The sequence below is a fragment of the Helianthus annuus genome, chromosome 17 (assembly GCF_002127325.2).
Source record: "Helianthus annuus cultivar XRQ/B chromosome 17, HanXRQr2.0-SUNRISE, whole genome shotgun sequence".
In the NCBI taxonomy this organism is placed as follows: domain Eukaryota; kingdom Viridiplantae; phylum Streptophyta; class Magnoliopsida; order Asterales; family Asteraceae; genus Helianthus; species Helianthus annuus.
The window spans coordinates 122,828,842-122,900,930 of record NC_035449.2 but is presented as its reverse complement, the minus strand read 5'-3'; the positions used below and the strand labels follow the sequence as shown (position 1 = coordinate 122,900,930).

At 40.2% G+C, this 72,089-nt stretch overlaps 2 long non-coding RNA genes and 2 other non-coding genes across 8 annotated transcripts; all 4 read left to right on the top strand.

Annotated features, from left to right (window-relative positions):
- The first annotated feature begins 36,489 nt into the window (after positions 1-36,489).
- LOC118489363 lies at positions 36,490-36,596 on the top strand. The gene has a single exon (XR_004887382.1). It is a non-coding gene; the product is annotated as a small nucleolar RNA R71 (small nucleolar RNA).
- Positions 36,597-52,744: 16,148 nt separating this feature from the next.
- Positions 52,745-55,212, top strand: LOC110925920. Of its 3 annotated transcripts, none has more exons than XR_004885601.1 (3): positions 52,745-52,871; positions 53,638-53,722; positions 54,540-55,212. It is a non-coding gene; the product is annotated as an uncharacterized LOC110925920 (long non-coding RNA). The 3 variants fall into 3 exon arrangements; XR_002584861.2 differs by having other exon boundaries at positions 54,816-55,194; XR_002584860.2 differs by having other exon boundaries at positions 54,826-55,192.
- A 3,109-nt stretch (positions 55,213-58,321) lies between these two features.
- Positions 58,322-60,829, top strand: LOC110922137. 3 transcript variants are annotated; one of them, XR_004885599.1, is made up of 4 exons: positions 58,322-58,460; positions 59,227-59,311; positions 60,174-60,526; positions 60,603-60,829. It is a non-coding gene; the product is annotated as an uncharacterized LOC110922137 (long non-coding RNA). The 3 variants fall into 3 exon arrangements; XR_004885600.1 differs by having other exon boundaries at positions 60,174-60,538; XR_004885598.1 differs by having other exon boundaries at positions 60,174-60,829.
- Positions 60,830-66,658: 5,829 nt separating this feature from the next.
- LOC118489389 lies at positions 66,659-66,765 on the top strand. The gene has a single exon (XR_004887408.1). It is a non-coding gene; the product is annotated as a small nucleolar RNA R71 (small nucleolar RNA).
- The last annotated feature ends 5,324 nt before the right edge of the window (positions 66,766-72,089 follow it).

Here is a 72,089-nt window from a genome sequence, read left to right as displayed (position 1 = left end):
GTATTATTCCATGTTAAACAAACCAAATGTCATACCAAAATGAAGGCATGTGATGTAAACAATTGTACTAGTATGCACACAATGGGCATAAATAGCATGAAATGCAATGTGAAACAATGTACTAAGTACGCACACAATGGGCATACATAGCATGAAAATGTAATGTAAAGCAATGTACTAAGTACGCACACAATGGGCATACATAGCATGAAATGTATTGTAAAGCAATGTACTAAGTACGCACACAATGGGCATACATAGCATGAAATGTAATGAAATCATGTACTATAATGTACTAACGAACATAGCAGGTATATGATGTGAAAACATGGAAAGCATGAAAGTAACAAGTAGGCACATGTGTTTCACCCCAAAACAGTTTGGAAAACAGTAAAAGAGGGGTTCAATGTACTCACCTGAGATTGCTTTGAATTCCTTGTATAATAACCAGATAATGCTAGAGATCATGGGATATCAAACGGCACCTAATAGATAGCTATATTAATATACCGGACCAAAATCGAAAGGATCAGATAGTATGCGGGTTTGCAAACCAAACGAGTGTGGAGACTCGTGAAATATGGTTTAACAAAGCCTACATACTAAAATGAAACCTAACCTAAGTGCTTACGGCCCATCACGACCCGTTTAGGTAGCTTATGCTACCTTAACGCGTCGTTCGCGTAGAACGCGTTTGGAACGCCTTACATTGTGACCACAAGGCATAACTTCGGAAGGTTATAGCTATGGTCACCTAATGTGTTTGGTCGGATCCTAATGATCGACCAAATGGGTCGGGTTCGAAAGTATAAGCGATGGTTTAGATCGCTTACCTTACGACCCTATATATGCACTAAACTAAAAGTGACGAGCTAAGCATGTTAGAACATGCTTACCTAAGTTTAGAAAATGGGTTTGGCATCAACACAAACGGCTTTGATGCTCACGAGTAGTTTGGTTACAAAATATGCAAGAATGCACATTTTGGCCGAAACTACGACTCGTCACTGAGCCTAGATAACGTGGTAATCAGTAGGTATAGTTACTACGGACTATAACCATCGTGATCACGCTCACGTTATGAAGTTCCATGAACTTCGTGTTGACCATAGGCTGGTCAATGCAGAAAGTCAACAAAACGTTGACTTTCGGACTCGAGAAGCGAATAAAAGAGCGAAAGAATACTTACGGAGGGTCCCCAAATGCTAATCTAGATCAAAATGGCTCAGGTATGAAACAAAGGTTCCAACTTAGAGCTCTTGATCAGATTGTGTGGTTTTTGCAAGAATGGGGGGGGGGGTATTTATAGGAAAAGTAGAGCCGTTAGGATCGTTTCTTGAATAACGTGCCACAATCTCGCCCGTACACTTGTCGAATTATTGTGGTACATCAGATCTTGCCCCTTATTGGCTGGAAGAGACAAGGGCCAGCTTGCCCTTTCACTACATGAAGAGGCAACAACATTTAAAACTGAATCTGCTATGCTGGGGGTGCCTTACGGACCGTATGGGGTGTGGCTTACGGTCCGTAAGCCCTTAGTTTGGCAGATTCACAGTTTTGGTCCCTGCAGCTCCAAAACTTGGTATTTGATGCATTTTTGACACGTTTAAGCCCCGTTAACCCCATTTCAAAGCTCTAAAATGAAGTTAAAGTATAGGGAACTTAAAATGTGCTCAAAAATATCCCGGATGTCGGTTCGTTTGGCCGTACGGTCGCGATGTTCGGTTAATTACGACGGAATGCGCATAAGCGCGAAAGACGATCCAAATTGCGCGACGAATGGATTTTTCTCATGCCATACACTAAGGCATAATATAAGGATGCTTACATAAATTTTTGGATGTCCGGATGTATTCAGAACGTAAGTTATGCGCAAAAGTGCAAACTTGTGCACTTTTTGACACTTTTAGCCCCTGAATGATCCAAAAGTTTGTTTTAGCATACCAAACCCCTCAAAGCCTATTTCTAAGCTATGTAAAGGATATTTATGGTATGTTTAACTTATGGACATGTTCCGGAATGTTTTTTACAGTTCAAATTGGCATACTTTCGCAGTTTGTCAAGTTTAGTCCCTGTAAGCGAATTAACTTGTTTTTGCCATACCAAAGCCTTCAAAACTTATTTCTAAGTTATGTAAGGGTTATTTAAGGTATGTTGAGTATATGTTGATGTTCCGGAGTATTTGTCGCATTAAAATGAGTACGTTTACGCACCAGTTTGCGTATAATTCTCTAGAAAGCAATGTAGAGTTTGAAACTGAGCAAAAGTCAAAACATGAAAAATGTAAAACACAACCAAACAAACATTGGGAACAAATAACATTGTTTTATTGATAATAGAACTGTTCATAATGATTACAAGCACAAATGTTACAGTCTCCCCTACTTGTGGAAATTTCGTCCCGAAATTTATTTAGAGGAAACTCGTGGAAACAGATGCGGATATTTCGCCTTCATTTGATCTTCACGTTCCCAAGTAAACTCGGGCCCACGCTTAGATTCCTAGCAAACCTTGACCAAAGGAATACGCTTGCGTTTGAGCCACTTGACTTCACGTTCCATGATTTCTACCGGTTTCTCAACAAATTTCAGTGTTTTATCAACACGAATTTCGTTAAGCGGTTTGTGGAGGTTTTCATCAGCTAAACACCTCTTGAGATTGGACACGTGAAAGGTTGGATGAACATTTCCAAGTTCAGGAGGTAACTCAAGTCTGTAGGCTACCTTACCGATTCTTTCGACGATCTTGAATGGTCCAACGTATCTTGGTGCAAGTTTTCCTTTCTTTCTGAATCTGATCACACCTTTCCAAGGTGAGACCTTAAGTAATACACGATCACCGACTTGAAAATCCAAGGGCTTGCGTTTTAGGTCCATGTAACTCTTTTGACGGCTTCTAGCTATCTGAATGTTGTCACGAACTTTCATAACCTTATATGTTGTCTCTAAAATGAGGGCATGTCCAGTAAGCTGAGCCTCACCGATCTCATTCCAGCAGACTGGTGAACGACATTTTCGACCATAGAGAGCCTCGAAAGGAGCCATGTTGATGCTGGAGTGATAACTGTTGTTGTAGGAGAATTCAATCAATGGAAGATGTGAATCCCAACTACCACCAAAATCGATCACACAAGCTCTAAGCATATCCTCCAGTGTCTGGATTGTTCTTTCAGATTGACCATCCGTTTGCGGATGATAAGTTGTGCTCAGATTGAGTTGGGACCCCATAGCAGATTGCATGGTTCTCCAAAAATGAGAAGTGAAACGAGCATCTCTGTCAGAAATGATGTTCAAAGGAACACCATGTCGAGCTACAATTTCATCCAAGTAGATTTGAGCAAGTTTGTCAGCCGAAAAATCCTCACGGATTGGCAAGAAATGCGCTGATTTAGTAAGACGATCAACGACTACCCAGATGGCATCGTGACCTTTCTTTGTGCGCGGGAGTTTAGTAATGAGGTCCATAGTAATGTTTTCCCATTTCCAAACTGGGATCTCTGGTTGCTCCAATAAACCAGAAGGACGTTGATGTTCAGCCTTAACCTTAAGACAAGTAAGGCATTTGGATACGTATAAGGCAATGTCTTTCTTCATACCAGGCCACCAATACTGAATACGAAGATCCTTATACATCTTATCTGAGCCAGGATGAATAGAATAACGAGACTTATGGGCTTCATCCATAAGCAGGGTACGAAGATTATCTTGGCTTGGGACCCACAAACGGTCCATGAAGTAATACGATCCATTGTCCTTCAGTTCTAGAGCAGGAGTTATGTGATAAGGAAATTCCTTATCCATCAAACCTTGCGAAACACAAGCTTGTTGAGCCTGAGAAATACGGGCTTGGATATCGGATTGAGCTTGTATAGGAGACTGGACACGTACACAATGAAGCTTAGTACGTTCCTTGCGACTCAAAGCATCGGCTACGACATTCGCCTTGCCAAGATGGTAGCGAATCTCGCAGTCGTAGTCGTTTAGAAGTTCCACCCAACGTCGTTGTCTCATGTTGAGTTCTTTCTGATTGAAGATATGTTGAAGAATTTTGTGGTCTGTGAAAAGCACACATTTCGTACCGTACAAATGGTGTCTCCAAATCTTAAGAGCGAAGACAATTGCACCCAACTCAAGATCATGAGTGGTGTAGTTCTTCTCATGTATCTTCAACTGTCTCGATGCGTATGCTATGACTTTGTTTCTTTGCATCAGGACACAACCAAGACCTAATTTAGATGCGTCGCAATAAACGACGAAATCATCATTGCCCTCCGGCAATGTTAGGACAGGCGCGTCGCAAAGCTTTTGTTTCAAGTGTTGAAAAGCTTCCTCTTGCTTGAATCCCCAATGGAAGGGCTTGTTCTTCTGAGTTAGAGCAGTTAGAGGAACTGCAATCTTTGAGAAATTCTCAATGAAGCGACGGTAATAACCCGCCAGACCAAGAAAAGAACGAACTTCAGTAGGAGTAGTAGGTGTATCCCAATCCTTAATCGCACTGATCTTGGAGGGATCTACATGAATACCTTGTTCGTTGACAATATGTCCTAAGAATTGAACTTCTTTAAGCCATAATTCGCACTTGGAGAATTTGGCGAAAAGTTGCTCTTTCTTTAGGAGTTCCAACGTAAGTCGAAGGTGTTGCTCATGATCAGCTCGTGTCTTAGAATATATCAAAATGTCATTAATGAAAACGATGATGAACTTATCCAAATAAGGTTTGCAGACCCTATTCGTTAAGTCCATGAAAACAGCAGGAGCATTAGTCAAACCGAATGGCATGACTGTAAACTCATAATGTCCATAGCGAGTACGAAACGCTGTCTTGGGAATATCTTCTTCATGCACACGGAGTTGATGATATCCAGTTCGCAGATCAATCTTTGAAAAATAAGAAGCGCCTTGCAATTGATCAAAGAGATCATCAATGCGAGGTAGGGGATATCGATTCTTGATGGTGAGCTTGTTAAGCTCACGATAATCGATACACATCCTGAAAGATCCATCCTTCTTCTTTACAAAGAGAACGGGAGCACCCCAAGGTGAAAAGCTAGGACGGATAAAACCTTTGCCAGAGAGCTCCTGCAGCTTCTTAGACAATTCTTGCATCTCGGATGGTGCAAGACGATATGGAGCTCTGGCAATGGGATTTGCACCAGGTACGAGATCAATACGGAACTCGACTTGGTGTGCTGGAGGTAGACCGGGTAACTCTTCAGGGAAAACTTCAGAATAATCCCGAACGACAGGAATATCTGAAATAGTCTTACCCTTGCCTTTATCTGCTGTAACATGTGCTCAGAAAGCCACATAGTTCTTCCGTAGATACTTCCGTGCTTTAAAACAAGACATGAGTTTGAGACCACCGGCAGGCTTCTCACCACGAACCTGTAGGATCTCGCCTGTCAACAGCGGCACACGAACAATCTTCTCAGAACAAACTATCTCTGCGCGATGCTTAGATAACCAATCCATACCCACTATAACGTCGAAGCTTCCAAGTTGCATTGGCGTGAGGTCAATAGGAAAAATATGGTCGTTAAGGTTCAACTGGCAGTTGCGGAGAACAGAATCAAGAACAATGGGTTCACCACTGGCAACCTCTACTTTCAAAGGTTTACTTAGTTTCGTTCTAGACATGCGAAGCATTGGCTCGAAAGACAATGACACAAAACTCTTGTCGGCACCCGAATCAAAAAGAACAGATGCTGGCTGATTATTAATAAAGGACGTACCGTTCACCACTTCGTTGTCTGCTTGTGCCTCTTGTGCATTTATGTTGAAGACTCGACCTCGAGCCTGAGCCTGATTCTGGTTTGCAATCTGGTTCTGGTTGGCTAGCCTCGGGCATCGGTTTCTGTAGTGGGTCAGATCCCCACAGTTATAACAAGCACCTGGTGGGTATTGTGGTCGTGCAGCCTGACCCTGTTGCTGAGCAACTTGTTGAGCAGGGTTCTGAACTGCGCGGTTTTGAGCGAACCGACAGACATCAGCAAGATGACCTGACTTCCCACAGTTAGTACAGAAACGGCTTTGATGTTGCGGCTGATGGTGACTGTTGCATTGATTGCACAAAGGTGCGCTTCCTGAATAAGGCTTCTTGGCTGGAGGCTGGTTGGGAGCTGCCTGGTTAGCTTGGGCAGTGACAGCATAGTTTTGGGAAGCCTTACGCTTCTTTGCCCTTTTTGATGAACCAGAATCCTTTCCATTCTTGTTTTGACCTTTCTTGCTATCTTCCTTGTCAGCCGACTGTTTCTTGCCCTTGTCACCCTTCCTGTGTAGCTTATTCTTTCGAATCTGCGACTCAGTCAGTGTCGCTGATAACTCGATTGCCTGACGGAGCGTGGTAGGGTTGCTACCAGTAATAATGTCTTGTACCAAGTCAGGCAGGCCATCGATGTGCCTTTCGATAGCCTTGTCGAGTGGGGCGACCATAGTCGGGCAAAGTAGACTCAACTCCTCAAACCTATCAGTATATGCCCTGTGCTCGCCACTATCTTGCTTCAAATCATCAAACTCTTTCTCCAACGCTCGTTGCTCATGACGAGGACAAAACTCCCTCATCATAAGAGCTCTTAGTTCAGCCCACGTCTGTGCTAGAGCAACTTCTGCACCACGGTCTCTCATTACCCCATTCCACCATGTAAGAGCCCTCTTCTGAAACACGCTCAAAGAAAACTCGACCTTGCGATTATCCGGCCACTGCACGTGGCGAAAAGTATTATCGATGCTCTCGAACCATTGAAGAAGCCCAGATGCTCCCTCAGAACCACTAAACTTGAGTGGTTTAGCCGAGTTAAAATTCTTGAAATTGCATGTACCATTGTTGTTGTTGTTGGCTTGGTTCCGTTGAGCAAAGAGATTTGGGAATTGAGCAGCCATCTGCTGCGCAATAATTTCTGCCAGCTCGGCAGTTGCTATCTGGTGTTCGCATCGAGGAGGCATTCTAAAAGAGGAAAACATGAAAGGAAACGAGTGAGATGATTGGATGAAGAGAATGAGATGAAACAGAATCAACAAAAGCAAAGATGGTGGTTACGCATCGCAAAGCAAACAAGCGACACGAAATGTCTAGTCAAAGTAAGTGGGTCAAAAATAATGTATCGCGAAGACACGTTTGCCTATAAGTGAACACTCACCCCAAGAGTTCCCAGGTAAGAGTGACTGGTCCGATTATGTGGATTTGTACGAACACTCTAGCCTTAGACAGAAAACTCAGGGTACAGGCATTCACTCTTCCAGTTCGCACGTGTTCACACTATTAAAACCCGAAAACCTTGACCAGACTTTTGAGAATCCAAAGGGGTTCAAAACCTTATAACAGAGGGTTCAAAACCTAGTAATCAATCATCCTAGAACAGATGATTAATTTTCGAAGCGGATTCGGAATCGAAATTCTCGTTGTGGTTATCACCTAAGGATAGGTGAAGTGCATGTTTTAAAATCTAAACACAAGATAACTTGTGTTAGGGTCCTAGAAAGTTATAGTCTAGGTCAAAGCATTACTAATAACCTAATTCCCTATAACCATGGGCTCTGATACCAACTCTTCTGTCACACCCCGGCCGCGTGTAACGTGCAACCGCGGCGAAAACGCCGGGGAGTGTTGTGGACGGAATTAATTGTTTCATAACCATCGAAATTAAAGTTACATTTTATTTATTAAACACGAGTGTTACATCGTTTCAAAACAGGAAATACAAAGTTCATAACATAATTAAACTAGTCTATCTTTGTTTTTAGGCTCTAAGGCACAGGTCCGCCCTAGTGTCATGATCATCATCCTATGGAACAGCTCCTGAAAACACATGTGAAAGTAGGTACGTCAGCATAAAAATGCCTGTGAGATACACAGGTTTTGTGAAAATGGGATTCATGACTTGAGTTTAAAGAACTGTTTAATAACAGTCAGTCATGAACCTTGTAATTTGTCTTGCTTTGTAAACCATTTGAAAAACGATAATATCAGATGATATGTAGAGATAAGTGTAAGCTTAAACGAGTAACAAAGTAAAATGAGTTGAATAAGATAAGTTGTTTGTAAAAATAATGTCTTGTGAAGAGTATGTTATTTGTGTAAAATGTAATGTGTCTAAACTGAAATGACTTGGATAACGCTACGATACATAATATTATACAAACATTTATATATAGGAAGTACCAGCGGCGTATCCACCATGTTTGCATCATATTACATACACCACGTTACTCCAATCATTTACCCAAACCAACCACCATGTAAATTGTTCATGTATGAATCAATTGTCAAGTGTTATTGTGTAAACCATGTCGAAATGTCTATGTTCATGTATATCAATGTCAAAAGGTTTATGTTCAATGTAGATAATGTAATGTGTACCCAAAATATATCTTGTATGGTAAGCGACATGTATCAACTCAACCATATGTAAAATGCACAAAACAAGGTGTTGAAGTAAAACATGGTTTAAATCAACGTTATGTTTTGTGGAACAACGCATGCTCTACTGATATAAACATTTATGCGGTACTGTGAAATATGCATACATCCAAGCCTTGAGACTGTGGCGATAAACCCTTAAACAAATTAAAGGTTTATCTAAGTTATGTATATCGAATTCGGTCATTCCTTCCAATCTTATCAAACCCAGGATTTCAGGAACGGGAGTTGTCAATTCCTATGGTACCACTACCTACTAACGAACGGCGTAGCTAATGTTAATGAATGTATTGTTCCATGTTAAACAAACCAAATGTCATACCAAAATGAAGGCATGTGATGTAAACAATTGTACTAGTATGCACACAATGGGCATAAATAGCATGAAATGCAATGTGAAACAATGTACTAAGTACGCACACAATGGGCATACATAGCATGAAAATGTAATGTAAAGCAATGTACTAAGTACGCACACAATGGGCATACATAGCATGAAATGTATTGTAAAGCAATGTACTAAGTACGCACACAATGGGCATACATAGCATGAAATGTAATGAAATCATGTACTATAATGTACTAACGAACATAGCAGGTATATGATGTGAAAACATGGAAAGCATGAAAGTACCAAGTAGGCACATGTGTTTCACCCCAAAACAGTTTGGAAAACAGTAAAAGAGGGGTTCAATGTACTCACCTGAGATTGCTTTGAATTCCTTGTATAATAACCAGATAATGCTAGAGATCATGGGATATCAAACGACACCTAATAGATAGCTATATTAATATACCGGACCAAAATCGAAAGGATCGGATAGTATGCGGGTTTGCAAACCAAACGAGTATGGAGACTCGTGAAATATGGTTTAACAAAGCCTACATACTAAAATGAAACCTCACCTAAGTGCTTACGGCCCATCACGACCCGTTTAGGTAGCTTATGCTACCTTAACGCGTCGTTCGCGTAGAACGCGTTTGGAACGCCTAACATTGTGGCCACAAGGCATAACCTCGGAAGGTTATAGCTATGGTCACCTAATGTGTTTGGTCGGATCCTAATGATCGACCAAATGGGTCGGGTTCGAAAGTATAAGCGATGGTTTAGATCGCTTACCTTACGACCCTATATATGCACTAAACTAAAAGTGACGAGCTAAGCATGTTAGAACATGCTTAACTAAGTTTAGAAAATGGGTTTGGCATCAAAACAAACGGCTTTGATGCTCACGAGTAGTTTGGTTACAAAATATGCAAGAATGCACATTTTGGCCGAAACTACGACTCGTCACTGAGCCTAGATAACGTGGTAATCAGTAGGTATAGTTACTACGGACTATAACCATCGTGATCACGCTCACGTTATGAAGTTCCATGAACTTCGTGTTGACCATAGGCTGGTCAATGCAGAAAGTCAACAAAACGTTGACTTTCGGACTCGAGAAGCGAATAAAAGAGCGAGAGAATACTTACGGAGGGTCCCCAAATGCTAATCTAGATCAATATGGCTCAGGTATGAAACAAAGGTTCCAACTTAGAGCTCTTGATCAGATTGTGTGGTTTTTGCAAGAATGGGGGGGGGTATTTATAGGAAAAGTAGAGCCGTTAGGATCGTTTCTTGAATAACGTGCCACGATCTCGCCCGTACACTTGTCGAATTATTGTGGTACATCAGATCTTGCCCCTTATTGGCTGGAAGAGACAAGGGCCAGCTTGCTCTTTCACTACATGAAGAGGCAACAACATTTAAAACTGAATCTGCTGTGCTGGGGGTGCCTTACGGACCGTATGGGTTGTGGCTTACGGTCCGTAAGCCCTTAGTTTGGCAGATTTACAGTTTTGGTCCCTGCAGCTCCAAAACTTGGTATTTGATGCATTTTTTACACGTTTAAGCCCCGTTAACCCCATTTCAAAGCTCTAAAATGAAGTTAAAGTATAGGGAACTTAAAATGTGCTCAAAAATATCCCGGATGTCGGTTCGTTTGGCCGTACGGTCGCGATGTTCGGTTAATTACGACGGAATGCGCATAAGCGCGAAAGACGATCCAAATTGCGCGACGAACGGATTTTTCTCATGGCATACACTAAGGCATAATATAAGGATGCTTACATAAATTTTTGGATGTCCGGATGTATTCAGAACGTAAGTTATGCGCAAAAGTGCAAACTTGTGCACTTTTTGACACTTTTAGCCCCTGAATGATCCAAAAGTTTGTTTTAGCATACCAAACCCCTCAAAGCCTATTTCTAAGCTATGTAAAGGATATTTATGGTATGTTTAACTTATGGACATGTTCCGGAATGTTTGTTACAGTTCAAATTGGCATACTTTCGCAGTTTGTCAAGTTTAGTCCCTGTAAGCGAATTAACTTGTTTTTGCCATACCAAAGCCTTCAAAACTTATTTCTAAGTTATGTAAGGGTTATTTAAGGTATGTTGAGTATATGTTGATGTTTCGGAGTATTTTTCGCATTAAACTGAGTACGCTTACGCAACAGTTTGCGTATAATTCTCCAGAAAGCGATGTAGAGTTTGACATTGAGCAAAAGTCAAAACATGAAAAATGTAAAACACAACCAAACAAACATTGGGAACAAATAACATTGTTTTATTGATAATAGAACTATTCATAATGATTACAAGCACAAATGTTACAGTAATCATGTATTGCGAACCGTCTCGGACGGTCAATCCGCAGTCATTGGTATCGATAGGTCCATGTCGATAATTAACATGCTTCGTTTTCCTCTGTGTACGTGCTGGTTATGCGTAAACTATTCAAACTCTATATGCTATTATCAAACTTGTGTGCTCACCTTTACATTATATGTATTGACTTTATTTTAACGTATGTGACAGGTATTTAGGATGCTTATTTGCTAGGAAAGCGAGGCTAGAATAAGTTTCTAGAAGCCCCCAACAAATAGTTGTCTGCCGAGAACAAGCGTCTGGGGCATAGTTGTCTGTAGATCTTGTCCTCTGGCATTACAACCAGAAAGTCAACAGAATAGGGGTCTAGAAGCAGATAAACAATTGCTGTAATAATATTTGAATCTGAGTTGTCGGAACGGAGTTTCTTGTTTGGATGATTATCTGTAATGGCATGTTTGTTTATTCGGGATACGGTATGGGACGTATCTTTAACTGGATTATATAAATAGTTGTTATGGAAACTTCTGAACAATCTGTTTCGCTCAGTGCCATGCCCCGATGATTCTGCCATCGGTTGGGGTGTGACAGATTGGTATCAGAGCCATGACTATAGGGAATTAGGTTAGACACGACCTAGTCCGGGTCGCTGTCTTAGAGACCTAGACTATAGTTAGGAACCAACAGACCCAGTTTATGTGCCTTATTCTGCAATTCTTCGCTATCACTGCACTCGGATTTTCAATTTAAGTCAGGCGATTCAGTCAGGAATAGGTGTGAAAACCGCAAACTCCCGACTAAATTGGTTGACTTGTGATGATTTTATCCATCTACTTATGCTTATCCTGACGTTTTCAATAACATATGAGGAGAATTATACCAAATCAGGAGTAAGTCCCCCATTTTGATGAAAATTCTCCTTAAATTTTTCTTAAAACAAGGAAGAAATTGCTAAGCCAAGGGGTGAAACCCTAACCTTGGCAGTTTGTTTCGAATATTATTCCATCTCACCAAGGCATTCGACGGACTCCAACGACCTGAACTCACAAGTATGACTAGGGAACGCGTGTGGAATGCCCAAGAATCGAGGCAGAAACACGACCTCTAGAGTCGAAAATGATGACAAGTCTACTGTGAATAGTCGAGTTGCCTAGGGTAGTCGATGTCTAGTAGCCGCAGATAATCCATCTCTCGATTTTATGTGTTTCGATTCTGAGAACCGCAACCGTGTACTCTGATGACTCGTTGATTTTACGTGTTTTTGTGTGCTTTATCTGTTTACGTGTTTATATTTTGGATATTATTCGATTTTGCTGCCATTTCGATCAACACACACGACTCGCATTTGTTGTTCTATCTCAATTCGACATCCAGTTGTCGCAACTCTAGACGATATCATACTATATGACGCTATACGACTAAGTTAGGCTATACTGTACGATGCTATTCGATATACTATACGAACGACACGCGAGCTTTGAAGGATAGGTTTCTGTTTTCTGACTACCTCTGTGATTGAATGCGTATGTGCCTTTCGTGACTATGTGCTTCTGTGCTCTACTTGCTTATGTGCTTCTGTGGTTATGTGGATTCTGTGCTTTTGTCTCTATGAGATTACGTGGTGTGTTTCGACGTGTTCCTAAGCTTTAGTAATCTAGACGTGTGAGGTGAGATTCGATTACGTTGTGTTGAGTCCTGTGACGATGTCTATTGCAGACCATGTCGTCGTCCGGATCCCGACACCATCTGACTCCCCAAGAAAAGAGTGACAGGCGTATCGCTGCTATCATCTCCAAATCCGTGACGAAAGCTGTGAGTGAGGTGTATGAAAATGCTAGCAAGTCGTCTGAAGGATCTCATGCTGATACCCCTAAAGATTCCAGCAAGACTGCATTTAGCTTCAAGCATTTTAAAGCATGCAGACCGAAGGAGTTCACCGGTGAGGATGGCCCTACTGCCATGTTTCATTGGTTTGACTCGGTCGAAGTCACCCTGCAACAAAGCGGATGCCCCGAAAATCTCCGCACCCTCAATGCTACCGGCGTCTTCCAGTCCCGTGCTCTAGACTGGTGGACTGCTGAACGAAACAAGCGTGGGAATGATGCAGCTTACAAGCTGACATGGGAGGAACTGAAGGCAATTATGATCGATGAATTCTGCCCTCCTTATGAACGCCAAAAGCTGGAGGATGAATTTTGGGTCATCAAGCAGAAAGACGGAGACAACGCTGCTCTCACTGCTCGCTTCAAGCAGCTCAGTATCATCTCTCCCGATCAAGTCAAGACTCCAGAAATGACCATCAAGAAGTATATCCGAGCTCTGCCAGACTGTGTAGCAGATTTTGTTCACGCCTCCAAGCCAGCAACCATCGAGGAAACCTACCTGCTAGCCGTTGAGATTAACGACAAGCGGGTAAAGGCCGGTTTCTGGGATAAGCAAACCAAGTCCCTGCACCAAGCTACAACAGCATCCACTGACAACACCACTGCTCAACCCTCCAAGTCATCAAGAAGGAAGAAGAAGCACAGCAACAACAGCTCCAGCAACAAGAGCTGTGCTGCCGCAACCACTGCTGCTCCTCTACAAGCTGTACCAGCTCAACAGCAGCAACAGCACCGCTCAGCTCCAGTGATCAATGCACCGCCAGCAAAGCGTGCATACACAGGCCCTCACCCACTCTGCCCGACATGCTCTTATCATCATCCAATGGGTCTGGCTTGTCGCTTTTGCGCTCACTGCAACCTTTACGGTCATTTCACTGCGAACTGTCGCTATGGTCCCCGCCAAGCCCCAGTTCAAGCCACTGTCAACCAAGCTCTACTCCCTGCCCCTCAAGGCCAACAAGTAGCTCAAGCACCAGCAGTCAATGCTCGAGTCTGCTTTGCATGTGGTGACCCTAACCACTTTGCAAACAGGTGCCCGAACAGGGTAGTTAAGCGAGAGCCCTAGCAACAGCAACAGCAACAGCAACAGCAACAGCCACAACAGCAGCCTCAGCAACAGTAGCAAGCATCCCATGCCCGAACCTTCAACATCAATGCCCGTCAGGCTCAGGCGGATAACAACGTGGTTAATGGTACGTTCCTTGTGAATGGTATTTATGCATCATGTTTGTTTGATACTGGAGCCGATAACTGCTTTGTGTCGTTTGAATTCGAGAAGCTTCTTAGTCGTAAGCGCTCTTATCTGTTCTCGTCATTCGAAGTCGAAGTCGCTACGGGAAGAACTATTGCCGTTAATTCAGTACTCCGTGATTGTACTCTCGAACTCAATAATCACATCTTTCCAATCGACCTTATTCCAATGTAACTCGGAAGCTTTGATGTCATAATAGGCGTGGACTTTCTTCGCGAAAACCATGCTGAAGTTGTGTGCTTTGAAAAGATGATATGATTCTCGCTCGCGAATGGAGATCTATTGTGTGTGTACGGTGAAACAGCGTCGAAAGGTCTCAAGCTTATGTCATGTGTACAAGCCAGCAAGTATCTCCGCAAGGAATACCGAGCCTTCCTAGCCAACATTGTAGTAGCGGAGAAGGAAAAGAAAAAGAAAGTTGAAGTCAAAGACGTTCCAGTGGTTCGTGAATTTCCTCAGGTGTTCCCTGACGATCTTCCCGGACTACCACCAAGTCGTGATATCGACTTCCGAATCGACCTCATTCCTGGAGCTAACCCCGTTGCCAAAGCCCCTTACCGACTCGCACCATCCGAAATGAGGGAACTCTCGAATCAACTCCAGGAATTACTTGAAAAAGTCTTTATTCGCCCAAGCACCCCTCCTTGAGGCGCGCCAGTCCTTTTTGTCAAAAAGAAGGATGGATCGTTCCGGATGTGCATCGACTATCGGGAATTGAATAAGCTAACCATCAAGAACCGATACCCCTTGCCCCGAATTGACGACTTGTTTGATCAGCTACAAGGTGCATCATGTTTTTCTAAGATCGATCTGCGTTCAGGATATCATCAGCAACGGATTCAAGAGGAAGACATTCCTAAAACCGCTTTTCGAACCCGTTATGGCCATTACGAATTTGTTGTTATGCCCTTTGGGCTAACCAACGCACCCGTGGTTTTTATGGACCTGATGAATCGCGTGTGTAAGCCTTATCTTGACCGTTTCGTCATCGTGTTCATCGACGATGTCTTGATTTATTCCAAAACGAAAGCCGAACACGCGCAACATCTACGTTTGGTTCTCGAGTTACTCCAGGGGAACCGGCTCTACGCCAAATTCTCCAAGTTCGAATTCTGGTTGGAGGAGGTTCAGTTTCTGGGTCACATTGTGAATAGTCAGGGTATCCATGTCGATCCCGCGAAGATTGAAGCCGTCAAAAGCCGGATTACGCCTAAGAACCCGTCAGAAGTTCGTTCTTTTCTCGGACTAGCGGGCTATTATCGACGATTCATTGAGGGATTCTCCAAGATCGTTGTGCCACTTACCGCCCTTACTCATAAGGACAAGCCTTTTGTGTGGGGAAACGCACAAGAGACTGCCTTCCAAACCCTCAAGCATATAACTGTGCAATGCTCTGATTCTTACGCTGCCCGATGGAAGCGACAACTTCATTGTCTACTGTGATGCTTCTAACCTGGGTCTCGGCTGTGTCCTCATGCAGCGAGACAAGGTTATAGCCTACGCATCTCGTCAGCTCAAAATCCACGAGAAGAACTATACAACCCATGAGCTCGAGCTAGGCGCGGTTGTCTTTGCATTGAAGATTTGGCGACACTACCTGTATGGCACTAGGTGTACAATCTACACTGATCACAGGAGTTTACAACACATCTTTAATCCAAGAGAGCTTAATATGCGTCAACGCCGATGGGTAGAACTTCTCAACGATTATGACTGTGAGATTCGTTATCACCCAGGCAAGGCGAATGTAGTTGCTGACGCACTCAGCAGAAGGAGTTACGTGCTCAGTACCCGAAACATCCAAGCCCAGCACGATCTCGAAACCCTTATCCGAGAAGCTCAACATGCTTGCTTTAACGAGCGTACATTGAAGAAAGAGAGAATTTATCACGATGGAGCTCAGTTAGTAAGCAAACCCGATGGGATATTCTATTATCTGGACCGAATTTGGATCCCTAAGCGGACCGAATTGCGAAAGATTATCATGAATGAAGCCCAAAAATCCCGGTATTCTATTCATCCCGGTGCAGATAAGATGTACCAGGACCTTCGCTATAAGTACTGGTAGCCGGGCATGAAGCGAGATATCGCCCTCTACGTTGGAAGTTGTCTAACTTGCGCAAGAGTCAAGGCTGAACATCAAAGACCTTCTGGCTTACTCGAACAACCGCCGATACCTATATGGAAGTGGGAGAGTATAGCTATGGATTTCATAACAAAACTCCCGCCCACGCCATCAGGTCACGATAGTATTTGGGTCATAGTCGATCGTCTAACGAAATCAGCCCACTTTTTGCCGATACGAGAAGACTACAAGGTGGAGCGACTAGGCCGAATCTACACCGACGAGATCATTTGTTATCATGGTACGCCTCGTGACATCATTTCAGACCGTGACGTTCAGTTCACTTCACGATTGTGGGAAACGTTTCAAGCGGCCCTTGGTACGTCGCTTAATCTGAGTACTGCATTCCATCCTCAAACCGACGGACAGACTGAAAGAACGATCCGTACTCTTGAAGACATGCTCTGAGCGTGTGTCATAGATTTTGGTGGTAGTTGGAACAAACACCTGTCGTTGGTGGAATTCTCATACAATAACAGCTATCATGCCAGCATCCAAATGGCACCTTTCGAGGCTTTGTATGGTAGAAGATGTCGATCGCCTATTGTGTGGCACGAGATCGGTCACTCGCAACTAACCGGTCCCGAGATTCTACAAGAAACGACTGACAAAATCCACCAGATTCGAGACAACTTGGTGAAAGCTCGGAACAGACAGAAAAGTTACGCCTATAAAAGACGCAAGCCCCTTGAATTTGAAGTTGGTGACTACGTACTCCTAAAGGTATCACCTTGGAAGGGTGTAGTCCGATTCGGCAAGAAAGGGAAACTCGCGCCTCGATATGTTGGACCTTTTAGGATTCTGGAAAGGATCGGAAAAGTCGCCTACAGACTCGAACTACCGGAGGAACTCAGTAACGTCCACCCGACTTTCCACGTCTCTAACCTCCGAAAATGCCTTGCTGATCATGATCTAATCGTACCACTCGACGATCTTCAGGTCACGAAATGTTACACTTCGTGGAAAAGCCTGTCGAAATCATGGAACGCCAAACCAAGCAACTCAGGCGCTCTCGCATCCCGATCGTGAAGGTCCGATGGGAAGGCAAACGAGGCGCGCAGTTCACTTGGGATCTCGAAAGCGACATGAAGGCCAAGTACCCGCAGTTGTTTTAATAAATAGATCTGAAGCATCAAATTGGTAAATCACGACGTTGTGTAGCCTTCGGCCTAATTTCGGGACGAAATTCCCTAAACAAGGGGAGGCTGTAACACCCCGTGTTTTCGAATGTCAAAGTCAAAGTCAAAGTCCAAGTCAACTTTGACTATTAATGTTTTCTTTTTACTTTTTGTATTATGTGGAGTAAGTGTTGTCTAGATGAAATGATCAAATGTTTAATCAATGCGACCGATTTACGACTGTGAATGGTAGGAAGTAACAATGCGATAAAGTTAACCAATCAATAATCAAGCTAATCGATTCATCAATCAAGCTCGAGACTCGAATTATGTGAACTCTAGTGTTGTTATACGTGTGTGTGTGCCTTATGTGTTACTTGTGCGTGTTTACTTATATGTTTGGGGTGGTATTCAAGCAAAGCAATTGAAAATCGAATCGAAACTCGAAAAGCAATCAAACTCAATTGAAACCGACATCGAAACATGAAATGTAGATGCTTGTATGTAGATATAGTGATTGGGACTGAAAGTAATTTGACTAGGAACTCCATCGTATTCGCATCATCATCCATCGAAATCGAAACATCGAAAAATCGTTGCAAAAGCTCAAAGTGGGTCATGGATCGAACAGGAGGCATCCTGGTCGAACAGGCCAGCCGATCGGCTAGCATCTTCCTAGCCGATCGAGCAGCCCATTCGATCGGAGCGCCTGGCCGATCGGCTGCCACTTTCCTCTTTTGGAGCCTATAAATAGGGCTGTCATTGTCACACTTTCTATTTTTGGAAAGCTCTGACCGAACCAGCCTTCTTCTTCACTTTTTCTCAGATTTCTCTCAACTCCGGTAAGTTTTTACTCTAATTCTTGTATGATTTTGATCATTGCATGATTCTACACCTTTCTATCTTTCAAAACTTGATTTCTAACCATTAAATCACCAAGATCTAAGTATTCTTGGGTGATGTCATCATGGTGTTCTTGAAGAACACCAAACTTTGGCCTCATTCAAATATGAATAGCTTAGATCTGACCGGTTTCCACATAAACAAACTAAGATTTGTAAGAATCTTAACATTTTTTTTTAGGAATAATTTCCAACTTTCTTCAACCTTTTACACCCGAAACCTTAAAACCGGTAGAAACGTAGCTTGAACCGGCTAACTAATCGTTCTAACAAGTTAAGAGGTTCAAGATTCGGATTCTATGTACAAGGTTCACCGACGATGGGTTAAACTCTAAACCGACGTTCCGAACCGTTCACCGGCCGGACTTGGGTGATTCCTGTCCGAGCCGAAGAAACGAGTAGGAACGGAGGAAATCATAGTTCAACTCGTTATCAAACTACCTCGATATGACAACAAGTAATCAAACAGCCAAGTGTTAGATGAAAGGCCGACCAGGTCAAAAATGCTGGCCGAACGGCTAGGCTGTTCAAACAGCCCAGCCGATCGGACATGCCAGCCGATCGACCGGGCCAGCCGATCGGCTAGCACATGGCGTCTCACTTTTCAAACTTCCTGAGGTATGGTATTGACGAAGTGATGTTCGATCGAGTATGCTACTCGATTGGTAAACATTACTCTTCGGATCAAGAGATACTATGCTTCAACACTTGATTGATTTTACAACTCGTGCGTAGTAAAGAATGCCAGCCGATCGAACAGCCTGTTCGATCGAGCGACATCCTGTTGAGAATCACTTCTAAGGTTCCCAGCCGATCGGTTAAGTCGGCCGATCGAACGGACCGTTCGATCGATCGACCTTAAAGGTAAGGACATTTTTGTGTTCTCATATACTACAACGAAAACTTCAAAAGTTCAAATCCTCAAACACAAACACACCAGAGGAAGAAACAATCCACTCGAATGATCCAGCCGATCGAGCCTACCGGCCGATCGAACAGGACTGTTCAACAGACATATCAGCCGATCGAACAGCCCGTTCGATCGAACCTGCCGTTCGATCGACCAGCCTATTCGATCCATTCACACTTGTCTGTTTTTCCATGTTACTCATTTTGTGATATCGAACTATTCAGGCTAACCCTACTCTCAGCGCTCCCTTCAATCCATAATCAATCACTGTGAGTATACTCGATCCCTTTTTGCTTTTAGCACTTTTGGGTGTTACATACGTTGCTTACATCAAAACACAAATGGTCACACTACTCAAACTATTTGAATGCTAACCAATATGCATGTATTACGTGACTTAATGAATGCTTGTTGATTGTGTTTACATGTGGAATGCTGTCTACCTGCCTTAACGACGTAGTACTATAGTTTGGACTCAGCACCCGTTCACACGGGGGTTGTTAAGGACAATTACATGCATGGATTACGGTGGTAATCATGTATTGCGAACCGTCTCGGACGGTCAATCCGCAGTCATTGCTATTGGTATCGATAGGTCCATGTCGATAATTAACATGCTTCGTTTTCCTCTGTGTACGTGCTGGTTATGCGTAAACTATTCAAACTCTATATGCTATTATCAAACTTGTGTGCTCACCTTTACATTATATGTATTGACTTTATTTTAACGTATGTGACAGGTATTTAGGATGCTTATTTGCTAGGAAAGCGAGGCTAGAATAAGTTTCTAGAAGCCCCCAACAAATAGTTGTCTGCCGAGAACAAGCGTCTGGGGCATAGTTGTCTGTAGATCTTGTCCTCTGGCATTACAGCCAGAAAGTCCACAGAATAGGGGTCTAGAAGCAGATAAACAATTGCTGTAATAATATTTGAATCTGAGTTGTCGGAACGAAATTTCTTGTTTGGATGATTATCTGTAATGGCATGTTTGTTTATTCGGGATACGGTATGGGACGTATCTTTAACTGGATTATATAAATAGTTGTTATGTAAACTTCTGAACAATCGTTTCGCTCAGTGCCATGCCCCGATGATTCCGCCATCGGTTGGGGTGTGACACCAAGCAGCTATTCACATAAGAAACGAAAAATGAGCATTTAATTTAAAGATGTATGCTTGTATGCTCAATAAAGGCTCAAAACTCACTTTTTGTGGGAATGGGTTTATAATGTGATCAAGTATATATAATCAAATTTTAACTAGATTTGTCATGCCTTTTCATAATTTCCTTATGTTGGTTCTTTTTATCACGACGCTATCGGTTGTAAATTTGTAAAAATATAACCTTTTTAGAACTTGTTATTCCCAAATTAAACTAAGACAAGTAAAAAAATGAAAAAAAATTTGGAAAAAATTTGGGGTGATTATCGGTTCCAATAGAGTTTTGTGTAAGGCTTGTTATTAGGACTTGCAAAATTCAAGGTTTAGTATCCCCTCACACTTAAATTACACATTATCCTCAATGTGTCCCAAAAATAAATTTTTAGGTTGATTGAATGTGTAAAAAGGTGTTCAAAAACAAAATATTATGTTACTGGGCCTCTGGGCACGAGCCCGTGTTGGTCCGGGCACGGCCCCGTGTTTAGATCGCCAATATCATAATTTACAGAAGGCTGGGCACGGGAGCGTGTTCAGCGAACACGGCCCCGTGTCCAGTTACCTGAACTGGGTGTTTTCTGCAGAGCCTTGGGCACGAGGCGTGTTGGGCTGAGCACGGCCCCGTGCTGAACTTGTTGTAATGAAGAAAAATTGTCGGGAAGCTCTGTTTTTGTGCATGGGGTGTGGGTTCAAGTTTCCCTTAGTAAACCTTCACCATTCCGAGTGTGTTTTATTCCTGAAAAGTAAAACTAAACTAGAAAGCATAAAAGTTAATCTAAACTAAAACTAAGGATAGTTCCGCGGATTGCCTCCGTGGTGCGCCACGTTTATAAGGGTCCTTGGCTAGACTCAAAGTCAGTCATATGTTACCCAAGTGGGATGTTTTGCATCCCATGTTGCACCGTCGGAGAGCATCATCCAAGATTGAGTCTATGACTTTCATGTAGTTGACCGGGTCATCGTCTTCTACTCTTTTCCCAACCCCAAACTCCATCTCCTTGTCCCCAACCCTCAATGTTAATGTCCCACCATTCATGTCTACCATTGCGTGGGCTGTGGCTAGGAATGGTCTTCCTAGAATAAGTGGTACTTCGGTATCTTCCTCCATATCTAGTATGACAAAGTCGGCCGGGAAGACAAAGTCTCCGACTTTTACCCATATGTTTTCAGCGACACCTTGTGGATATTTGATAGACCTATCGGCAAGTTGTATGCTCATCTTTGTGGGGCTTGTTTTACCTAGTCCGAGTCGGTCAAACATTGATGCGGGCATGAGATTAATGCTAGCCCTAAGATTGGCTAGCGCGTTGCGTATGGGTGATCACCCAATGGAACAAGGGATGGTGAAACTTTCGAGGTTGATTTTCTTTTGTGGAAGTTTGTTAAGTAGTACGGCGGAGCATTCTTCACTTAAATTAACTAGTTGCAATGTTTCAATTTTCCTTTTGTGAGTGAGGAAGTCCCTCATAAATTTTGAATATTTAGGCATTTGAGTGAGGAGTTCCACAATGGAAGATTGATGTGCAATTGTTTTAGTAAATTTACAAATTTTGTGAATTGCTCATCAGTCTTTTGGCGAAGTAACTGACCGGGGTAAGGTACCGGAGGATTCTTGGTAGGCTCTTGATTTGGTGGAGGAGTCGTCTCTTTTTGGGGCATCGGTGAAGTTGCAGTTTGGTTAGACGGACTCTTTTCAGTTGGAGGTAGCGGAGCCTCGGGACCTACGGTACGGTTTCTCAATGTGATGAGATGTACTTGCGCCTTTGGGTTGGTTTCTGTATTGCTGGGTAACGCACCTTGTGGTCTCTCGGAGAAATTTTGAGCTAGTTGATTTAGTTGTTTTTCAATGTTTTGAATACTAGCTTGTTGATTTCTAAAGTTCGATTCCATTTGTTGAAATCGATCCGAGTTTTTCTTTTCGATGTCGGAGATGAGGCGTGAGATAGTATCTTCAAGCCTCTCTCGTCCCCCTTGTTGTTGTTGAGAGAAATTTTGTAACTCATTTCTTAGTTGTTTAAAGTTTGTTCGTCGGTTTTGATTTTGTTGGTTACTACAATTGTCGGGTTCTCTTCAACCAAGGTTAGGGTGGTTACGCCATCCTTGTCACACCCTGGCTTTGCGGAAGCGTGGTTAATTTGGTGTGACTTCTTAATACCATAGCTTAATCATAACAAAGCTATACGAAATAAAAACCATGCAAGATTATCCATCTAATTAAGTTTTAAAACATAAGTAACATAACATTGTCTTACGACGTTGACTCATGCAACGGAAACTACAACCATGAAAATTGAAACATTGTTTGGAAGACATAAACATCAACATGAAATGAACACAGTTTAAGAACTGTGACTCGTCCAGGAAAAAGTCACATCCCTTAAACTTGGATGACCTCGGACTCTTATGCAGCGGGAAAACGTAACATACCGCGCTAGATCTTTAGTTCCCTGAAATACATGTAAGTTGAAAAATCAACAATAATGTTGAGCGAGTTCATGTGTAAGTGAGTAAGTAAAACCTTTGTATGTATAAAATCCTGGTATGTAGCAAATAAGGAAAAAGAGATCACCAATGGTTTGCAAGGCCATTGATATGTGTGAAGTGCAAGTAGGAAGACTCAAACCTAGCAGATTTATGCGTTGGGCACAAGTCACCCCGAGGTCTGTTATGCTGGGCCTGGGGCTGGGCTCGCTACACCCAGATAGATCTACCGCTCCTGTCCCTCGGTCCTACCCTGAGGATTAATGGCCTCAAGTTTCCGCCTACCCACTCACATGATCTAGTAGTAACCCTCCTTACGCTAACCATACCATGTATAAAGCACTTGTAATCAAAGTAACATGTATTTCACCCCCCGCAGTTTAGAAAACTAAAAATAGTTAAGAGTAAAGGGGGACATGAACTCACAGTGGTGCGTCTCTAATAAGAAGATCTCCTGATCAAACCGCTGAGCGACGACCTACACGTACTAAATCTATTAGACGGACGGCCGTGCTTTAAGGTTTAAGTTTTTGGGAAATAGTTAGACAACTATTTCGTAATTACACTTAGTAATTATTTTGGTAAATAAATTCCTTCCCAAGGATGGGGGTTTTAATACATGCGCGTTCGTAAGATTCGAAATATATTATTAAGTCTCACTTAACATATATTTTATTTCTAACTCCAAAATATAAATATTTTTCCCAAAAATATTATATTTTAATCCTTATAATTTTCCAAAATAATACCTTTGTCAAAATACGCGTTCACTAGTATTTTTCCGAAAATGCGTAAGTTACGGATATAGGTTGGGTGGTAATAATTATACCGTTGTAACTTAAATATTTATTGTGAAGGCGTTCGTATTAGCTTGGAATCGTTAACATTTGGTAATATTATTTTTACCCTAAAAATAATATTTGTATAGTTCACAAAATAATCATAAAAATCTCACAAGTGTTGTTATGAAAAATATATACTAAATATATATTTATCAAGTTTTATTTTGTGAAAATCCCACCTCCGATATTTAGAAATTTTGTAAATAAAAATCGTGGCGAAATCTATATTTTTGAAAACAAGTTAGAAATATATTTATAATACTTGTAGTGAAAATATTTCCAAGTGTTAGGTTTTTGGAAAAATTTCGCCAGAGTTTCCCCTGTAACTGGAGGTGGCCACGCTTTCAAACGTATCATTTTCTTTTAAAATTCAAACCAACAATGTTCCCAACATTATCAAACAACATTTCAACACCAAACTAGTCAAAATATATATAAATCGCAAAAATTACATGAACTTGTGGTTTGTCCAAAATATGTAGTAATTTCCATTACTTTTAGTGGATATTTGTAATAATCTACTTGGTTTCTTGTGAATCTCGTTTTTAAAGAAAATATATTTTCACATCTTCTTGTAAAATTTGACAAAAATAGTTCTTTGTCGAAACTTAGTGTTACACAAGTGTTTACACACTTGTGTGTTTAAAATCACTCTTGTTCATGAAAGATCCGGTTTTAAAATATGTTTTCTTTTGACACTTGGTTCTTTGAAAATACCGTTTGTAGATCCGTAGATCTACTAGTTTAGAACACTATTTCATAAGAAAAATCGATTTTACATAAGTTCATGCTTCGTAAGTGGTAGTGTTCATCATTTAACCCCTTTTTACACTTAACATACTCTATGTCATGATTCATGAACATGACTAATCCGGGTTAGATGATGATCCGTGCTACCACAACATAGATCGGCACTAAATAATTACACAAAACAAGTCTTACAAGATTTACACAACCCTTATGCTTTTAACCAACACATTTAACATTTATGTAAACTTTTAGTATGTCTTTTTGTAAGTTCATAGATTTTAACCGACAAAGTTCATTTTAACCACTTTAGAATAGATCAAGAGTGTGTTTAAAGTCACTTACTACTAGCTCGAGGCTAGGGAAGAAACTAGTCGAAAAACGCGTGGATAAAAGCAATGGGGTGATGTCCTTCACTATCCGAATGCACCAAGCTCCTTTGTATGAGATCCTTAATCCTTGTATAAGCTTGGAATGGCTTGATCAAGATCGAAAGGTGGCGGTGGGGGTTATTAGTTAGATTCCAACTAATAGTTAGGATTTAGTTAAGTTAAGTTGGAGGTTAACTCGGTTACTAGCGTATAGTGCATTATAGCGGGTGTTAGGGTATTCGGGGACCCTAACTGGTTCAGAAAAAGAGAAACAATGTTGTTGGCAATATTTTTATGTTCCGGGTAAAGTCCGGTTGTTCAGTCGGATAGTGATCCGTTAAAGTGCTTAACAAAGCTTTAAAGTTTCGTTAATACTATTTTTAGTGACACAACTTATTCCCGACACTTTGGAAAGTGTCTAGTAATATTTTTCTCATGTTTTGGCACTTTATTAGTTAGCTAAATGCTGAATTTATAATTAAAGTGCTGGTTTTTGTACTTAAAGTACGTTTTAGGCACATCTGGTCACTGTAACTTATACCTAGTGACGCAGTTCTACAACCCTCGTATCCCTACACTCACTACTAGTGTAGTAACTATCTCTGGCTCATACAGGCCTTAGAGGCAGTACCTACCTGGTGCTAGTTATGACAGCACGTTCAATAGGGTATCCGTTTATTGTGCTACTGTGCTTTTGCCGCATCGAGGTTGTCACTAGAGTTCAGTATGTAGTTAATGGAGTGACAGCAAATAAAGTATGATGCAAGCATGTACATGTATCAGTATTCAAGTAGCAGTTTATCTTCAATCAAGCACAGTAATTAAGCAGTAATTAGTTATTAATTTAAGTCGTACGGATACCTGATTTGGTGAGGGTTGTCACATTCTCCCCCCGTTAGAAAAATTTCGTCCCGAAATTTTAAGTTCTGCTCCTAGAAGCAGGGTTCTTGGGAAATAAGTGGGGGTATTTCTCTTTCATCCGGTCCTCACGCTCCCAGGTGTATTCAGGACCATGTCTGGCATTCCAACGAACCTTGACGAGCTTGACACTGCTCCAGCGGGTTTTGTTCACTTTCCAATCTGTAACCTCAACCAGTTCTTCAACAAAATGGAGCGTGTCGTCAATATGAATCTCGTCGGCGGGAATAACAATAGTATCTTGCGTTGGACTTTTCTTCAGATTTTATACATGAAATGTATCGTGAACACCATTCAGTTCGGCAGGTAAGTCCAGCTTGTACGCTACTAACCCAATTCTTTCCAAAATTCTGAATGGACCAATATACCGCGGATTTAACTTTCCACGCTTCCCGAAGCGTGCCACACCCTTCCAGGGTGATACCTTTAACAATACCATATCACCTACCTCAAATTCCAGAGGTTTCCTTCTTCGATCCGCATAACATTTCTGACGATCACGAGCCGCCTTGATGCGATCCCGGATCTGTGCAATCTTATCTGTGGTTTCCTGTACCACATTAGGACCAACCAATTGTCTATCACCTGCATCAGACCAACAAAGCGGTGATCTGCACTTGCGGCCATATAGAGCTTCAAATGGCGCGGCATCAATACTGGTGTGGTAGCTGTTGTTATATGAAAATTCGACCAATGGCAAATGCTTATCCCAGCTACCGCCCAAATCCATAACACATGCTCTCAGCATATCTTCCAAAGTCTGTATCGTTCGCTCGCTTTGTCCGTCGGTCTGTGGGTGAAATGCGGTGCTCAGATTCAATTGCGAGCCAAAAGCTTCTTGGAAGGATTGCCAAATCCTTGATACGAACCTTCCGTCTCTATCAGAGATGATCGAGAGAGGTACTCCATGGCGCGTAACGATCTCTCTCATGTAAATTTCAGCCAACTTGCTCGTATTATCCTTCTCCCTGATAGGTAAAAAGTGCGCAGACTTCGTTAATCGGTCCACTATTACCCAAATAGTGTCATGACCTCTTGGCGTTCTTGGCAACTTTGTAATAAAATCCATGGAAATTTGTTCCCATTTCCACTTGGGAATCTCAGGTTGTTGCAGAAGTCCCGAAGGCTTCTGGTATTCAGCCTTAACCTTAGCACACGTTAAACACTTGCTCACATAAACAGCAACATCGCCTTTCATCCTAGGCCACCAGTAATAATCTTTAAGATCCTGGTACATCTTATCCGCTCCTGGATGGATAGGGTACCGTGATTTGTGTGCCTCATCAAAAATAACTTTCCTCAAACCACCAAACAGAGGAACCCAAATCCTTTTCTCAAAACATAACGTTCCTTCCTCGTTTGGCACCAATAGCTTCTCCATCCCACGGAGATATTCTTCTTCAAGGTTTCTTTCCTCAAGAGCTTCTTTTTGCGCGGCACGAATGCGCAAGGAAAGATCGGTTTGAATAATCATCTCCAAAGCCCTAACCCTTATGGGCTTGATCCTTTCCTTTCGGCTTAGGGCGTCGGCGACCACATTCGCCTTCCCTGGATGATACTTTATCTCGCAGTCGTAATCATTCAATAACTCAACCCAACGTCTTTGTCTCATATTCAACTCCTTCTGGTTAAATATGTGTTGCAGACTTTTGTGATCTGTGAAAATTGTACATTTCGCACCATATAGGTAGTGTCTCCAGATCTTTAATGCAAATACCACTACGCCAAGTTCCAAATCATGTGTGGTATAATTCTTTTCGTGCACTTTCAGTTGGCGCGATGCGTAAGCTATAACTTTCTGGCGTTGCATCAACACGCAACCCAAACCTTGACGTGAGGCGTCACAGTATACCACAAAATCGTAAGTACCTTCCGGTAGTGCTAAGATTGGCGCATTACAAAGCTTATCCTTCAACAGCTGAAACGCTTCTTCCTGTTTGATTCCCCAATCAAACTTCTTATCTTTCTGCGTGAGGAGTGTCAATGGTTGGGCGATTTTTGAAAAATCCCCAATGAACCTTCGGTAGTAGCCAGCCAAACCCAAGAATTGTCGAATCTTGGTTGGCGTCTTTGGGGTTTCCCAATTCTTTATCGCCTCGATCTTGGTGGGGTCCACATGAATTCCATCCCCATTCACGACGTGTCCAAGAAATTGGACTTCACGTAGCCAAAATTCACACTTTGAGAATTTGGCATACAACTGTTCCATTTTCAGCAACTCCAAAATAGCTCTTAAGTGTTGTTCGTGTTCAGCCTTCGTTTTTGAATGAATCAAAATGTCGTCGATAAACACAATCACGAACTTGTCCAAATACGGCTTGCAAACTCTGTTCATCAAATCCATGAAGACTGCAGGTGCGTTTGTCAACCCAAACGGCATAACTAGGAACTCGTAGTGTCCATAACGATTTCTGAAGGTTGTCTTCGGGATACTTTCCTCTTGTATCCTTAACTGATGGTAGCCTGATCGCAAATCGACCTTCGAGTAAAAGCTTGAACCTTGGAGCTGGTCAAATAGATCATCGAACCTTGGCAGAGGATACATATTCTTGATCGTCAACTTATTCAACTCCCGGTAGTCAATACACATTCGAAAACTACCGTCCTTCTTCTCGACAAACAGGACCGGAGCTCCCCAAGGAGAGAAGCTTGGTCGGATAAATCCCTTGTCTAACAACTCTTGAAGTTGTGTCGACAGTTCCTGCATCTCAGACGGGGCAAGTCTATAGGGTGCCTTAGCCACAGGCGCGGCGCCTGGAACTAAGTCAATACGGAACTCCACTTGCCTCTGAGGCGGCAATCCAGGCAAGTCCTCTGGGAAGACTTCAGGATATTCCCTCACGACAGGGATATCTTCGATTTTTGGCTCAGCAGCTTTCTTATCCACGATGTGTGCCAGGAAGGCAGCACATCCCTTCTGTAAACACTTACGGGCTTTTAGGCAGCTGATAATCCTTAAAGGCGTATCACGCTTTTCTCCATGAACCACAATTGTTTCACCTTCATCAGTTGGGATGCGAACGACCTTTTCGTGACAAACTATTTCAGCCTTGTTACTTGATAACCAATCCATTCCCACTACCACGTCGAAGCTTCCCAACTCGACTGGTAGTAGATCCAAAGTAAACTCACGTTCTCCCAACTCGATTACACAACCTCTGACAACTTCATTGGCTTCTACTAACTTTCCATTCACCAATTCGATTGAGTAGGGAATATCTAACTTACTAGCGACTAACCCAAGCATATTCTTAAACTCTAACGATACGAAGCTATAATCGGCACCAGTATCAAATAAAACGGATGCATAGCGTTGGTTTTCAGGGAACGTACCAGTAACGACATTGGGATCCTGGCGCGCTTCCCTTGCTTCGATATTGAAAACTCTTCCACGGGCTTGGTTCAATTCTAGGCAGTTTCTTTTATAGTGCCCAATATTACCACAGTTAAAGCATCCAGGTCTTTGCCCGTTTCCACCTCCATTCCCAGCTTGATTATTCCTTTGGTTACGATTCACAGCGCCCGCTTGATTCACATTGTTGCCTCGATTCCCATTACCTCCATTGTTTCCTTGTGGGCGATTTCCATTTCCACCCCGGTTATTGTTTCTGTTTCCAAATCCTCCTTGGCCTCCCTGGCCAACAGTGGCCCAACAAGAATCCTTCGAGTGGCCAGGTTTCCCACACGCTTCACACACTTTCAAACCACACCGGCCAGAATGGTGGCGCTGGCAGGTGTTGCACTTGGGCTGGGTGCCCATATATCCCTTTCCTTTCTTTCCACTACCAGCTGTAACCTGAGTTGGCGCGCTTGGCTCTCCTTTCTTAACAACCCCACTAGTGCCTTGTTTGAAGTTCGAGAACTTCCGTTTGTTACCTCCGGATGACTCGACGTGAGTCTCCTTCTTCTTAGTCTCGACATCATCGAACTTGTTTAGGCGGATAGCCTCCTCAGTGAGAGCCACGTTCAGATCAATTGCCTCAGTAATTGTTGCAGGCTTGGAGGAGGTCACCATGCTTATGATTTGAGGAGCTAATCCCCAAATGAAGCGCTCAATCCGCTTGAATTCTGGAGTGACCATATAAGGTACCACATGCGACAGGTCGTGAAACCTCTGAACGTACTCTGCGATCTTCAGACCTTCCATCTTCAAATGCCAGAATTCAGTTTCCAACCATTGGATTTCAGCGCGAGAGCAATACTTTTTACGCATAAGCTCTTTCAGTTCGGTCCATGTCATTGCGTAGGCTGCGGCTTCTCCAAGAGTCTGCACTTGCAAATTCCACCAGGACAGGGCTCCATCCAAGAATAGCCCAGAAATGTAGGTGACTTGCTGGTCTGGTGCACACTTGCTCATGCGGAGAACAGATTCCGTCTTCTCGGCCCAACCAGAATTACTTCCACTAGTCCCTCCTAGAGAGGCGGCGTACTGTGTGATGGCAGCAGCGATGACTTGCTGAAGCTCTGCCTCATTGGTAGGCATCGGCGTTTGATGTCTTGGCGGCATCTTCTAAAAGATGAGTTCACGTGGGTCTGGCCATAGTAAAGCGTACGTATATAACGATAGTAATAGTACATAACATCTCATGTTATAAACACACCAATCACATAACATCCCATATTACAATCATATCAATCACACAACATCCCATGTTATAAATATATCAATCACACAACATCCCATGTCGTAAAACATAAATAATCAATCAAAACAATCTCATATGATGAGAATACTGCGATTGCATTGCTATAAATCGAGACCACATGGTAAAGTGTACAAGTACATAATAGTGTCATACATCATCATCGAGTAAGGGCTACATCACCCCAGTCCAAAAGAATATCAAATCAGTGTCAATACATCCCATATACATGATCAACAAAAGTCTGAATCAGAATGCAGTCTCCAAAAGTAGCTGTGTAGTCAGAGCAATCGCCGTCTTCTCACCAATGTCCACCCATGCTGTACTAAAGATGCCCTATACTGATGGCGGTGGAGGAGGGGGAAAATGGGAATAAAACAAACGTCGCAAATGGAGCCAGTCCTCCTCCATGGCTCTCTGGGAACGCAACCAGGACGCCATCTGCTGCTCTAGTGCCAAAAGGCGTGCAGCAGAGTCCTGTGGTAATGGTCGAGAGGGCTGCGAAGAAGCAGGGTGGGTCTGACCCTGACACTGGCACGGCGGTGGCTGAGCTCTCTCGAGCTCCTGAATGCGTCGTGTGAGTGCCTCCTGCTGGACAACAAACGACATAAGAACGTCCTCAATAGAATACCCCATATGGAAAGGATGGTAGGGGTCGGATGGCGGCATGACAGGCGGTGATGTCCAGAGAAATGGCTCACCGGCTGGATCGAAGGGTGGCACAGAGAATGGAGGAACAGGGGGAATAGCAGTATGATGAGGGATCTGTGGTACGAACTGATCTCCTCCAGCCAGAAAAGGTGCATGGCCGAAAGGCTGACGAGGAGAGCCCTCTCCAGGACGTGGCAGAGGGATCTCCTGGAGAAATGTGATGGGCAGATCTGTGCGATGCGCATCAGCAGTGTGTGTGGGGAACAGGGGTGCATCAAAAGGAGCTGAAGCTGGTGCTGAAACAGGTGTAACTGGTACCACAAAAGGTGGAAAATCATCATCGTCCTCTATCCACCCATTCCGAGTGTGCGCATACTGAGGGTCGACATGAGTCGCAAAGAGTACATGATCAGGCTCTATAGGTACAGGGTCAGGAAAAGGAACAACAATAATAGGATCGGCGGGTATGTCAGCAACATGCTCATCCACTATCAGTGGAGCAGCAACAGGACCCTCCAACAATGGAACATCAACACGGTCATCAGCAACAACATGATCACCCTCCAACAGTGGAGCAACAATAGGATGGTCATCGACAGGTATATCAGCAATCAATGGATCAACAGCGAATACATCGGCATGAATAGGGTCATGCTCGAATGCGGGGTCCGGAGCAACTACTGGCTCGGGGTCCTCAGCAGGCTCCGAGTCGTCAAACTCCATCTCGAAATCTGCGGGATCAGCAAACATGGGATCAACGGGGTCAACAGGGTCCGCCATGGGCTGATATAGGTGTATAAACTCAATTTCCTGGTCTGGATCAAAACCAGGTGGGAAGACGGGGTCGGAATCATCATCAATGTCATGATCGATCGCAAAACTCGGGGCAGGGGCATGTGCAGCAGATGAGGCTCTATCGGGGTCTGTATCGTGCGAATAGTGTTGCGCGCCCTGCGCATGTGATGGTGCAGATGCCACAGACTCGAAAGAGTCTGGGACAGGTGAATGAACAGGTGACTCCTCAGCAGGAGCATCCGCGGGAAGTAAGAGATCGCCAGCAGCTATGTGGGCCTCGCCCTCAAAATCGTCCTCTAGTGGATCCTCGTCAAACAAGTCGACGTCGTCATCAGCAACTACGTCAAGGAGCATATCAAGAACAGGGTAAGATGCAAGGGGTATAGGGGCAGGGATCACTGCAAGCGGCAAATCCCCAGCGATAGGGCCATCAGCGGGCTCAGCAACGACATCGGGCAGCGCGAATGGCTGAAAATCGTCGTCGTCTGTACTAGTGGTGTCCGAAGTATACACCTCTCGCTCTGATGACACTCTGTCGTCCGATACTATGGGCATATGGTCAGTGGTGTCCGACTCTCCTGTGCCAGATGAAGGCATATCGTCTGTAACACAAACACACATATGCACAGATAATCAATCACATAATCAGATAAGCACATTAGTCACCAATAAGCAATCAGATAATTCTCCTTGTCCCACTAGCCTCCCAGCCTCTCAGACTGAATCTTCTAGTCTCTCAAACTACCTTTCCTGCCTCTCGAACTGTTCTTCCTAGTCCCACTAGCCTACTTCCTCAGCCTCTCAGACTGAGCCATAACTAATAAATAAAATGTGCTCAACTTTTGTTGTAAAAACGTTTTGGATCTGGACTTAAGTGGTATACAATGTAAAAATGTTTTCGTGAGAGCCCTAGTGATCATAGTCTAGACTCAAGAAGGAATCCTAGTTCGCTATGATCAGAGCTCTGATACCAAGCTGTCACACCCTGGCTTTGCGGAAGCGTGGTTAATTTGGTGTGACTTCTTAATACCATAGCTTAATCATAACAAAGCTATATGAAATAAAAACCATGCAAGATCATCCATCTAATTAAGTTTTAAAACATAAGTAACATAACATTGTCTTACGGCGTTGACTCATGCAACGGAAACTACAACCATGAAAATTGAAACATTGTTTGGAAGACATAAACATCAACATGAAATGAACACAGTTTAAGAACTGTGACTCGTCCAGGAAAAAGTCACATCCCTTAAACTTGGATGACCTCGGACTCTTATGCAGCGGGAAAACGTAACATACCGCGCCAGATCTTTAGTTCCCTGAAATACATGTAAGTTGAAAAATCAACAATAATGTTGAGCGAGTTCATGTGTAAGTGAGTAAGTAAAACCTTTGTATGTATAAAATCCTGGTATGTAGCAAATAAGGAAAAAGAGATCACCAATGGTTTGCAAGGCCATTGATATGTGTGAAGTGCAAGTAGGAAGACTCAAACCTAGCGGATTTATGCGTTGGACACAAAGTCACCCCGAGGTCCGTTATGTTGGGCCTGGGGCTGGGCTCGCTACACCCAGATAGATCTACCGCTCTTGTCCCTCGGTCCTACCCTGAGGATTAATGGCCTCAAGTTTCCGCCTACCCACTCACATGATCTAGTAGTAACCCTCCTTACGCAAACCATACCATGTATAAAGCACTAGTAATCAAAGTAACATGTATTTCACCCCCGCAGTTTAGAAAACTGAAAACAGTTAAGAGTAAAGGGGGACATGAACTCACAGTGGTGCGTCTCTAATAAGAAGATCTTCTGATCAAACCGCTGAGCGACGACCTACACATACTAAATCTATTAGACGGACGGCCGTGCTTTAAGGTTTAAGTTTTTGGGAAATAGTTAGACAACTATTTCGTAATTACACTTAGTAATTATTTTGGTAAATAAATTCCTTCCCAAGGATGGGGGTTTTAATACATGCGCGTTCGTAAGATTCGAAATATATTATTAAGTCTCACTTAACATATATTTTATTTCTAACTCCAAAATATAAATATTTTTCCCAAAAATATTATATTTTAATCCTAATAATTTTCCAAAATAATACCTTTGTCAAAATACGCGTTCACTAGTATTTTTCCGAAAATGCGTAAGTTACGGATATAGGTTGGGTGGTAATAATTATACCGTTGTAACTTAAATATTTATTGTGAAGGCGTTCGTATTAGTTTGGAATCGTTAACATTTGGTAATATTATTTTTACCCTAAAAATAATATTTGTATAGTTCACAAAATAATCATAAAAATCTCACAAGTGTTGTTATGAAAAAAATATACTAAATATATATTTATCAAGTTTTATTTTGTGAAAATCCCACCTCCAATATTTAGAAATTTTGTAAATAAAAATCGTGGCGAAATCTATATTTTTGAAAACAAGTTAGAAATATATTTAAAATACTTGTAGTGAAAATATTTCCAAGTGTTAGGTTTTTGGAAAAATTTCGCCAGAGTTTCCCCTGTAACTGGAGGTGGCCACGCTTTCAAGCGTATCATTTTCTTTTAAAATTCAAACCAACAATGTTCCCAACATTATCAAACAACATTTCAACACCAAACTAGTCAAAATATATATAAATCGCAAAAATTACATAAACTTGTGGTTTGTCCAAAATATGTAGTAATTTCCATTACTTTTAGTGGATCTTTGTTATAATCTACTTGGTTTCTTGTGAATCTCGTTTTTAAAGAAAATATATTCACATCTTCTTGTAAAATTTGAGAAAAATAGTTCTTTGTCGAAACTTAGTGTTACACAAGTGTTTACACACTTGTGTGTTTACACACTTGTGTGTTTAAAATCACTCTTGTTCATGAAAGATCCGGTTTTAAAATATGTTTTCTTTTGACACATGGTTCTTTGAAAATACCGTTTGTAGATCCGTAGATCTACTAGTTTAGAACACTATTTCATAAGAAAAGTCGATTTTACACAAGTTCATGCTTCGTAAGTGGTAGTGTTCATCATTTAACCCCTTTTTACACTTAACATACTCTATGTCATGATTCATGAACATGACTAATCCAGGTTTGATGATGATCCGTGCTACCACAACATAGATCGGCACTAAATAATTACACAAAACAAGTCTTACAAGATTTACACAACCCTTATGCTTTTAACCAACACATTTTAGTATGTCTTTTTGTAAGTTCATAGATTTTAACCGATAAAGTTCATTTTAACCACTTTAGAATAGATCAAGAGTGTGTTTAAAGTCACTTACTACTAGCTCGAGGCTAGGGAAGAAACTATTCGAAAAACGCGTGGATAAAAGCAATGGGGTGAGGTCCTTCACTATCCGAATGCACCGAGCTCCTTTGTATGAGATCCTTAATCCTTGTATAAGCTTGGAATGGCTTGATCAAGATCGAAAGGTGGCGGTGGGGGTTATTAGTTAGATTCCAACTAATAGTTAGGATTTAGTTAAGTTAAGTTGGATGTTAACTCGGTTACTAGCGTATAGTGCAATATAGCGGGTGTTAGGGTATTCGGAGACCCTAACTGGTTCAGAAAAAGAGAAACAATGTTGTTGGCAATATTTTTATGTTCCGGCTAAAGTCCGGTTGTTCGGTCTGATAGTGATCTGTTAAAGTGCTTAACAAAGCTTTAAAGTGTCGTTAATACTATTTTTAGTGACACAACTTATTCCCGACACTTTGGAAAGTGTCTAGTATATTTTTCTCATGTTTTGGCACTTTATTAGTTAGCTAAATGCTGAATTTATAATTAAAGTGCTGAATTTTGTACTTAAAGTACGTTTTAGGCACATCCGGTCACTGTAACTTATACCTAGTGACGCAGTTCTACAACCCTCGTATCCCTACACTCACTACTAGTGTAGTAACTATCTCTGGCTCATACAGGCCTTAGAGGCAGTACCTGCCTGGTGCTAGTTATGACAGCACGTTCAATAGGTTATCCGTTTATTGTGCTACTGTGCTTTTGGTGCATCAAGGTTGTCACTAGAGTTCAGTATGTAGTTAATGGAGTGACAGCAAATAAAGTATGATGCAAGCATGTACATGTATCAGTATTCAACTAGCAGTTTATCCATAATTTCAATCAAGCACGGTAATTAAGCAGTAATTAGTTATTAATTTAAGTCGTACGGATACCTGATTTGGTGAGGGTTGTCACAATCCTTGGTTGTAGGTACCCGTTGGAGGACCTGATGGTCTAGGTCTATTATCAATGTAGTTTACCGTTTCTGTTTGATTATCCATTTCTTTCATACAACTCCAATTTTCATGTGGTCCACCACACCCCTCACAAGCCATAACCGAGGCCATATTTGCCATTTCTAACTTTTTGATTTTCGAAGAGAGGGCCTCGATTTGAGCTTGTAAAGAAGTGCTTTCGTCAACCTTATAGGCGCTCGGGGCAACAGATTTTGTGCCTCAGGGAGTGTGCCACTGAAAATTGTCTTGAGCAATTTCCTCAATTTGATTATAAATTTCATTTGGGCGACGATTACCTAGAAGTCCCCCGGAGCTAGAGTCAAGTGTTTGTCTTGTGTGTGGCAACAACTCATTATAGAAAGTAGATACTTGTTGCCATACCGCAAGACCATGATGAGGGCACTTTCTTAGTAGCTCCTTGAACCTTTCCCAAGTTTCATATAAGGATTCCCCGTCCTCTTGTGAGTATGTATTAATTTCAGTAATTAATTTAGCCATTTTAGAAGGAGGGAAATACTTAAACAAAAACTTTTGGGCTAGTTCATCCCAAGTGTTTACCGAACCAACTGGGAGGGTGTTAAGCCAAGACTTAGCTCGGTCTTTTAGTGAAAACGGGAACATTCGGAGGCGGATGGCGTCATTCGATGCTCCGTTGATCCGAAGAGTATCACATATTTCCAAAAAGTTGGTAATATGTAAATGGGGATCTTCGTCCGCAAGCCCATGGAAAGTTGCGGAGTTTTGGAGCATTTGGATCAAATGCGGCCGAAGTTCGAAGTTGTTGGCATCGACATTCGGTGCATTGATAGCGGCGCCGAGATTACCTACCGTGGGCCGTAGGTAATCCATTAGGGTACGTTGATCCGCCATTGTAAGTGGGTCCCCCAAAACTTTCTCTTGGTTTTTAGTTTTAAGTCTTTTTCTTAGAAAGCGTCCGGGTTCGTCTAGAGGTTCGTTTATGTCTTTAATGGAACTGGAGCTCATGCACTGCGTAGGAAGTTCAGGTGCGGCGCCTGGGTTCCAAGTCCTGTGATAAAAACAAAAAAATTGTAGGTCAGAAGTTTCGCCACGGCCCCGTGCTCTGCTGGACACGGCCCCGTGGTCGGAGTTACAGTGATTTTTTTTTCCGGATCCCTGTTACTGGGGAGTTCAACACGGCCCCGTGCTGCACCAACACGGCCCCGTGCTCAGCTCTCTGTAACTCAGAAAATAAAAACTGCCAGTAACGATGCTGGGCGCGGCTCGTGTCCGACCAGGCACAACCCCGTGCTGCAGTCTGCAGAAACTGAAAAATTTTAAAAATCCTAAAATCCTTGTGTCCCCGGCAACGACGCCAAAAACTTGATGTGCGTTAGGTGTGATATGTTTTTGTTGATATTTTTAAGCCCTTTTTAACACTTTAGTCAAGTTTTAAATTTATAAAACACGAGATTCTACTAACACTAAACACACATATGAGCAAGTGCACCCATCGTGAGCGTAGTATAGCGTTGGTAAGATACCGAGGTCGTCCAAGGACACAAGAGCTTTTAGTACCGGTTTATCCTCAACGTCTAATCAAATCAAAAGTTTAGAAAAAGGTTTTAAACATAAAAATAAAAACTAAAATGCTGAAAATAAAAATAAAAACAGATAGACAAGATGAATCACTTGGATCCGACTCGACATTAGTGTAACCTTTGATGATTTCCGCACTTTTACACTTTTTAAGAGATTATCTTAGTTATAGTAGTAGGCCCCTCTTTTGAAGGTGACGTTACCCTCAAACCAATGGTTTGAGTCAGTAAGGATACAATCTCAAAGGGTCGGAATATTGAAAGATAATTAATTAAGTTATTAATGCGTAATGTGGTAGGCCCCTCTTTTGAAGGTGACGTTACCCTCGGCTAAGTGGTTTGAGTCAGCAGGGATACAATCCCAAGTAGCCGGGTTAATGTATTAATAGTAGTTTACATATGAGGGGATCAAGCCATTCGCACCCCCGCCATCCAAACCAGTGGGTATTTAAGGAGGTCCTAGTAAGCTTGACAAAGGTCCTTGCAGGATCTATACACTAAACAAGGCAAGAACCTTACCAAACCATTCCCTTAACCCCCGACCAGGTAACCAACATATCTCTATGTAGACCGTAGAGATATGAATGGTGTAAATCGTTTTTTATATAGACAGTAAAATAACGCCTAGACACCACAAACAAATGATAAGGAAGTTTCACCTTCAACATAAGAAACTAGTTATTAAAGTCATTAATACAAAACCAAATAAAAAGTGCAAAAAGATTAAAAATCAAAAGTTTTACACTAAATGCTTGTCTTCACCAAGTAATGTAAGAGACTTAGGCAAACATGGCCTTTGATTGTCAAGAACTCTTACTATCAATCTTGGATCCCGAGACTACTACACACACTCTAGGATGGATGATGGATGATGGTGGTGGATGTGGGTTGTAGTGGTGGTGGAGGGTGGGTGAAGTGAGAGAGAGGTGGTTTGCCAAGGGATGTCTTTGAAGTGAACCAAGCACCCCTATTTATAGCCTGCACAGACGCCCGGATACGACCCTGTGTCCATTGGGCACGGCCCCGTGTCCACCATCTTTCTCTTTCTTCATTAATTGCAATTTGTCTGCATTAGCTCCACACGCCCCCGTGTTCGCTGGGCATGGCCCCGTGTGCAGAAGCGTATCTGTACTATCAAGATTTGCAAGATTTTGTGAATCTTAGCGTTGACCACGGCCCGTGTGGAGCTGGGCACGCCCCCGTGCTGGGAATAGAAGCTTCTATGGCTTTGTCTTTTCTGCAGGCTTCTGGACACGCCCCCGTGTACGCTGGGCACCGGGCCGTGGTCAGCCTTCTGTTTCTTTGTTTTTGCTTGGGAAGATGTTGTCGAGGGGTCGGGCATGCCACATTTATTCCTTTTCTTGTATTTATGTTGGATTTTGCTACATATTTGTTCCTTTTGTTCATTTACGCTCATTTAGTCCTGAAAATACAAAAGGAAGACAAAAGCACACTTTTTCCAACATTAGTACTAAAAAAGAGTTAGTTTTATGCCTCAATTGATGTAATTTATATGTTGCATTTTACACACATCAGCGGCCTGAGGCTTCGCCAGCTTACACTCGGTCGTGGCCCGCAAACCACAGGGGTTCCCTGTCGTGGCCGCGAGCACCCTTATTTTCTTGTTTTGTTTGATTTTTAATAATATTAAGGTAATACGAGTTCGTTTATGAGTATACGGGGTATATTAGGAGCGTTTTATGGGGTTGTTATAAAGGGTGTAAGAGGTGGTCATCTCATAGGGAGAGATAAACTCTCTACTCAGCCAATCACCTCATGTCATGTCAATTCCCCTCTCTAACTCTCCTCTTGCACTCAAACGTAAGAGGTGGTCACCTCGTGGGAAGTCCATTTCTTTTTTCTTTTCTCTTTTCTCTTTATTTCTATATAAATTATGCACTAATCTTTAATGTCACACCCGCTCATAGGTGGAAGCGCAAGATATGACCTTGATAAGTAATCATTGCATTTGAATAAGTAAACATGCTATATGAGTAAAATAAATACGATGTCCATCCATACGGTTGATTTGAATGTAATTACAAGTCATATATTTTTTTTCATGAAAGAAAATCTAAAGTTTTAAGTTTGACAAAATACTTATTTACAAAACATAGTTTACACAAATCAAGGCTTTGCATTCCATATTTCGCATGAAGGCGGAATATGTGAACCAAACCCTTCAACAGGATGGCATCGAATTCCTGACTCTTGTTCTTGTCTTGTTTCCATGCAATGTCCACTAATTTTCTAAAATACATGTTAAGTAAAAATGTCAACAAAAGTTGGTGAATTCATGTGCTTTTGTCTTGTATCAGATGAATCTTTAAAAAATCTGAAATATTTTTGTAATGAAATCCGGTATGTAAAGCGTCTATGAAATCGTTGATCATTAGTGTTCTTCGAGGACATTAATATAGGTGCTGACATAGGAAGCAACCAAACCTTAACGATTTTTTGTGTAGATTACCCTTTAATGGGACACAAAAGCACTCCAATTAGTCTCACGAACCAAGAGTGGGGCTCGCCAAAACCCAATAGATCTACCCCTTTCGTTCCTCAGTTTGTATGTGTGATTAATGGCTACTTAAGTTTCTAACCTATCCACACATGACCTACGTTTGTTTCATTCCCTAGCTTATCATACCACTTGTAACATGTATCTCCCCCAAAATTTTATAAAACTAAAAAGCGTTTAAAGGAGGGGACATAAACTCATTGATTGCGATCCGTGCTAACCGCTAGCAATCTCGGGGTTCCGTGTATGTATCACAACCTACAAGTGTCCTAATCTCGTTAGACACTTAGGTCCATGGTTGACCTTGTACAAGTCTCTCATATTGAATGTTTGTTAGGATTTATGTTTGTTTTGTTTGTTTGGAACCATTGTTTGTTTTAAACACGTTGGTAGTTTTGTTTATCCATTTGTTTTTAATATATATATATATATATATATATACCTTTGTCATGTATGAACAGGCCTATCCCTTCATATGTCTTCGTGCCTCGCACGAGTGTTTGTACATGTTCATGTATTCTCCGGGGCCTAGCCCTTGGTATGTGTTCGTGTCTCGCATGATTGTTTTGTACATTGTCATGCAATTTCCAGGGCCTAGCCCCTAGTATGTCTTCGTGCCTTGCACGATTGTTTCGTAGCCACGAATCATATATATTCTATCCCAACATATATATTCATGCTTTGTGAACATTTTGTTCCTTTGTATATATATTTGTTCCTTCGTGTATATATTTGTTCCCAAATATATATGTATCCCTTAGTTAGGTATATTGTTAAGAATAAATATTTTTAACATTGTCCTTGTGGATGTATACATGTATAATGTTCTCTTGTATGGGTACATCCCATCTTGTGTATTTGCGTATTTATACGTATACGTATACCAATGTATGTATTGTTACTTGTATACTTTTGAATTAAGTATTTGTGGCGTATTTGTACGTATATGTTTATATACATGTAAAATACTTGAAGTCTTATATTTCACTAAGTGTGTTATAATGTACGTATTTATACGTATAAGTACACTTGCATACTTGTCTTTCTACACTTAGTCTTTCATATGTCTTTTTGGATTTATTTAGTGAAATATATGTTTCTTCACTTCTTAAAATAATATATTTTTAAGGTCTATTCGTAATATATATCTATATATATATATTAGTGACTTGTCGATAAGTATATATGTTGGTATAATATATATCTTGTTACTTATCCGATCTTGTATATTTTTACCAAGTCGTTTTAGTATGTATAGTCTTCAACTCATATATATAGATATTTGTCCATTCGTCAGATAATCTGATATAAGTGCCAAGGTATATATATAAAGAGTTAAATGCTTGGTTGGTCCCTGTGGTTTGCAAAAATTGCAGACTTGGTCCTAGTGGTTTACTTATTACATGCGTGGTACCAAAACTTGTCAATAATGAACTCGCTTGGTCCCCAGCCCTAACATCAGTTAAATATCTATGTCAAAACACCCCATGTGCTTGGCACATGAGGGTAATTTGGTCCTTTCAACTCAACCCATTATAAAAAGAGTTAAATACCTGGTTGGTCCCACCCCACCCCCTTCTTCTTCCCCAAACCACCACCACCATCTCATCTCCTCCATTGTCCGTTTACCTGAACACAACTGTTGTGCTCATGTGATAAACTCAATAAAGTAATTGAAACCAATCTCATACAAATAATTTAAACAATAACATATAGTTCTACTGAATCTATTCTAGCACAGCCGTCATTATCTCGATTCGATTCAGTTCTCCATAGCTAAATCTCAACTGCATAAAAATAAAATTAAATGATACGTAATAAACAAAAAAGTTGTGTTCAGGTAAACGAAAAATGGAAGAGATGAGATGGTGATGGTGGTTTGGGGAAGAAGGGGTGGGGTGGGACCAACCAGGTATTTAACTCTTTTCATAATGGGCTGGACTGAAAGGACCAAATTACCCCCATGTGCCAAGCACATGGGGTGTTTAACAGAGATATTTAAGTGATGTTAGGGCTAGGGACCAAGAGAGTTCTTTTTTTACAAGTATTGGTATCACGTGTGTAATTAATAAACCACTAGGACCAAGTCTACAATTTTTGCAAACCACATGGACCAACCAAGCATTTAACTCATATATAAATATATATAGGGCTGTAAACGAACCGAACGTTCAGCGAACAGTTCGTGAACCGTTCGGCTAGAAGTTCGTTTATGTTCGTTCGTTTAGTTAATGAATGAACATGAACAAGAAATTTAGTTCGATTTGTTAAATGAATGAACAAGAACAACTGTCTCGTTCGTTTAATTGTGTTCGTGAACATTCGTTCATGTTCGTTTGTTTATGTTGTTCATTAAATATTTTTTAGTATTTATTTATTTTATCTAAACCTATTATATTCCTTAATTCTTATTCATCTCATTACCCAAACAAATAAAATAGGAAACCCTACCTCCACCTTTCGTTCTTATTATTCACATTGAAAAATACAACTGAACTTCATCAATTTTATCTGTGTTCGTTTGTGTTCGTGAACCGTTCATGAACACGTTCATTTCCTTAACGAACACGAACAAAAAATCTCGTTCGGTAAGTGTTCATGAACCATTCGTGAACACATAATATTCTTAACGAACGAACACGAACAAGGCCTTGTTCGTGTTTGTTCGGTTCGTTTACAACCCTAAATATATACACTTATTGTAACTTTGTCCAGGTGTTTTTATAGGTACATATATGCATATCTATTTATTTACCTTATCATAATTCCTTGTGTATTTCTTGTAAATATATTTTTGGTGTTTGTATTTAATTAGTTTAGGTATTCCTACATCTCTAATAAATACACATAACACATAGATGTATATAGACACTTGTAATGTTTTCTAAATATATATATTTTCATCCTAAAATATATATATATATATATATATAGCAGGATCTGGAGAAAACGCCTAAAAGTGTGAAAACGGTGAGAATGATTTTGGTGTTTGTCGCAACCCGCAACCCCTACCCCGGGAGCGGGTGCCGCGAGATCCAGATCAATGGTATCGGTGTTTATTAATTTGGCAGCGGAAATGAAACATCAAGACCGTAGTTAGGAAATATTTTTTATCAGAGTTAAAAACCAAACTTTTTATAACAAATCATTGGGATAAAACCCAAGTTCATTTGACAGTACATTTGTAGGGATAAACCCTAATTATTGAAAATAAAAACTCCTTTTTGTTTAGGTAACTTTTATAGCCACTTTTCCAAGCCTTAATTGCTCTCCAGCTGGCTTCTATTGGCTCTCACATTTTGTTAACTAAAACGTGTTTTAAAAAGATTTTATCAGCATGAAATACTGGCGAGTGCATCCCAGTTTAATCAAAACAACTTTTATAATTTCACAATATTGAGAACGATTACAATGTTTATATCTACACAATTACTCATTCAGTACTATCAACACCTGACTTGTGGGTCATATTACTCATTGGCTAACTCGTTATCCAATGGTAACGTCTTTCACATTTTGTATACAAAACCCCAACATACCGGAAGTAATTGTAGAATACATAGACTCAGTCACTGTTAATTATATTTTCAAACATTTGAGGTTTTGTAAAAACAGTTTACAAAAAGGTGACAAAAAATAAGATGTACTCACGTAAAGTGAGAAAAAGAGAATGTACTCACATTGTTTACTTAGATAAAAATAAAGCTTCCTGGGAATCTCCTGGTTATTATCTATAAAAATTAAACAATGCACACGTGTTAGTAAAATAACCCAAATCACATTAACCATACCACTCGAGACAGAACTCCAATGATTGAGTCAGGCAGAGCCTTGACATGCATTATGGAGTCCTAGATCAATCGGATGTAACACGAGACAGAACTCCAACGACTGAGTCAGGAAGAGCCTTAACATGCGTTACGGACCCCTAAATCGATCGTGTAGGGTAATAGCAGGGTTATAATACTTACAACGAGGCCCGGGTATAATTTCTACTACTAGAGAAATTGAGAGAGAATTCAATTTTGAACGATTTGAAAAAATGAGCCGTTCACCTCAATTTATAGGCCTAGTCTATGGCGGCTCGAAGACCAAGACATTATCTTAGTTATTGTAGTAGGCCCTCTTTTGAAGGCGACGTTACCCTCAACCCAGTAGTTTGAGTCAGCAAGGATACAATCCTAAAGGGTCGGATTATTCAAAGATAATTAAATAAGTTATTAATGCATAATGTGGTAGGCCCCTCTTTTGAAGGCGACGTTACCCTCGGCTAAGTAGTCTGAGTCAGCAGGGATACACTCCTAAGTAGCCGGGTTAAAGTTTTAATAGTAGTTTAACTTATGAGGGGGTCAAAGAGTTTGGACCCCCGCCATCCAATACCTTTGGGTATTAAAGGAGGTCCTACTAAATTTGACCCAGGTCCTTTGCAGGATCTATACACTGAACAATGGCAAGACTCTTACCAAACCGTTCCCTTAACCCCCGACCAGGTAGCCAACATACCTCCATATAGACCGTGGAGATATGAATGGTGAAAATCTTTTAGTTTATATAGACAGTAAAATATGCCAAGACAACATGGACAAACGATAAGGAAGAATCACCTTCAACATAAGAAACTAGTTGTCACGGCCCCTGCGCCCGGTTTGACCCGGTCCTGGAGTCGCGGGACAGAAACCCGTGGTATTCATGTTCACAACGGAAGTCTTAATAGGGTCGTTTAAACTTGAAAATGCCCGCGTATTATTTATTTTATAATTCGGGATAAACCCCGTAATTTTCAGTGGAGGAATTTCATAATTCCTTTATTTTACAAAACATGTTTATTCGAGTCACTACTTTAAGCTTGGGAGTGCTCCATAGCACTTGTACTTGATTCAAAGTAGGCCACCTGAAACATGTTGTAAAAATATTTTGTCAGCGGGGAAATACTGAGTGAATCATTCATTTTAAATAAAATGACACATAGTGATAAATTACAACATAAGAGCGATTACAATGGCAGTATCTTATTTTTATCTGGCATCGGTGTCACCTCTTGGTGACGATGGTCATGCCACTATTGGGTCTTTCCCCAAGTAGTGACGATTATCACTGTTAGGACTTATTTGCCTAACCTGTGTTAGGGCTTATTAACCTAACCGTGAGAAACTAAGTAATGTGCACAATACCCCACTAGCCAGTGATTCAAGATAACCACGACTTAATCCCTGTAATTATAACACTTTGAAAATAATTTGAGGTATTGTAAAACAGTTGATAAAAAGAGAATGACTCACATTGCAAGTTTAGACGGGCAGGGTTTAGCCTACTAATAAGCCGAATAACCTAGTTTAAACAACAATGCACACGAGCCAGGTTAGTAACTAATACAACATTTACGATAACTCACGAGATACAACCCTCACAACGAATGACAAAGTGTGATACTTAAATATCCAGCGGATTTGCAACGAATGACAGAGTATAGCCCGGATTTGGGCGACACTCAAACATCCTGTCGGAATCACGACGAATGACAAAGTATAACCCTAATGCGGGCAGCACTTTAACATCCATTGGATAGTTTCAATCGATGGGATATTTAATCGTAGCAGCGATCGAGTTATTACCCGGTATTATGGCAGCACCTCACTATATGAAAATTATAATTTTTTACAGTAGAACTTCATTTTTGATCGAAATTATGAGCACGGAATGAAAGTCCCATGCACAGGCTATTTATAGCCTGAAATTGGTGTTCTCGCGGCCCGCGTAAAACATAAGTGAAACCTTACGCGGCCCGCGAGGCCGCCTAGCCTAGGCATAGGGTTGATTGGTCATGGGCTAGACTTGACAGGTGGGTTGTACGTGGCCCAAATATGTATCCGGATAGATTTCAAGTTGACGCGGCCCACGTAAAGACAAGTTTAATTTTTACGCGGCCCGCCTGGACTCCTAAAACTTATCCGGTTGATTGATAAGTTGTAGCAGCCCGCGTAAGGTTAGGCTATCCCTTACGCGGCCCGCCTAAAACCCAAATTTCTTGGTTTTTCATACTGCTTAGGGTTTTAGGGGTCCGGGTTTTCACGTATGAATAGATTAGGGACATTTTTGAAGGTCCTTACATCCTCCCCACCTTAATTAAAATCTCGTCCTCGAGATTTATTGAAATAAGTATGGAAGTTTTCGCTTCATCTCTGATTCCAACTCCCAAGTATATTCAGGTCCTCTCTTTGAATTCCATTTGACTTTAACCAACACCAGTCGTTTATGCTTAAGAAACTTGATCTTTCTGTCCTCTATCTGTAGTGGTTTCTCCACGAATTTTAGTTTTTCATTTACCTCTACATCTTGAAGAGGTACGACTAGAGATTCGTCAGATAGAAATTTCTTGAGGTTAGATACATGAAACACATCATTTACTCCAGCTAACTCTTCTGGTAGTTGTAAACGGTAAGCAACTGGTCCTATTTGTTGAATTATTTGAAATGGTCCTATGTATCTTGGGCTCAGCTTTCCTTTCTTCCCAAATCGTACTACTCCTTTCCAAGGAGAAACTTTCAAGAGTACCTTGTCTCCGACTTGAAACTCTAGCGGCTTGCGACGATTGTCTGCATAACTCTTCTGGCGATCTCGAGCTGTCTTTAGTCTTTCTTTGATTTGCGTTATCTTGTCGGTGGTCTCTTGCACAATCTCAGGTCCTGATAATTGACTTTCTCCTACTTCTGCCCAACAAACTGGAGTTCTACACTTGCGTCCATATAGTGCTTCGAACGGGGCAGCTTCAATGCTTGCATGATAACTATTGTTATAGGAGAATTCAATTAAGGGTAAATGATCATCCCAATTTCCACCAAAATCTATTACACATGCTCTAAGCATGTCTTCCAAGGTTTGAATGGTTCTTTCACTTTGCCCGTCTGTTTGAGGATGATAAGTTGTACTTAAATTTAATCGAGTACCCATGGCTTCTTGGAAACTTGTCCAGAAGTGTGAGGTGAAGCGACTATCCCTATCTGATACAATAGAGAGTGGGACTCCATGTAGGGAGACTACTTCATCAACATATAATTTTGCTAATCTTTCCATGGTGAAAGTTTCTTTCATGGGTAGAAAATGAGCTGACTTGGTTAATCGGTCCACAATTACCCAAATCGCATCATTACCTTTTCTGGTTTTGGGAAACTTAGTAACAAAATCCATGGTTATTAGTTCCCATTTCCAGACAGGCATCTCTAATTGTTGAAGTAACCCTGAAGGTTTCTGGTGTTCTGCCTTAACTTGTGAACAAGTAAGACACTTAGATAAATAACTAGCTATGTCCTTTTTCATACCTATCCACCAGAAGTTATTTCTTAAATCTTGGTACATCTTATTATTTCCAGGATGCATAGTATACCTAGATTTATGGGCTTCTTCTAAAATCTTATTTCTTAAATTTCCTTGCTTAGGTACCCAAATCATTTTCTTGTGGAATCTCCAAATTCCATCAGCTCCTTGGTCTAATTCTTTGATTCTTCCTTTCATTCCTTCAGCATCATCCTTAATTGATGTGGTTTGAACATTCTTTAATTGTTCCATTAAATCTATCTGGAGATTTAATCTAAGAGCACGAACTCGCTTTTGTTTCTCATAATACTTACGACTTAAGGCATCTGCAACTACATTTGTCTTTCCCTCGTGATATTGAATATCACAGTCGTAATCGCTTAGGATTTCCATCCATCTTCTTTGTCTCATGTTTAATTCTTTCTGCCCAAATATGTACTTTAAACTTTTATGATCCGTATAGACAGTAAACTTACTTCCATACAGATAATGTCTCCAAATCTTAAGGGCAAAAATTACCGCTCCTAATTCTAAGTCATGAGTTGTACAGTTTTCTTCGTGCTTTTTCAATTGCCTTGAGGCATACGCAATTACCTTTTTGCATTGCATTAACACACATCCTAATCCTAGCATAGAAGCATCGCAGTAGACCTCAAAATCTTCGGTTCCTTCTGGTAATGCTAAGATTGGGGCATTAGTTAATTTTTGCTTTAAAATTCTAAAAGCCTCTTCCTGTCTAGGTCCCCATTCAAATTTTACGGCTTTACAGGTTAGTTTAGTTAATGGAATGGCTATCTTAGAAAAATCTTTAATAAAGCGTCTATAATATACAGCTAATCCTAGAAAACTTCTAACTTCAGTAGCCGATTGCGGGGCCTTCCATTTGGTGATAGCTTCAATCTTGGAGGGATCTACGTGAATACCTTCATGATTCACCATGTGTCCTAAAAATTGCACTTCTTGGAGCCAGAATTCACATTTTGAGAATTTGGCGTAAAGCTTTTCTTTCTTTAACAATGTTAAGAGTGCATGCAAGTGCTCGCAATGTTCCTCCTGACTTTTGGAGTAAATAAGCATATCGTCGATAAAAACGATTACAAATTTGTCCAAATACGGTTTACAGATTCTATTCATCATGTCCATAAATGCTGCTGGAGCATTTGTCAATCCGAAGGGCATGACTGTAAACTCGTAATGTCCATACCTAGTTCTGAAAGCAGTTTTTAGGTATGTCTTCCTCCTGTACCTTCAATTGATGATATCCAGAGCGCAAATCTATTTTAGAAAAATATCTAGCTCCTTGCAATTGATCAAAAAGATCATCAATCCTAGGTAATGGGTATCGATTCTTAATTGTAACTTTGTTTAATTCCCTATAGTCGATACACATTCTCATCGATCCGTCTTTCTTCTTTACAAACAATACTGGAGCTCCCCATGGAGAGGAACTTGGTCATATAAACCCTTTACTTAGTAATTCATCTAATTGTTTCTTTAATTCTAACATTTCAGTAGGTGCTAACCGATAGGGTGCCTTGGCTATCGGTACAGTTCCTGGAATTAGATGAATTCTAAATTCTACCTCCCTATCGGGTGGTAATCCTGGTAGGTCTTCTGGAAAGACATCTGAGTATTCTGATACTATCGGAATATCCTCCAGTTTCTTACTTTTGGTATTAACAACTACCGAAACCATATATACTATTCCTTATTTTCTTGAATAACTAGCCAACTTCATTACTGAAATAAATTTCAGTGGCTTTTGTGGCTTATCTCCGGTAATCATTACTAATTCTCCTGTGGGTGTATGGATTTCTATGGAATTTTTATCACAGAGAATTCGAGCATGGTTGGCTATTAACCAATCCATTCCTAATACAACATCGAATCCGGCTAGATTCATAGGTAATAGGTTTGCAGAAAATTTATGGCCTAAGAGTTCTATGCTTTCTTCTCGCAAAACCTTATTTATTTTAACAGAATTCCCATCTGCCGTTTCGACTGTAAAAATCTGCCTAAGGTTGGTTAAAGGTAAATTAAGGGCTTGGCAGAACGAAGTATTTATAAAACTTTGGTTTGCACCAGAGTCAAATAATACTTTTGCATAAACGTCGTGAACTAAAAACGTACCAGCTATGACGTCAGGAATTAGTTCGGCTTCCTGAGTAGTCAATTCAAAGGCTCTTGCGTTCTTCTTAGTAGTTCCTTCTACAGGTTTAGCCTTGTTGTCTGCTGGTTTAACCAATTTTGGGCAGTCTGGCTTAAAATGTCCAGCTTCTCCGCAGTTGTAGCAGACTGTTGTTTTCTTCCTTCTGCAGTCTTCTTTTTGATGTCCTAGAGTTTTGCAGAAATTACAGTACCCTTTGCATTTCCCAAAATGCTTCTTTTTACAGGTACCGCAGAATGGAATAGTGGAAAATCGCCCGGCTCCTCTTTTTCTGAAATTGCTACTATTACCCACACGAAATCCTTGGGAAATTTTCTGAGCCAAATCCTTCTTTCTATTTTCTTCTCGAGTGCGTACCAGGCCGTCAGTTAAGGTGTTGGCTAACTCTATCGCATCGTCAATCGTGCGAGGCCTAGCAGCTTTAACAATGTCACGAATCTCGCTAATCAAACCCCAAATATAGCGAGAGATAAGTACCGGTTCCGGCGAAGCCAGAGTAGGTACAATCCTGGCATACTCAAGGAATTTTGAAGTATACCCTCGACAGTCCACATCCACCATTCGGTGGCTTAGGAATTTGTTTGCCATATGTTCTTTTTCATATTCGGGACATAATTTCCTTTCTATCAGATGTTTAAATTCTTCCCAACTCATGGCATAGGCCATGTCACTTCCCTTAGCTTGTAATACTGTATTCCACCATTCTAACGCTTCTTCCTTGAAAAGGTGCGAAGCGTACATGACCTTATCTTCCTCAGCACATTTACTTATTTTGATCACTGCCTCGGTTTTCTCTAACCAACGCAGTACCGCAGTCGCCCCTTCATTACCTGCGAACTCCACAGGTTTACAGGCAAGGAATTCCTTGTAAGTGCAACCAGGTGTTACAGCTTTCATCCTTTTGTGTATCGGGGCTTGAATTCCGTTATTATTATTACCGCCTCCATTAATACTATTACTAGCAGTATCGTCGTGCGTACGTTTACTAGGGTGAGCTTGCGAAGGCTCAACAGGACTTTTTACCGCAGCTACAATTGCTGGAATAGCATTAACTATTCCCTGAGAAACGATGTTTTCTATGTCTTGCCGATTTAAGAAGTGATCCTCGTTATTGTGTTCCGATTGGTTAACTTCATTAACTAGTTCATTAACAGCGTGTTCCATCTGGATGTGTATCAATCACGAACTATTATTTAGTACACATACTTTGGTACACTGTACAACCAAACTTTATTTAAAATAGCAAACACACAACCTTATAGATCTATTACATTGAAATTCAAAAAATACTATTATTTTAACTACGACAATTATGCCCTACATTTATTTTATTCCCTCTTACTTATTTATTTACCATGGTTGGTCTCGGTTTGGCTACTTATCTTAATTAGGGATCAAGATTCACTGCAGTAGTGGCTAACATGTAAAGGTCTGACCATTTTTCATCTAATTCATCTTCCCATGGCGGGTTTTTACCTATTTCCTTATTAATTACCACTTCTTTTGAATTGGGCGTTCCTATTTTCTCTTGGCTTTTTCTAATAATCCAGTCTCTCTTCTTGGGAGTAAGTGGGTTTTCATAGTGTGCCTTACGAATAAATATTCCTTCATTAGTATTCACTGAATATCTTGAGGAATTTGGTTGGGACGAGGTTCTCTTAGTCTTTTGGGCACTATCTAGTTGATGATAAATATCCGAAAGCTTTTGCTTACCCATTCTGTACATTAACAAGTAGTCAATTAACACGAAAGGACAAATAAGGAAACAAATAATTACACAAACATGTATAGCCAAAACTGTCGACTTTGCGACTATTCGATTTTATATAGTTTTAATAGTATGCGTCCGTACACACTGGTTATCTTACAACGTTTTATTTTTAGACTATTTTACAAGATTTATAGTTTACTATTATTATTAGTATTATACATCATAACCACACTACCCCATGCAATCCCTGTTGACTGGCTTTTCAGGAACGACGTTCCCTCTCGTCGTATTTCCAGGAGATCTGCTCTCCTACCTCCCGAATCCTATATCCGGCATCCACCAGCTCCTCGCCATAGTGGCGGAGTTCAGCTAAGTTTTCGTTACTCATTGGTGGGTTTGGTACTGGTTCCAAGTCAAATTGAGGGAGAAAAGTGTTAGGGCTATTCATAATGTTCTGAAATTGCCAGTCGGCAGTCCACCACTCCTCTAATGCTCCTGGTAAAGGTCTAGGGTGCATAATAGGGTCTGGAATGGTAGGTTCTAGGTTAACAGGCAGTAGGGCTTCTGCTGGGTAGTTAAAGAGAGTTTCATCGGCAGGTCCGATGATATCACCTAGTGACAGTTTACGGTCCAGCTCTTCTTCCCAAGATAGTGGTTCCTGGTTTTGCCTGGAACTCTCCCCAATTTCTATTCCCTTTCCTTTATCTTTTGGGTCATCCTTTTTCATGGTTTTCTGTGTTGCTGGCTTCTTCCTGCGTACACGCCTCCAACCTGCCCACCTATGTCTCTTTTTCACTACTTTAGGTTTTTCCTGAGGTTGGGCTTTAAATACCATAGGCTCCTCCACATATGCCTGGTATCCAGTAGTAATACTGGTGATATCCATATCTATACTATGGACTGAAATATTATGTAGGGCTTCTGATAGTTCGTTCATGCTGTTAGCACACACGAAGACGCACACAATCCTAAGTTAAAATTTTGTAAACTAAAGTTTCACAAAATCACAAAATGGCAATCAAATAAATTAAGTATTTCTAAATACTTAATTGGCTTAAATTAGTGGCTCTGATACCTGTAACGCCCCAAAATTCAAATTATCTAGTTGTTAATATGTTATCACGTTTAAAAGAAGGAGATGCAATAACTAGGTTATAAAACCAAGTTAAATGCTTGGTTTAAACAAATAAGAATAGGAATTGGGTAAATTATGAACAATGGTAAACATGAGGGGTTGATATAGACAAAAGGAAAAGATAGAATATAAACAAAAATAATAATAATAATAATAATAATAATAATAATAATAATAATAATAATAATAATAATAATAATAATAATAATAACCCTTAAACCACACACCTGGGCATGTGTTCGATCAGAAGAAGAGAAAGAAAGGGGTCAAACCCTAGAACACCAAAATCTATCAAATTGAAAGGGGAATTGAAGCCTAGTTGAATGCATGAACTAAGAATGGTGATCATCTAAGCATACCCAACATCAAGTAAGTCGAAATTTGCAATTTTGTGATGTTTGATTTTGTGGGTTTAGTATAATTCGGGTATGTAATGCAGAAATTTGGTATGAATAATGGTTGCTATGGTTGTCAAAACATCAAGAGATGTTAAATTTTGAATATGAGCATGGATTAAGCAAAACCTACTTAATCTAGTAGTTTGGTGATCTTGTAGTTCCATAGATTGAATATTATGATGATGAATGTATGAGTACTAGTAAAATTGATGAACTCCTAGGGTTTTACTATGAATGAATTATGTGATTTTGATTGATAAAAGTTGTGAAGACTACTAGAGAAGTTATGCATAAAACACTTGTACTTAGTGCTAAGGTTGTTATATGCACACCAAGTGTTCGATTAAATGCTTGAATGGTTAATTTTATAAATTTTGAATGAATTAGGAAGTCTTGTGTTGTATGTGGAAATTATGGAATTGATCTTTTGGTAAAAAGTGTTATGGAATTCAAACTATATGTGAATGCAATAGTTATGTAAGTGAATGGCATAGTTTAAATGAGAGTGGATTATGTATAGGATTGAAGTTAAAAAGGTAAAGGTTGTATGCGAGAAACTATTGCATTATGAACTTGCTAGTTGATGTGTTATGTTCGGTAGTAATAAAGTATGATGATACATATCCCTTATATGCGTTAATAAGCTAACGAAAGTCAAATATTGCATGATTTGAAAGCCGAATGAACGAATGTTTGTAAGCTAACCGTGTTACAATTATGATGACATGTATGGATAGGAGTCATGTCAATAGAGGCACAAATATGGAAGCGCTACGGGTCGAAGGTAAACACGGAAGCTATGTGTAAATTCGGACGCACGAGGTAAGTAAACTCCCCGACTCCTTCCTTAGTAGTAAAAGAGGTTATTTGTATGATAAATGTTAGCAATTATGCAAGATGCTTTATTGACATTGGTAACAAGTAAGGAGTACTAAGGACGTGATTTCTGAATCACTTCCTACACCATTTTAGGAAGGCTATATGCGAGTCACTTAAGTATGGTAATCTAAGTTTATTTAGGATTCGGTTATTGGAGGTGATGGTATTCGCTAAGAAGACCAAACGGGTTAAAATAAGAGTATATTAGTGTAGTTTTTATGCATATAAAGATGTGAAAACAATGTAGAATTGTGCAGTAATTTGCTAGAATATTGGTACAGTTTGTATGCATATCAAGTTGTCAAAATAGTGCAGAATTGTCATGTTTATTGTTGTTAAAATAGTGCAGAATTTTCATGTTAATTGTTGTTAAAATAGTGCAGTTTTTATGCATTTTGAGCTGCCAAAATAGTGCAGAATTTTCATGTTAATGGTTATTAAAATAGTGCAGTTTTTATGCATTTTGAGCTGCCAAAATAGTGCAGAATTTTCATGTTAATGGTTGTTAAAATAGTGCAGTTTTTATGCATTTTGAGAATAGTGCAGAATTGTCATGTTTATTGTTGTTAAAATAGTGCAGTTTTTATGCATTTTGAGCTGCCAAAATAGTGCAGAATTGTGCTATTTATTGTTGTTAAAATAGTGCAGTTTTTATGCATTTTGAGTTGCCAAAATAGTGCAGAATTGTGCTGTGTATTGCTATTAAAATAGTGCAGTTTTTATGCATATCGAGCTGTTAAAATAGTGTAGAATTGTGCAGTTTATAATGTATGTACGTGGTCTATTTGTATGGAAGCTTGTAATCAGCATACCTTAGTAAACCTTGGGATGATTTAAGTGATTTATACGGGTTGTACGTTTGTACGTGGGTACGTAATCACTTGTGGAAGTTCACGTCTATGAATACATGTGTGTTTGTGCCTGCGTTTGAAGTAGGATTCATTGCTTATGGGCGAACGGAACTTGGGTATGTATTCGTACAACTTAAATAAGTGGAAGCGTTAAGTTACTAAACCGTTGACTTGAGTATGAAAAGGTGATTGCAGGTACTCTATTAATGTCTTTACCAAGGTTAAGGAATTGAAGTGCACGAATGTACATGGAAAGCATATTCGTAAGGATCAGTATGGGAAGAAGGAACGCGGACTGGTTATTGATCATGTGTGTTTAGTTTAGGAATGATGTCATTAAATCTAACCGATGCACATGTATGTGGTGAATGCAGGTTGCGTGGATTTAGCATCATTATGAAGGATAGAAAGATTGAAGATCGAGTCAAGAGCAAAGGATTGTACGGGAAGGATCGGTCACATAGTTTAACAAATGTAGGTCCGAAGTATTAATGTAATTGAACGTGGTAAATCCTTTTTAATGAGTGTATGACATTTAGTATTCGAACTTTCCTGTAAGTACTATGTCTATTAAAGAACGAAATTTTGGGTTCATATTTTCCGCTGTGTTGTATTTTTAAGTTATTACAAGTTAGTCTTACAGGGAATTGTTCATAATAAGAACGGGTCATGCCCGATTTTTGTTAAATTATAGTATGATAATATCTCATTTAGGAAGGTATAAAGGTGGGCGTAACAAGTTGGTATCAGAGCCCTGGTTTGAGAGAAATCAAGTATGAGAAGGTAGTACTTGAACTCAAACCTGTGTGCTCATGTGACAAGGAACCCGTATAATCTAGGACTCGATCAAGATCTAAGGGCAGAAGCGAATGTAAGTATGTATTTATGCATGTGAATGAAGAAACTAACGGTTTTGTATGTGCAAGGTAAGCATAAGTGATTGAAGGGGAGGGTCCGTGAATGCAGAATAGGATGAATGCTAAGGCGAGCAAAGATGCAAATAGGCAAATTAACCCCAGGTACACGCTACTAATATGTATGGGTGCCGATGTTAAAATAAAAAGGAAGAGATCTCCTTGGGAGGGTAATTATTAAACGAAAGACAACGATGTGGTCTTGGGGAAGTTTTAGAAATATGCACGAAACTGAAACCCATTTCTCGGACATAAGGCAATGATTACACGAAGGCACGAAACTAGTACGTGGATTGTGCACCTGGCCAGTACGCAAGAAGCATATGACGTTCGTGAGACCGTGGTAATTATCGCAGGTATGTCTGGTAGAACTGGGTAGCAGGTGGGCGTGCGGGTGGAATGGGTAATAAGACTCTCGGGAAACTGAGGATACTACGTAAGAGTAAAAAGTATAAGTGATGAGAATGAAGAATGTTTAATCCGTAAAAAAAAGAGTACAGATCAACAAGATATGAATGCAAAGTTTGAATCCACGACACGGATTGAAGGAATGAAAGATATGAATGATGCAAATCCCTTGCGGATTTGGTTATGCTAAAGAAGGTTATGATAAGCTATGCAAGTCAACCGGTTCAAGTTGAGCAAGTCGAGTAAGGATAAGGTACCATCCGTTTAGAACGGGTGGTCGTGAATGCAATAACAAATGTATGAAGTTCAACCCGTTATACGGATAGAACGAAAGATTTATGTTGAAAGCAATTAACCCGATGTTACCTGGTCGTAAGTGGTATGCTTGAATCTCATTATGAGAGTATATGCCATTACCCATTTAATTGGGTAATCGAATGCGTAAATGAAATGAAAGTATATAAGCGAATGGAACTAAAATGTTGGTATTGTAAGCGAAATAAGTATTATGACTAACCTTTAAAACGGGAAGGGTAAGTGTTTGCAAGAAAACACTGGAACAGTGAAGCTATGAGATCGTAAGCATGTTTGAATTGAGAAGGAGTACAAACGTGTACTTCGATACGCATGTATATAATAAGAAATAAGTGGCAGTTGACCTTGAAAAGTCAAACTGCAGAAGCTGAGAAATAATTTAGTTTCAAACCAAGGGAGTGCTAGAGAAGAAAGGAAATGTGTAGTGTAGTACACCAAATGAGTTAAAGAATTACGAAATAATGATTATGTATTTACCCGTCAAGAACGGGTCAAACAATGAGAATGATATATTAAGAAATGGTCATGTATTGACCCGTTATGAATAGGTCTAACACATTAGTGCTTTAAAAAGAATCTTGAATGTAGTAATATGTAAACAAGGAGAAGTAATAAACATCATGTTTAAATGAATTTGAATGAAATGTGATGATCCCCAATCTTATAATGAGTATGGCAGATATCATAGTGTGATAAACCTATCAAGGTCAATGAAAGAATGTTCATAAGCGAAAGCTCTTCACACGGATGAACGAGGTCAATATGAAACATGGTATGGATGGTGACGAAGAGGACCGACTCGTTGCTGCATGTTCAAGTACTGCACCAAGGTAGTAAGGTTAGCAAATTATTTAATATATGAATGTACGATGCTCGAATCTCTCAAACCTACGCTCTCGTGAAAGTGTGTTCGTTTCTAAGCACCACACAAGTAAGTGATTTAAGGATTTCGAGCTATGCTTTTAGATGAAAACGGAAATGGGTTATGGATAAATTACTATTATAACCTGGGTTGGGACGTTATGGGATGTTATGGAAGGTTTCGGGACTGCCCGAGACCATTTCAGGTTGGAAAAAGGACCCGGGAACAAAAATTTTGGTCAAACAGCGTCTGCACACCAGAGAGCCCGTCGGCGACGGCCTTTATGCCGTCGGCGACGGCACCCCTCCACCCGACGCACTAACTATCTGTCTACAGGCAATGTTCAGCGACGGGACCTTCCCGAGCCCGTCGGCGACGCACCATGTGCCGTCGGCGACGGGTCCCCCTTATCTGCTTATGCTGAAATTGGCTAAGGTCCTTAATTCAGTTCTAGCATTCATTAAACACTAGGAACACCCCAAGTTGATTATGAAGCTAAGAAATTCAAGACAACTATCATGTTTTAATGATGAATGTGTGGGAAGTTATGTATGCGAACGAATGAAATAAGTAACACATCTAGAATATTTTTAAGGAAAGATTGGATGAGTTTATGAAAATTTTACGCTATCACTGAAAAAGTACCTCCATATGAATAGGTACGATATGTTTAATGTATACGAGTGAACGAGATTGTATGCGGAAATGAATAAATTAATGATGAGTACGGATTGGTTTTCACAAGGAAATTTAAAATCTTGATAAGTATAAATAATATGTCAGGATGCTAGTTTCAAATTATGGACTATGGGATGTGTGATTAGCCAATTCCTCACAACATACTTATGTAAGTCGTCCAATGTAACTTGAATGAGTGGACGAATCAAGAATAAGACTAGATGGGTTGTAGAAGAAAAGAAAGAGGTTTCGGGACGAAACCTTCTTTAAGGGGGGTAGATTTGTAACGCCCCAAAATTCAAATTATCTAGTTGTTAATATGTTATCACGTTTAAAAGAAGGAGATGCAATAACTAGGTTATCAAACCAAGTTAAATGCTTGGTTTAAACAAATAAGAATAGGAATTGGGTAAATTATGAACAATGGTAAACATGAGGGGTTGATATGGACAAAAGGAAAAGATAGAATATAAACAAAAAAAATAATAATAATAACCCTTAAACCACACACCTGGGCGTGTGTTCGATCAGAAGAAGAGAAAGAAAGGGGTCAAACCCTAGAACACCAAAATCTATCAAATTGAAAGGGGAATTGAAGCCTAGTTGAATGCATGAACTAAGAATGGTGATCATCTAAGCATACCCAACATCAAGTAAGTCGAAATTTGCAATTTTGTGATGTTTGATTTTGTGGGTCTAGTATAATTCGGGTATGTAATGCAGAAATTTGGTATGAATAATGGTTGCTAGGGTTGTCAAAACATCAAGAGATGTTAAATTTTGAATATGCGCATGGATTAGGCAAAACCCACTTAATCTAGTAGTTTGGTGATCTTGTAGTTCCATAGATTGAATATTATGATGATGAATGTATGAGTACTAGTAAAATTGATGAACTCCTAGGGTTTTGCTATGAATGAATTATGTGATTTTGATTGATAAAAGTTCTGAAGACTACTAGAGAAGTTATGCATAAAACACTTGTACTTAGTGCTAAGGTTGTTATATACACACCAAGTGTTCGATTAAATGCTTGAATGGTTAATTTTATAAATTTTGAATGAATTAGGAAGTCTTGTGTTGTATGTGGAAATTATGGAATTGATCTTTTGGTAAAAAGTGTTATGGAATGCAAACTATATGTGAATGCAATAGTTATGTAAGTGAATGGCATAGTTTAAATGAGAGTGGATTATGTATAGGATTGAAGTTAAAAAGGTAAAAGTTGTATGCGAGAAACTATTGCATTATAAACTTGCTAGTTGATGTGTTATGTTCGGTAGTAGTAAAGTATGATGATACATATCCCTTATATGCGTTAATAAGCTAACGAAAGTCAAATATTGCATGATTTGAAAGCCGAATGAACGAATGCTTGTAAGCTAACCGTGTTACAATTATGATGACATGTATGGATAGGAGTCATGTCAATAGAGGCACAAATATGGAAGCGCTACGGGTCGAAGGTAAACACGGAAGCTATGTGTAAATTCGGACGCACGAGGTAAGTAAACTCCCCGACTCCTTCCTTAGTAGTAAAAGAGGTTATTTGTATGATAAATGTTAGCAATTATGCAAGATGCTTTATTGACATTGGTAACAAGTAAGGAGTACTAAGGACGTGATTTCTGAATCACTTCCTACACCATTTTAGGAAGGCTATATGCGAGTCACTTAAGTATGGTAATCTAAGTTTATTTAGGATTCTGTTATTGGAGGTGATGGTATTCGCTAAGAAGACCGAACGGGTTAAAATAAGAGAGTATATTAGTGTAGTTTTTATGCATATAAAGATGTGAAAACAATGCAGAATTGTGCAGTAATTTGCTAGAATATTGGTGCAGTTTGTATGCATATCAAGTTGTCAAAATAGTGCAGAATTGTCATGTTTATTGTTGTTAAAATAGTGCAGAATTTTCATGTTAATTGTTGTTAAAATAGTGCAGTTTTTATGCATTTTGAGCTGCCAAAATAGTGCAGAATTTTCATGTTAATGGTTGTTAAAATAGCGCAGTTTTTATGCATTTTGAGCTGCCAAAATAGTGCAGAATTTTCATGTTAATGGTTGTTAAAATAGTGCAGTTTTTATGCATTTTGAGCTGCCAAAATAGTGCAGAATTGTCATGTTTATTGTTGTTAAAATAGTGCAGTTTTTATGCATTTTGAGCTGCCAAAATAGTGCAGAAATGTGCTGTTTATTGTTGTTAAAATAGTGCAGTTTTTATGCATTTTGAGCTGCCAAAATAGTGCAGAATTGTGTTGTGTATTGCTATTAAAATAGTGCAGTTTTTATGCATATCGAGCTGTTAAAATAGTTTAGAATTTTGCAGTTTATAATGTATGTACGTGGTCTATTTATATGGAAGCTTGTAATCAGCATACCTTAGTAAACCTTGGGATGATTTAAGTGATTTATAAGGGTTGTACGTTTGTACGTGGGTACGTAATCACTTGTGGAAGTTCACGTCTATGAATACATGTGTGTTTGTGCCTGCGTTTGAAGTAGGATTCATTGCTTATGAGCGAACGGAACTTGGGTATGTATTCGTACAACTTAAATAAGTGGAAGCGTTAAGTTACTAAACCGTTGACTTGAGTATGAAAAGGTGATTGCAGGTACTCTATTAATGTCTTTACCAAGGTTAAGGAATTGAAGTGCACGAATGTACATGGAAAGCATATTCGTATGGATCAGTATGGGAAGAAGGAACGCGGAATGGTTATTGATCATGTGTGTTTAGTTTAGGAATGATGTCATTAAATCTAACTGATGCACATGTATGTGGTGAATGCAGGTTGCGTGGATTTAGCATCATTATGAAGGATAGAAAGATTGAAGATCGAGTCAAGAGTAAAGGATTGTACGGGAAGGATCGGTCACATAGTTTAACAAATGTAGGTCCGAAGTATTAATGTAATGGAACGTGGTAAATCATTTTTAATGAGTGTATGACATTTGGTATTCGAACTTTCCTGTAAGTACTATGTCTATTAAAGAACGAAATTTTGGGTTCATATTTTCCGTTGTGTTGTATTTTTTATGTTATTACAAGTTAGTCTTACATGGAATTGTTCATAATAAGAACGGGTCATGCCCGATTTTTGTTAAATTATAGTATGATAATATCTCATTTAGGAAGGTATAAAGGTGGGCGTAACAATACCACCTTTTTCTGTCACGGCCCCCGCGCCCGGTTTGACCCAGTCCAGGAGCCGCGGGACAGAAACCCATGGTATTGATGTTCACAGCGGAAGTCTTAACAAGATCGTTTAAACTTGAAAATGCCCGCGTATTATTTATTTTATAATTCGGGATAAACCCCGTAATTTACAGTGGAGGAATTTCATAATTCCTTTATTTTACAAAACATGTTTATTTGTTTATTTGAGCCACTACTTTAAGCTTGGGAGTGCTCCATAGCACTTGTACTTGATTCAAAGTAGGTCACCTGAAACATGTTGTAAAAATATTTTGTCAGCGGGGAAATACTAAGTGACTCATTCATTTTAAATAAAATGACACATAGTGATAAATTACAGCATAAGAGCGATTACAATGGCAGTATCTTATTTTTATCTGGCGCCGGTGTCACCTCTTGGTGACGATGGTCATGCCACTATTGGGTCTTTCCCCAAGTAGTGACGATTATCACTGTTAGGACTTATTTGCCTAACCTGTGTTAGGGCTTATTAACCTAACCGTGAGAAACTAAGTAATGTGCACAATACCCCACTAGCCAGTGATTCAAGATAACCACGACTTAATCCCTGTAATTATAACACTTTGAAAATAATTTGAGGTATTGTAAAACAGTTGATAAAAAGAGAATGACTCACATTGCAAGTTTAGACGGGCAGGGTTTATCCTACTGATATGCCGAATAACCTAGTTTAAACAACAATGCACACGAACCAGGTTAGTAACTAATACAACATTTATGATAACTCACGAGATACAACCCTCACAACGAATGACAAAGTGCGATACTTAGATATCCAGCAGATTCGCAACGAATGACAGAGTATAGCCCGGATTTGGGCGAAACTCAAACATCCTGTCGGAATCAAGACGAATGACAAAGTATAACCCTAACGCGGGCAGCACTTAAACGTCCATTGGATAGCTTCAATCGATCGGATATTTAATCGTAGCAACGATCGAGTTATTACCCGGTATTGTGGCAGCACCTCACTATATGAAAATTATAATTTTTGACAGTAGAACTTCATTTTTGATCGAAATTATGAGCACGGAATGAAAGTCCCATGCACAGGCTATTTATAGCCTGAAATTGGTGTTCTCGCGGCCCGCGTAAAACATAAGTGAAATCTTACGCGGCCCACGAGGCCGCCTAGTCTAGGCATAGGGTTGATTGGTCATGGGCAAGACTTGACAGGTGGGCTGTACGTGGCCCAAATATGTATCCGGATAGATTTCAAGTTGCCGCGGCCCGCGTAAAGACAAGTTTAACTTTTACGCGGCCCGCCTGGACTCCTAAAACTTATCCGGCTGATTGATAAGTTGTAGCGGCCCGCGTAAGGTTAGGCTATCCCTTACGCGGCCCGCCTAAAACCCAATTTCTTGTTTTTCTTGGTTTTTCATACTGGTTAGGGTTTTAGGGGTCCAGGTTTTCACGTATGAATAGATTAGGGACATTTTTGAAGGTCCTTACAATAGTAATTAAAGTCATTAATACAAAACCAATTAAAAAGTGCAAAAGATTAAAAATATAAAGTATTACACTAAACACTTGTCTTCACCAAGTGATGTAAGAGACTTAGGCAAACATGGCCTTTGATTGTCAAGAACTCTTACGATCAATCTTGGATCCCGAGACGACTCACACACTCTATGATGGACAATGGATGATGGTGGTGGATGATGGTGTTGTGATGGTGGTGGGTGGTGGGTGAAGTGTGAGAGAGGTGGTGTGCCAAAGGATGAGTTGCAAGAGCTCCAAACACTCCTATTTATAGGCTGAACAGAAGCTCGGACACGGCCCCGTGCCCGCTGGGCACGGCCCGGTGTCCATCTGACACTCTCTCTCTTCATTAATTATAATTCGCAATTACAATAAATGCGCCTGCAGGAAGTTGACCACGCCCCCGTGTCCGCTGGGCACGGCCCCGTGGTGGGCAGTAGAAGCTTCTATGAGTTTGTCTTTTCTGCTGCTTCTTGGGCACGGCCCCGTGCTCGCTGAGCACGGGGCGTGTTCAGTCTTCTTTCTTCTTTGTTTTGCTTGGGAAGATGCTGTCGGGGGGGGGGGGTCGGGCATATCACTTTTGTTCCTTTTCTTATATTTATGTTAGATTTGGCTGTCTTTTTGCTTCTTTTGTCATTTTGAGCTCATTTAATCCTGAAAATACAAAAGGAAGACAAAAGCACACTTTTTCCAACATTAGTACTAAAAGAGGGTTAGTTTTAAGCCACAATTGATGTAATTTATATGTTGCATTTTGTGCACATCAAATACCCCACACTTGAATCTTTGCTTGTCCTCAAGCAAAACTCTTTATAATGTGGCTTTATTCACTCCCAAATAGAATGGGTAGAAGAGAAGGTTTTTGGGCTTGTCATAGAGTGTCGGGAATTCCAAGATTATTTTAGGCTTTATTTTTATTTATTTACAATCCTATTCGTCATGATTTATTTAAAACGTTTCATAAGATAAATTATGTATTAGGGCATAACATACCTTTTTAAAATTCCATTTATATACAAGTTCACATACCTCACGGGGGAATCACTCAACACTCGGCCGAAGGTGTATTTTTAGTGAATCACTCGAGAGCGGCATGGAACTTACTCCTACCATAGGCTTGCCAAGCAATCAATCCTCCTCCTTTTTAACTATATACCTTTGTAAATATCAAGAGGACTTTTTTGGTGAAGGGTTAGGCTTGGGCTAAAGGTGGGTGGTTGGGTTAGTGGTTAGTACAAAGGACGAAAAGCGTAACAAACGTCGGTTTTTTGAAAGACTTTTTATTTTTCACATTTTTATTTTATTTTGATGAACCAATTTTTCTTCAAACAAAGTTATTTTAGATGAACTTGTTTATTTGTTTGGTTTCATCAAGATATAAAATATTTTTTTTCAACATAAGTCATAAGAAAACCGAACGTCGTTACTAAAAGAAAGGGTTAAGAATAAAAAGGTTTAGGTGGGTAAAAAAGGTGATGGTTTTGGGTTAAGAAATGAAAAAGGTTTAGGCTCAAAGGGGTTAACTAGGGGGAGTTTGGGTAGGTGGTAAAAAAAATGAAAAATAATGGTGTAGAATGAAAAAGGGTTAATGCTAATGCCTCCATCATTTACTTACTCGGGTTTAAGTTGGTAAGGACCGGGAATGCATTGTTGTGGCAAGTTCTAGAGTCATACGAACCAACCGGCTATTCACACAAGAAACGAAAAATGAGCATTTAGTGTAAAGATATATATTTGTATGCTCGTTAAAGGCTCAAAACTCACTTTTGTGGTAAAGGGTTTTTTTATGTGATCAAGTATATATAATCAAATTTTAAGTAAGTTTGTCATGCATTTTCGTAATTTTCTTATGTTGGTTCTTTTTATCACGACGCTATCGGTTGTAAACTTGTAAAAATATAACCTTGTTAAAACTTGAATTCCCAGCTTAACCTTAGACAAGTAAAAAAAATGAAAATTTTTGAAAAAAAATGAAAATTTTTGAAAAAAATTTGGGGTGATTAGCGGTTCCAATAGAGTTTTGTGTAAGACTTGTTATTAGGACTTGCAAAATTCAAGGTTTTAGCATCCCCCCCCCCCCACACTTAAATTACACATTGTCCTCAATGTGTCCCAAAAATAAGTTTTTAGGTTGATTGAATGTGTAAAATGGTGTTAAAAGCAAAATTTTATATTACTGGCATCCTGGACATGGCCCCGTGGGGACCGGGCACGGCCCCGTGTTCAGGTGCCAGCGACAAAAATTAAAGAAAAGAAACAGAAGCCTGGACATGGGGGCGTGTTCAGCGAACACGGCCCGTGTCCAGTTACCTGAACTGGGCAATCTTCTGCAGAGTGTGTAGCACGGGGCCGTGTTGGGCGGACATGGCCCGTGCTGAGCTTACTGTAATGAAGAAATTGTTGTCGGATGGCCATGTTCTCGTGCATGGGGCTATGTTTCTCGTTTCCCTTGTTATCCTTCACCATCACGAGTGTGTTTTATTCCTGCAAATTAAAATTAAACTAAAAGATTAAACTAAACTAAGGATAGTTCCGCGGAACGCCTCCGTGGTGCGCCCCGTTTATAAGGGTCCTTGGCTAGACCCAAGGTGAGGTTATATGTTTTCCGAGCGAGATGTTTTGCATCCCATGTTGCACCGTCGGAGAGCATCATCCAAACTCGAATCAATAACCTTCATGTAATTGACCGGGTTATCGTCCTCAATTCTCTTCCCAACCCCGAACTTCACTTCCTTATCCCCATATTTTAAGGTGAGTGTTCCGTCATTCATGTCTACCACTGCTTGTGCGGTGGCTAGAAATGGCCTCCCTAGTATGAGGGGGACTTCGGTGTCTTCTTCCATATCTAGTATGACAAAGTCGGCCGGGTAGACGAAATTATCGACTTGACCAATAGATTTTCAGCGACACCTTGCGGGTATTTGACGGATCTATCGGCAAGTTGTATACTCATCTTGGTAGGGCTCGTTTTTCCTAGGTCGAGTCGTTTGAACATTGATGCGGGCATGAGGTTAATGCTAGCCCCAAGGTCGGCTAGTGCATTACGAATGGGGGATTCCCCGATTGAGCAAGGAATTGTGAAGCTTCCGGGATCAATCTTCTTTTGGGGAAGTTTGTTGAGTACGAGGGCGGAGCATTCTTCGCATAGGTTAACTAATTGCAATGATTCAATTTTCCTTTTATGAGTGAGGAAGTCCCTTATGAATTTTGAATATTTAGGCATTTGAGTTAGGACTTCGGGGTACGGAACCGGAGGAGCCTTGGTGGGCTCTTGAAATAGAGGAGAAGCCTTATCTTGTTGGGGCGGTGTTGCGCTTTCCTCGGTTGGTGGCGGCGGAGCTTCCACGGGGCCCACGGTACGGTTTCTTAATGTTATGAGATGAACTTGAGCTTTTGGGTTTGTTTCGGTATTACTTGGTAATGCGCCTTGTGGCCTCTCAGAGAATTTTTGAGCTAGTTGACTTATTTGTTTTTCAATGTTTTGTATACTAGCTTGTTGATTTCTAAAATTTGATTCCAATTGTTGAAACCGATCCGAGTTTTTCTTTTCAGTGTCGGAGATGAGGCGAGATATAATATCTTCAAGCCTTTCTCGTCCACCTTGTTGTTGAGGGAAATTTTGTGACTCATTTCTTGGTTGTTGAAAGTTTGTTCGTTGATTTAGACTTTGTTGGTTACTACTATTGCAGGGTTCTCTCCAACAAAGGTTAGGGTGGTTACGCCATCCTTGGTTATAGGTACCCGTTGGGGGACCCGACGGTCTAGGTCTATTATCAATGTAGCTTACCGACTCTGTTTGATCATCTGTTTCTTTCATACAACTCCAATTTTCGTGTGGCCCACCACACCCTTCGCAAGCCATTACCGAGACCGTTTTTGTCATTTCTAGCTTTTTAATTTTTGAAGAAATGGCCTCGATTTGGGCTTGTAAAGAAGTGCTTTCATCAACCTTATGGGCGCCCGGGGCAATAGATTTATTGCCTCGGGGAGTGTGCCACTGAAAATTGGTTTGAGCAATTTCCTCAATTTGATTGTATATTTCATGTGGGCGGCGATTACCTAAAAGACCCCCGGAGCTAGAGTCAAGTGTCTGTCTTGTGTGTGGCAACAGCCCATTACAGAAAGTGGACACTTGTTGCCATACCGCAAGACCGTGATGGGGACACTTGCGCAATAGCTCCTTGAACCTTTCCCAAGTTTCATATAAGGATTCCCCATCCTCTTGTGAATATGTATTAATTTCAGTCATTAATTTAGCCGTTTTAGCGAGAGGGAAATACTTATATAGAAATTTTTGGGCTAGTTCATCCCAGGTGTTTACCGAACCAACTGGGAGGGTGTTGAGCCAAGCTTTTGCTCGGTCTTTTAATGAAAATGGAAACATTCAGAGGCGGATGGCGTCATTTGATGCTCCATTGATCCGAAAGGTATCACATATTTCTAAGAAATTAGTAATATGTAGATGGGGATACTCGTCCGCAAGCCCATGAAAGGTTGCGGAGTTTTGAAGCATTTGTATCAAATGTGGCCGAAGTCCTAAGTTGTTGGCTTCGACATTTGGTGCATTGATAGCGGCGCCGAGATTACCTACGGTGGGTCGTAGGTAATCCATGAGGGTACGTTGGTCCGCCATTGGAAGTGGGTCCCCCGAGACCTTCTCTTGGTTTTTAGCTTTAAGTCTTTTTCTGAGAAAGCATTCGGGTTCTTCTAGAGGTTCTTTTATGTCTTTATTGGAACTGGAGCTCATACACTACGTAGAGGGTGGCATCTGGTTCCAAATCCTGCAATAAAAACAGAAAAGAATGTTGGTCAGAAAGTTCACCACGGCCCCGTGCTCACTGAACACGGCCCGTGGTCGGAGATACAGCGATTGTTTTCCGGATCCCTGTTACAGGAAAGTTGGACACGGCCCCGTGTTGCACCGACACGGCCCCGTGCTCAGCCCTCTGTAGCTCGGAAAATAAAAACTGCCAGTGATACTACTGGGCACGGCACGTGTCCGACCAGGAACGGCCCGTGCTGAGTTCTGCAGAAGTTGAAAAATTAAGAAAATCCAAAAAAATAAAAGAAAATAGAATAAATGATTAGGCCGTTGATTCCTAACTTTCTTAAAATCCTTGTGTCCCCGGCAACGGCGCCAAAAACTTGATGTGCGTTAGGTGTAATATAATTTAGGTATATATTTTAAGCCATTTTTACACTTTTTAGCCAAGTTTTAAATTTATAAAACACGATATTTACTAACACTAAACACACATGTGGGCAAGTGCACCCATCGTGGACGTAGTATAGTGTTGGTAAGATACCGAGGTCGTCCAAGGACACAAGAGCTTTTAGTACCGGTTTATCCTCAACGTCTAATCAAATCAAAATATTAAAAAAAAATGTTTTAAACTAAGAAAATAAAACTAACTAAAATGCTGAAAAATAAAATAAAAGTAAAAACAGATAGACAAGATGAATCACTTAGATCCGACTCGTGTGTAGTGTAACCTTTGATAGACAAGTAGCCGGGTTAAAGTTTTAATAGTAGTTTAACTTATGGGGGGGTCAAAGAGTTTGGACCCCCGCCATCCAATACCTTTGGGTATTGAAGGAGGTCCTACTAAATTTGACCCAGGTCCTTTGCAGGATCTATACACTGAACAATGGCAAGACTCTTACCAAACCGTTCCCTTAACCCCCAACCAGGTAGCCAACATACCTCCATATAGACCGTGGAGTTATGAATGGTGAAAATCTTTTATTTTATATAGACAGTAAAATAATGCCACGACACCACGGACAAACGATAAGGAAAAATCACCTTCAACATAAGAAACTAGTAATTAAAGTCATTAATACAAAACCAAATAAAAAGTGCGAAAAGATTAAAAATAAAAAGTATTACACTAAACACTTGTCTTCACCAAGTGATGTACGAGACTTAGTCAAACATGGCCTTTGATTGTCAAGAACGCTTACGATCAATCTTGGATCCCGAGACGACTCACACACTTTATGATGGACAATGGATGATGGTGGTGGATGATGGTGTTGTGATGGTGGTGGGTGGTGGGTGAAGTGTGAGAGAGGTGGTGTGCCAAGGGATGAGTTGCAAGAGCTCCAAACACTCCTATTTATAGGCTGAACAGAAGCTCGGACACGGCCCCGTGCCCGCTGGGCACGGCCCCGTGTCCATCTGACACTCTCTCTCTTCATTAATTGTAATTCGCAATAACAATAAATGCGCCTGCAGGAAGTTGACCACGCCCCCGTGTCCGCTGGGCACGGCCCCGTGCTGAGCACGGGGCGTGTTCAGTCTTCTGTCTTCTTTGTTTTGCTTGGGAAGATGTTGTGGGGGGGGGGGTTGGGTATATCACTTTTTTTCCTTTTCTTGTATTTATGTTAGATTTGGCTGTCTTTTTGCTTCTTTTGTTATTTTGAGCTCATTTAATCCTGAAAATACAAAAGGAAGACAAAAGCACACTTTTTCCAACATTAGTACTAAAAAAGGGTTAGTTTTAAGCACAATTGATGTAATCATTATGTTGCATTTTGTGCACATCATTACACTACACACGAGTCGGATCCAAGTGATTCATCTTGTCTATCTGTTTTTATTTTTATTTTATTTTTCAGCATTTTAGTTAGTTTTATTTTCTTAGCTTAAAACCGTTTTCTAACATTTTGATTTGGTTAGACGTTGAGGATAAACCGGTACTAAAAGCTCTTGTGTCCTTGGACGACCTCGGTATCTTACCAACACTATACTACGTCCACGATGGGTGCACTTGCCCATATGTGTGTTTAGTGTTAGTAAATATCGTGTTTTATAAATTTAAAACTTGGCTAAAAAGTGTAAAAAGGGCTTAAAATATATACCTAAAATATAACACACTTCACGCACATTAATCCCTATCAATGTATTGTGAATGAAACATGTTTATTATAAAAGCTTGGTGTTTTAAACTCTGATAAATATTTCCTAACTATGGTCCTGATGTTTAAATTCCGCTACCAAATTAATAGACACCGATACCACCCGCTTTGTGTTCTCGCGGCTCCCGCTCCCGGGGTAGGGTGGGGGGCTGCGACACCCTTATAGTCTTGTAGTCAAACATACGATAACAATCTTTACTTTGTCTAGATACTACAACCCACGAGCGTGCCATCAATAACCTAAGATTTTAATTTTGACTGTTTATGTTAATCTAAAGCTAATTATATTCGAGATAAGTTTTATTAAAACTAGTGTGTTTCTTCGTGCTTCGTGGTGGCTTTTCAATGGGTATCGGTTTGGTTTATTACGAAACTGATACGATACGAACACTCGATATAGAAATCGATAGAAACAAAAACGAATACATGGGGAACATAACTCCGTCTATGATTAAGCTTATACCGGTTATGAATAGTAAACATCGGCAATGGTTTTAGCAGTATCGATGTTATTCGGCCAGAATCGAATTGGTTCGTCACGAAAACCGTAGGAACTTCAAGGAAAGCATAGAATCGAATCCGAGTATCTATGTTGTTCGTATGGTGTTGATTCAATTCATCATGGTAAGGAAAAATATATATACCCATAGGAACTTCACAAAAAGCATAAAATCGAGTCCCAGTATCTATGTTGTTCGTATGGTATTAGTTCAATTCATCATGGTAAGGATAAATCAATTATATATATACCTTATTTATAGTTGAACTATAATAAAAATATTTAGTTTAAACAAAAATATTTTCAAGAATTAAAATAGCAAAAAATAAGATACCACTACTTTGTATTCTTTATTACTAGAGTAAATTATAAAAATCGTCCTTTATGTATGTCATTTATTGCAAACTGTGTCCTTTATCTTCAATAATTACAGAAAACGTATTCGATGTTTGCAAACCCTTGCAAGTTATGTCCACTAGCCCTAACTCAGATAATTTTTTGTGGTTAAATCTGACCAAATGGACCCCACATGAGGGTATTTTGGTCATTTTACTCTCACGTGGGGTCCATTTGGTCAGATTTAACCACAAAAATACCCTCATGTGGGGTCCATTTGTTCAGATTTAACCACAAAAATTAACTGAGTTAGGGCTAAAGGACATAACTTGCAAGGGTTTGCAAATATCGAGTACGTATTCTGTAATTATTGAAGACGAAAGATACAGTTTGCAGTAAATGACATATATAAAGGACGATTTTTGTAATTTACTCTTATTACTATTCATCAAAAGTTTCTATTAATATATATAATATATAAATATTTATTTATTTATTAGAGAAACTATTTATCAAGAGTTTATATATATATATATATATATATATATATATATATATATATATATATATATATAGGGTCAGGATTTAGAGAGAACGGTGAAAAGTGTGAGAACGGTGAGAACGATTTTGGAGTTGACATGTGGCATTGATGCTAAATTACACTAAGGGGTAATATTGTCAAAAAAACCCACACACATGAACTGGGTGTTCAAATAAAACACCATAAAAACACCAGATTCAGAAAAAGTCATGAAAATACCCAGTTAAAACGCCATAAAACACTCAGTTCAGAAAAAACGCCATGAAAAACTCAGTTTAAAACGCCATAAAATACTCAGTTCAGAAAAACGCCATGAAAATTCCTATTTAAAACTCCATAAAAACACATAGTTCAGAAAAACGCCATAAAAATAACTAGTCTAAAACGCCATAAAACATCCAGTTCAGAAAAACGCCATAAAACCCATTTCATTTTTTTTCGAAAAGTATATCAATAGTATACTCGTTGGAAAGATAAAAAAAAAAACGCTGAGTTTTATGGTGTAATTTTTTTAGAAAAATAATCACGTATAAAAAAGTTATTGGCGTTTAAATATGATGGGGGAAAATGGCATGTGATTAGCATGTGCACCCTTGTTTAGATCTTCCAATTTTATCCTCCTAGTAGTTGTAAGGTTCCCATTATTTACAAAAATGCCACTGCATCATTTTAGCCACAAATCACAAAGATCCTATAGCTGAAAATCGTTCTCACTGTTCTCACACTTCAAATCGTTCTCTCCTGATCTCATTCCTATATATATACAGGAGAATGATCCGTTAGGAACCACCCTTTATTGCGAGAACCGCGAGAACCAATGTGAACATAACCAACAAAATACCTAAAAATAGCTAAAACACACACAAATTTTTTTTTAACGTTTTTTATGAAAAAATCGTTACTTTTAGTAGCCAAAAAAAAAATTTTTTTTTTTTTGGCTACTAAAAGTAGCGATTTTAATGTAAAAAATACTAAAAAAAAATTGTGTGTTTTTTTGATTTTTTTAGGTTTTTTTGGGTGTTTAGTTTTTAGTATTTTAGCTTGAGGGGGGTTAGGTATTTGGGGGTGGGGAAGGGGGGTTTAGTTTTTTTTTTTTTTAAGGGGGGTTAAGTTTTTTTAAGGTTTTTTAACTATTTTAGGTTATATTCACATTGCTTCTCGCAATAAAGTATATATATATACACATATATAACAATGGGCCGCGTGAATGCTTTTTTCAATACTCTTTTGTATTTCCTAACACTCATTTTAGCGATGACGTGACTTTTTTTAATTTCCAAAT